The sequence below is a fragment of the Monodelphis domestica genome, chromosome 1 (genome assembly GCF_027887165.1).
Source record: "Monodelphis domestica isolate mMonDom1 chromosome 1, mMonDom1.pri, whole genome shotgun sequence".
Taxonomy (NCBI): Eukaryota; Metazoa; Chordata; class Mammalia; order Didelphimorphia; family Didelphidae; genus Monodelphis; species Monodelphis domestica.
This window is the reverse complement of record NC_077227.1, coordinates 148,413,330-148,485,418: the sequence shown is the minus strand read 5'-3', so window position 1 is coordinate 148,485,418 and position 72,089 is coordinate 148,413,330. Positions and strand designations below refer to the sequence as shown.

General features: G+C 37.0%; 2 protein-coding genes across 7 annotated transcripts in view; both read left to right on the top strand.

Moving 5' to 3' along the window:
• The first annotated feature begins 29,224 nt into the window (after nucleotides 1-29,224).
• On the top strand, nucleotides 29,225-56,765 carry BNIP2 (BCL2 interacting protein 2). Of its 4 annotated transcripts, none has more exons than XM_016428100.2 (11): nucleotides 29,225-29,489; nucleotides 43,957-44,063; nucleotides 44,548-44,615; nucleotides 46,203-46,379; nucleotides 48,211-48,387; nucleotides 49,750-49,852; nucleotides 50,506-50,637; nucleotides 51,443-51,529; nucleotides 51,635-51,733; nucleotides 52,520-52,555; nucleotides 55,526-56,765. In XM_016428100.2, exons 1-11 carry the CDS (start codon nucleotides 29,283-29,285, stop codon nucleotides 55,578-55,580), a joined length of 1,248 nt encoding a protein of 415 aa, XP_016283586.1. In that variant the 5' UTR covers nucleotides 29,225-29,282; the 3' UTR covers nucleotides 55,581-56,765. The 4 variants fall into 4 exon arrangements, with proteins under 4 accessions (XP_016283586.1, XP_007479569.1, XP_007479570.1 ...); XM_007479507.3 differs by having other exon boundaries at nucleotides 29,227-29,489; nucleotides 55,529-56,765; XM_007479508.3 differs by lacking the exon at nucleotides 52,520-52,555 and having other exon boundaries at nucleotides 29,227-29,489.
• Nucleotides 56,766-65,710: 8,945 nt separating this feature from the next.
• The window catches only part of GTF2A2 (general transcription factor IIA subunit 2), a 13,318-nt gene continuing 6,939 nt past the window's right edge, over nucleotides 65,711-72,089 (top strand). Inside the window, exons 1-4 of one of the 3 annotated variants that reach the window (XM_056807901.1) lie at nucleotides 65,711-65,867; nucleotides 66,751-66,848; nucleotides 69,631-69,777; nucleotides 71,926-72,030. In XM_056807901.1, the coding sequence (XP_056663879.1) occupies nucleotides 69,706-69,777; nucleotides 71,926-72,030 (177 nt within the window). In that variant the 5' untranslated portion in view covers nucleotides 65,711-65,867; nucleotides 66,751-66,848; nucleotides 69,631-69,705. Of the gene's footprint in view, nucleotides 65,868-66,750; nucleotides 66,849-69,059; nucleotides 69,206-69,630; nucleotides 69,778-71,925; nucleotides 72,031-72,089 lie in introns of those variants that run through there. The other 2 variants (XM_001374001.4, XM_007479506.3) reach the window with 2 other exon arrangements.

Below are 72,089 nucleotides of genomic sequence, written 5' to 3'. Positions count from 1 at the left end.
ATAATTTAAAATAAAACATACTTATTGAGCTATAAAAAAAAATCCTGGGAGCAGCTGGGTAGTTCAGGGGATTGAGAGGCAAGCCTAGAGATGGGAGGTCCTAGGTTCAAATCTGACCTCAGACACTTCCCAGCTGTGCGACCCTGAGCAAGTCACTTGACCCCCATTGCCTAGCCCTTACCACTCTTCTGCCTTGGAGCCAATATACAGTATTGGCTCCAAGATGAAGATTAGGGTTTAAAAAAAAATCCTTGCAATGCACACCTTTCTTCCAGAATAATAACAGAATCAAGAAAGCTTCATGATAAATTAAAGTAATGTAAAGATCTCTAATTCTAAAAGTCCCTAAAACAACTTAGGAGAACAACCATCACATGTAATTTTTCCATTTTTTTATTTATCTTCAAATCAGAGGTTAATAATATTTTATATATGTAGGATGTTTTACAGTTTATAAAGAACTTTTCATATTCATTGTGTCCTTTAGTTGTCACCACCACCCTGTGATAATAGGCAGAAAATTAGTGTTATACTGATATCACTATTAGCTACTTTTTAAATTATATATAGTATGGCTTAAATATCAGAGTTTATTTAAGTACTATGATGAAAAACCAAGGTAAATTTCTAGTGAGTTTTCTCTTAATATTTTTCTAATGTAATCCCAAGTAGGGATTATGACATTTACTAAACTGAGAGTTGAGCAGAATTTAAGATGATCATTCAATTTAACTATAAGTTGTATTAATGTCCAAAAATTCTATTATTCTGTTTGTTCTTGGAGTTTTCTAGTTCTAGACAACTGGAAAAATGGGGCAGAGAAGAAAAGATTTTAAGTGTCTAGAGAGAAGAAGCCTCTAAGGGACAGCCATGTTATAGTAGAAGGATCCCTAGAAATCGTGTTATACAAACAAGGTTTGAATCTTAGCTCTTACATTTAGTTCCTATGTGACAATGAGCAAGTCATGTCATGTCTTTGAGGCCAAATTTCATCATCTGCAAAACTGGGTTAATGAAATAACAGTCTTATGACATATTTCTCCACGTTTTGTGAGGATCAAATAAAACAATATTTGTGAAGTACACTATGTACCAGTTATTGCTATCATCTAGACCAGTAATCTATAAACTTTTCTGATTATGTATCACCACTGCACACATATCATTCTGAATAATCCTTCTCAAGATGTGAATTTATTTATAAAATGTGTGTATACTGCTACTTTAACAATCATATGTATATTATAACTATTTCATAGAAATAAAAACTTTTAATAAAATAATATTTGATCCAAGAGATCTAATAGAGGGCCACTAGAATTTATTGAGTAGGGGAGTAGCATGGTCAGACCTATGTTTTAGGAAAATCACTCTTTGCTTTGTGGGAGATGGATTGAAGAGGGGAGAGACTTCAGGCAAGGAGACAAATTAGAAAGTTATTGCAATAGTCCAGGAGGTAGGTAATGAGGGCCTAACATAGGAAAATGGCAGTTGGACAGAAGAGAGACAAAAGAGTATATATTCATAAAAATGACCATATTGGATATGAAGAGGAGAGGGAGAGAAAAGAGTCAACGAACACATGAAATTGAGAACTGGGTTAACTGGAAAGGCGGTGGTATTCTTAAGAGTAGTAGAGAAATTCAGAAGCATGGGTTTTTAGAAAAGGATAATGTAAAGAGGTCTTTGATGAATATCATAACTCATCCACGTTTCTTGTCTTTAAGATGCATTCTATCACCCTCAAAATGAAAAAGGCAGGGATTGGGGGGGGTTTATTCACTAGTTGATGCCCCAAAGTACATTATCCATCCTCCAAGGGACATTTACCACTGTCACAGTAATCTGGGGAAAGCAGGTAGGCATACTGAAGGGAAGAGAGAAGTCCATTCTGCATAGCTACAGCTATATCCCCAGTATCCTTATGTTATAACTACCCTGAGGGAACCGCATCTGGCTCATAAAGGGAGAGGGTTGGAAAGTTGCAGTGCAGAGGGTGTAAACAGAGTAAAGGAGTATTGCAAAATAACTAGTTGTGTTAGAGACAAACTCCAAAACTAGCTATGCCACTCATCTCCCTAGGGCACAGATTAATCACCAGCTTTTGGGGTCATGCCATGAACCTCATTTTGGAAACCACTCATCTAGACTACTCCCTGCAATCTATACATGAGAAAGGTGAAACCACAAAGTTATGTGACTTGTTTAAGGCTCCAAGGCCAACTGGTTAAAGGAAGATTTAAGACTACAACCCAAGTATTCTGATTCCTTCTTGTATTCTTCTCATGATATACAGATTGAAGGATTTTTTTTTTGGTTCTAAAAAATAATCTCCCTTGCAACTCTCTGAAATCTTAACTTTATCACAGTATTTCATTATCTTACAAAATAATGTTTAGTCATTTGGGCTAGCTACCATAAAGTTTTGACTTGATGTATTGTCAGAGGATGAAGATGACACTGGTTATGACCAACCAATGAATCAAAAGACTATGACTAACTCTTCAGCAGGTTTTGTCATGCCAGGAAGGTTCTGATGTTCTCTAAAAACCAGACTATATGGGGCAGGTAGGTGGCTCAGTGGATTGAGAGCCAGACCCAGAGAGGAGAGGTCTTGGATTCAAATCTGGTCTCAGACACTTCCTGGCTCTGTGACCCTGGGCAAGATGCTTAACCCATATTGCCTAGCCCTTACCACTCTTCTGCCTTAGAACCAATACACAGTGTTGATTTTAAGATGGAAGATTTTAAAAGTTATAAAAAATAAAATACAATAAAAACCAGCCTATATTACTGTGTGTACCCTTTGATCTGCCAATGCCACTACTGGGTCTGTATTGCAAAGGGATAATAAAAAAAGGGAAAGGACTCACTTGTACAAAAATATTTATAGCTGCTTTATTTTTGTGGTGGCAGAGAATTGGAAATTGGAAATTGTGGTGACAAAGAAGGGATGTCCATCAATTAGGGAATGCCTGAAAAAATTGTAGTACATGTTGGTGATGGAATACTATTCTAAGAAATGATAAGCAAGATAATTTCAGAAAAAAGCTAGAAAGATCTGCAGGAACTGGTGCAGAGTGAAATGAGCAGAACTGGAAAAACATTATATACAGTAATAGCAATATTGGATGATGATTATCTGTGAAAACTTGGCTACTGTCAGCAAGGCAATGATCTGGGACAATCCTGAAAGACTTATAATGAGGCTAGCTACCATAAAGTTTTGACTTGATGTATTGTCAGAGGATGAAGATGACACTGGTTATGACCAACCAATGAATCAAAAGACTATGACTAACTCTTCAGCAGGTTTTGTCATGTCAGGAAGATTCTGATGTTTTCTAAAAACCAGACTATATGGGGCAGGTAGGGGTGGTCTGTCCACCTCCAGAGAAAAAAACTGTTTGAGTCGTCTTTCACATCAGTGTACTTTTTATTTTATTTTGGGGTTTTGGTTATGAATGACTTTGCTATTACAAAAATGACCAATATTTAAGTGCGTTTTGCATGACAATAAAAAATGAAAAAAACACCAGCCTAGCTCTATTCAGAGATATTCTTCATCAGATTGGCTACATGGTGAAGAATTTTTCCACTATATCAGCTCTCTAAGATAATATTAATCATAGGTAGGTTATAATCTATATAAGGGGAAGAAGTATATTCCCCAGTAAAATCACACTTCTTTGAGGTATTGAATTATTTACATATTGTGCTGGCTTTGTCAAGAGTTTTATTACATGATATACTGTGCTTTCTACAAAGTGTTATAGGTAGCCAATTTACTGATATTTATACTTAAAAATCAATAAAACTCTAAATAAGTTCCCACATTTTAAGATTACTTGCATTTTAACATAAATCAAAGTCTTAAGCTAAAATAATGAAACTCTAAGATTGAAATTTAAAATATCTGCCATTAAAGAAGGAATTATTTTTCCAGGATCCCTAAAATTGTACCACATCATAGTCACATGAGTGACTTATTCAAACAAACCCCAGGAAAGTCAGAGTTCATATTGGGATGAAATCTGACTTCTTTAATATTAAACAATGCTCTGTTGGTATTTTAATACTCAAAATAAGAAAATCTTCCTGAACTTCTTATCCTGTGTCTGTACTAGGAGTCTAGTAATATTTTGCCATTAAAACATCTTCTGAAAACAGAGATTTACACTAATTTTTAAAAGCAGTAAAATAATCAAGCTGGAATGCATCTTTGAGCTGATGTATATAGTCCAGCCTTTTCATTTTACAGATTAAGAAAATGAGGTCCAAGGACCAGAACTAGAACTCATGGTTCTGGATAACTAATCCTACTGCTTGTTCCTCCCTTCTAGTATTACATTTCCAAGTAGATCTAAAAGTATACACACATATTTCTAATTAATCTAAAATAGTATATATATAAATGGATCCTAATTTTAATAGAATTCCTACTCTATATAGTAACCTAAGTATATTCATTCTATCCCTTCTTTGGTGCTTTGTCAATTCAACTACAAGTGGAAAAAAAAGCCCATTTACCTCTTGCATGGAAAATGTTTATCTTTTTATATTCTAAATACTGAGTGCCATGCAAATGGGAAATTTCAAAACTTTTTCACATCCCTAAATCAGTTGCTGATTCTCTAAGTTCTCACCGGATTAAAACATTTATCATCACCTAGATGATCCCAGTGCATGAATTACTTTTTGGGATTGAGGTACTTTTGGAAGTGCATTAACTCTTTCAGACCCTTGTGGAGCATTTAGTATGCTACAATAGTGCACTAAATGATGCTATTTACTAATTTTTATACTTGCATCAAATTTATTCATCTGCCAGTGATTTGCTTTGTTAAATATCACAACAGCATTCCTAATTGCCCACCGATTGCTAATTTGCTTTGTGTGTTTTTGGAATGCTATACTAAAACAAATAAAAATTTGTTTTTACTTGCAGGGGAAGAATGAATGATTAATGACATGGTAAATGACAGTGTCACACTTAGCTTTATGTTGATCTAGATGAGAGGGTTTTTAACAGACTGAAGACCTGTTTACCTGAGTTGATTAGTTTTCATTTTAAATTCCTGTGAAAGAGAAATGGAAAAAAAAAAAACCTGTAGTATCTTTTGTGGAGAAAAAAAAAGTCACCCAAGTTGTTTTTTTCTTTTTCCTAATTCAGGGGTTCTAATTCTAAGGTTCTTGAATTTTTTTGGTATTTTGATAACTGCTTTTCAATATAATTGTTGTTCTTTAAATGCCTATGCATTCTATTTTAAGCATTTAAAAGCATTATTCTGAGAAGGGATTTATAGGCTTTACCAGATTGCCAAAAGTTTCTATTACACACACAAAAAGGTTAAGAACCCCTGTTCTAATGGAAACATTTTATTTAACTCATATTTTCCCAACAGATAATCATGTTAAACTGTCATAGTAATATTTCAAAATTTTAAAAGTCATATGGCTAATATTTACTTCTTTTTTAAAAAATTAATCTTTGATTAAATTATAAATCCCAAATCATTCTAAAACTTTAATCCACACTTGTAAGACTTTATCAAGAGCATATTGGTGAATTAAAACAAACAAAAAAAAAGAAATAGCCTTTTTTCTTCTATAGAATATGGTAAAAATCTCTGCTTTGAAATATCTAATTACATTATTCTATACATTTTGTTCACCACTGTTTATCTTTATCTCTAATGATCATTTCTATTCCAAGACACATTCAAAACTTCTAATTTATTTACTACTATAATTTTATTTCTCTTTATACTCTGCATTCTCCCCTATATGGATTATCAGGTAATAATAACAAGCTATAGCCACAGTATATTTGAGTTTGACTTCTAAAACGTTTCCATACTATTATGGCTTCAACTATAAAAATAAGATGGTACCCCCTTTTCCCCCCAATCTGGCAATGAAATGAGAAATGAATTTTTTTGAACTGAGTTAAAAATCTGACTCTACCACTAACTGGCAATTTGACTTTGGGAAATCACTTATCTGCCTCAGTTAATTTATCTTTGAGAAAAGGAAAATACTAGGGGGGCAGCTGGGTGACTTGGTGGATTGAGAGTCAAGCCTAGAGATGGTTGGTCCTAGGTTCAAATCAGTCCCGGACACTAGCTATGTGACCCTGGGCAAGTCACTTAACTCCCATTGCCTAGTCTTTACTGCTCTTCTGCCTTGGAGCAAACACACAGAATTCATTCTAAGATAGAAGGTAAAGGTTTAAAAAAATATTTGAACTACCTATTTCACCAGGTTTATCTGTATATAAAATGAAATAATGTAGATAAAGTGCTTTGTAAATCTGAAAGCACTAACTTAAGGTAAATTATTATTACTCTGGCTTCTACATTGTCAGATGAATGCAAAAATCACAGCAGTCAATAATAATGAGATATTAGTTATAAGCTCCTGAAATATTCTAAATAATTTAAGGCAATTACATTGAATGAGTCAAGTTCGTATATTCTTTCACATTCAATAATCATTTATTGTCTGCTATGTGCAAATATCTTTATTATATGTTGAGGCAAATATGAAGACAATGAAAATATAGACCTTGTCTTGTGGAGTTTACAGTCTAAAAACAGTATTATATTTGCAAAAATATGTAATGTGCCCAGTCTTATCTAACAAGCATCTATTAAGCACTTACTGTTTGACAGCTTCTGTGTTGAGCACTTGGAATATAAAATATAAAAAACAAAATTAAAAACAATCCATCAAATAGATAACATTCTATTGGGGGGACACAATGTATACATAGACAAATATAAAAATCTGAGAGCACTCATAGGGGGAATGAAGAAAGGTTTCTTGCCTAACCCAATGCTTAAACAAAGCTAGATGGAGGTGAGATTAGAAGGGAGTATATTACCAGCAGGAGAAATAACCTGTGCAAAGTCATGTGAGCTGGTCTGAAGGAGGGAATTTAGGCAGCTAACAAAGACTGAGCCATTAAAATGGCCATGAATTTTCTACCCACTTCCACAGATGTGACTTAATTACTGTAAAATATGTGTTGTACACAGTAAGTACCTAATAAATGTTTGTTGAGTTGGATCAAGTTGAAGTATGCATATGGTAGCATTTGTAAGAAATGTGACCTACCTTTCCCCCTGTGTACTCCATGAGGTGTAATAGCTACATGCTGCCTAACTTCACTAACTGAAGTGAGAAAAAAGACAGACTCTCTCTGTAACAATTCCTTTGAGTGGTTCATTGTAGAAGAGAAACTTGTCACAGTGCCAAGGATAAAAGTGCTGCTGGGCTTAGTTTTGAATTTTATAAAGTGAATAAGTGAAAAATGTATACACATTCACTTCAGACTCAAGTTATGAATAATTAAGTGAATATATAATTGTATCCAGTTTTGCCCTCAAGCTCAACCAGCAAAGACATCTTCAGTCCATGTAAAAGGAGTACTTCATGTTTTTTTCAAAAATTATGAGTGAGCTGCCAAACATCACTGAATTTATATGCTTGCCAGTAAGAATAACAAGCTTATGATTAAATTATACAGTAGGGTGAAACAACATGCAACAGTTTTGTTTAATGTACCTTATGGCTTTTAAAATTTGAATTTACACAAGTATTGCTACAGCACTGTATGAAATATCTTATTCTTAATCATTTCCCCCTAATTTCCAACCTAAGGTGAGGACAGACGGAATTTCATCAAGTCATGTATGCAAACGCATAAAGAAAATAATTTTCTATCCTTAGGACCACATGTTCGGGTGCATTTTATTATTCTAATCCATCTGAAATATAACTGAGTTTATCCTGCACCTTTCCAACTGACTCTCCAATTGACTGACCTAGGACAAATAATTTAACACTTTTAAGTCTTGATTTTGCCATTTCTCAAATGGATATGGTGACATTCATCTACATGTCCATAGATTTAGAGCTGGGACAAATCTTTGAGGCCATTTAATTCAACTCCTTCAACTTACAAATAAGGAACTGAGGCTCAGAATTTAAATGATTTGCCCAAGGTCATACAGACAGTAAGTAGCAAAGTCAGGATTCAGACTCAGGTCTTCTGATTCTAAATCCTCCTGCTTTCCAGTGTATCTTGTTGCCTCCTATCAACTTTAATAATGAGTATTTATAAAATAGTTTGAAACACTTCACATAAAAGATGCCCTGAAAGGAGCATTCAAATCTCTTGAGGACTGATGTCAATCTTTAGCAGTAAATTAGGTGTTTGGGGAAATGCACTAACTAAATAGGACAATTAAGCCCTATTTCTCCTATAAGTAGGGGACCAAATTATTTCCTGGTTATCCCAACTTAATCTCCAGGAAGGAGTTAGTACAGTAAAGAACCAAAATACCCTTACTTTAGTCCTTGGCCCTACTGAGTTGATCTACAGAATGGCCGGATTCCAGAGCTTGAAATCAACATTCAGTTTCAACTTATGCCTAAAAACCCTACAATACACCAAACGAATGAGCATCCATTTTTGCCTAAAGAATAGTGAGGGGAAAAGTCATTACCTCCCAAGGTAGCCAATTTCATTTTTGGATGACTCTAATTGTTAAGAATGCTTTCCTTGCATCAAGCCTAAATTGGTCTCTTGGCAAGTTCCACCCATTACTTTTAGTTCTGCATTTATCTCCATTATGACACCTCTAGTTCCTTCAGTAGATTCTCACATGGTATGGACTCAGGAACCCTTGGTCATTCTTACTGGCTTTTTCTAACAACTCTCCAGCTCATTAGTGTTCTTTTAAAAAATGCATTGTCCAGAACTGAACACAATACTATAAATGTGGTCTGGCCAAAGCAGAGTTCTGCCATCAGAACAATCACCTCCTTCCTGGAAGTTATGTTAATATAAGCTTATGATCACACCAGCTAGCATTTGAGGAGGCCATATCACACTCTTAAGCTATGTTGAGTTTGCAATCCACTAAAACCCGCAGATATCTATTTTTAAAATAAAATGCTTTTGAAGTGTTTAGCTCTACTTAAAAAAAATTCTGAAGCTGATTTTTTAAACTCAAAAGTAACTTTATATTTATCTTTAGCAAATTGTGTCATTAAATTCAGTCCAATTTTCTGGCCTATTAAAATTTTGGGGAATTCTTTCTCCATCAATCAGACTTTTCAGCTTTCTATCACCTGCAAATTTGGTAAAGACACCATGCTGATAAATAGTATATATCAAGCCTGGAAAGTCATTGCTACATAGCCAACCTAGGCTTCCATTAAAAAGGCTAAGAAATTATCTTTGATATTTTACAGATCCACAAGACTAAGTTTCATATTGTTGATGTACTTTCCTAGTCATCTAAGGCATAAAAAATGCCCATCACTTAAATTGATGTTCCTGAGGTTCAACTGATTATTCCATTGCCTCCTAAATTATCACATCACTATGACTAGGTGAACACACAGTGGCAAATGCAGTGGGGAGGGGAACTGTGCCCAACTGAATCAATGTTGTATCTTTGCAGACCTCCTTTCTACATTATTGTTAAGTAAACTTCTTTTGTTAAATCCTATATGGTCCAAAAGCATATCATTTTAGTCAAATTCTAATCTTGAACCAAGAATAGATATCATAAATGCCTTCATTCAAATCGCTGAAAAGAAAAAAATGTTAAGCAGCACATGACCAAGCTCAGATCCCTAGGGCATTCCACTAAAGACTTCTTTCCAAATTGACAATCATTAATTAATATTTTTTTTAGTCTAGTCGTAACTTCATGGCTGAATTCAGTCACATTTATGTAATCACATATTAGAGGATTTACTTATGTTTTTTTGAGGGGGAAAATTGCACCTTATCCTAGATCATGTGTGGCTCCCAAATAAAGAGACTGTATATCAAATCCTCCATATCTATAGTAACTATCTCATTCACTGGTACTTTGCAATGACCACTTCTGAAAAATTTACTATCAGTTTCACAAGTCAATGATTGTTTGTCCTTTTTTCTGTGTAATATAGAATGCCCACTCAAAATCTAATGAGTTTGTCTTCCTTAATGGTCTATTCGACTTGATTACCTTATTACTTGTGATCACTAAAACACGGATAAATGCAAAAGATATTAGTTTTCTAGCCAACCTCTTCCATGATGTCGCTATTCATTCTTCATCTTGGACTAAAAAGAGTGAAGGTGGGATAAAACTCCTCCCTGAAAGTTTCATGTGTCAACAATATGTTTTAATTATCATTCATCTACTTCATGGTCTGCGTAATGATGTCTTCTTCTTCTTCTGAAACACAGCCATATATTGAATTCTGGGTTTTTATAGATAACATGCTTATACTTAATATACTTGTTAGGCTTACTTATTTTTTCTGTTCCCCTCAGTCCATATCCAAAATATTGGGGAAATGAGTTATTTATATGGATAATAACTACAACATCTAAAAGGCAGCATAATATGGTGGAAAGAATACTGGATTTTGTTGGGAAAATAGTCCCCTACCCCTTTAAACTTGATTCTATTTTAGTGATAGTGATAGGTTTAAGATAATCAGTATTGGTGATGCTAAAGTGATTAGTATAAATTCCATTATAATCTTAATACAATCAGTAGAATTCATGATTTTTACAAGGATTTCTAACTAAAGCATAAAAACTACTTCTAAAGGGATGTCTAACCCCTCCCTAAGTTTGTACTTCCCTTTATCATAAGATGCTGACTATCTGAATCTCACGTCCCAATATGGCACAAACATCATGCACTCTTCCCTGTTTGGAAAAAAACAACCTTCCCCCCAGATCAAATGAGAGAGAGGTAATGGTCATTTGACTTGACCTTTAGACTAATATGGGCTTTCCAAAATGAAGTAACCAATCTGCTTTGTAATTGGGTAACTGTTTCTAAATAAGGTCTATTTGATGTTATGTCTTGTGATATATCATCAACCTTGTACGGAAAAATTCATTTTGTTATATAAACCAAGTCTCAGCCTCTGAGCATTGTCTCTTGCTGGGGTCCAACAATATATGACATGCAAGAGAACACTTTTATTGGAGGATTTGGCCCTCTTCCAATAAAATCTAACTTTCTACCTTGACTTGGAGAAATTTGGCTTTTTGACTTTATTTACCTAAATTGTTTATATGGAGTCTGTGGGTTTTCTATTTCACAACAATTTGGACTTCAAAGACCTATGTTGAAATTCTGGTTCTCCCTATTACCTTAATGAGCTCAAGCAAGTCTTATAAACTCTCTATTCAAGATGATAAAGTTGTAATGGTTGACTTCTCAGGTCTCTCCATAAATCTGTGGTGCTTTTTCCTGTTCTCATCATCTTACTTTGTTTCAAGCTCCTTCCCACATTTGTTTATCCAGTAAGTCAATACAATCTACATACTATCCATCCTCACCCACAATTTATTAGAATATTACTTCCAAAGATTATCATTTCACAGATTTTTGCATTTTCTGTGAATTCTCCCATCATCCACCAGAATGCAAACTTCTCATTCAAACTCTATGGTTTCTTAAAGTTACTGACTTGACTGTCAGCAACTTCCATCATCACCCCCTTGAAGAACCTCCCATTTACAATCTCATATCCTCCATTCTATTCTCACTGTTGGTTCTAAAATTGCTTTTTCTGTCTATAATTTGGATCGTGCTACTGCTATGTATGTTTAAACTTATCTAAGGCTCCCCATTTTTAAAAAATTCAAGTCCAGTTCACATGCTTTCTTCAGAGTGCTTCCCTTCTTTAGAACCAAACTGCTCTTATTTCTCATAAACATGGCTACATTTCTAATCTTTATTCCCATATTTGAGACTTTACCACAGTAATTTCATAAACCTAGAGATTCCTCTCCCTCACTGTCCATCAGCTATATTTCTCCTATAAGTTAAAATTACTGAAATCCCTTCTTCATGAAAAATCTGTTTGAATTAAGGAACTGGATATGGAACCTTTGTAGATTCGCTCACTTAAAATTCTAACCCCCACCTTGAAATATGTTTGATTGTATCTATATATTATGTAAGTACTCTATTTTTTACTTACTTCCTTGTTTTATGTTTTTATTTTGTCATAAAATTATCTGATAAAATATAATACAACTTGTATATTCAAATGAGTGCTATCCTTTCAAAATAGATACCTTGGGAAACAATGCACTTATTCCAATGTTGAGGTATGTAAATTAGATTGCTATACTGACAGATTAAGAATCATAGAATTGTTTTGGATCTGGAAAGAAAGTCAGAAGTCATCCAGTTTAATTCTTTGATTTTATAGATAAGGAAAATGAGGCCCAGAAAGTTTAAATGATTTGCCTAATGTTACATGGGGTAGTAAGATGCAAACCCAGGACTCATATTCTGGCTCTGAATCCAGTGATTTTTCCATTATCCTTTTTTAAAAAACAAAAAACAAACCTTATCTTCCATCTTAGAATCAATACTAAGTACTGATTCCACAGCAGAAGAGTAGCAAGGGCAAGGCAATTGGTATTAAGTGACTTGCCCAGGATCACATAGCTAGGAAGTGTCTAAGACCAGATCTGAAGCAAAGATCTTCTGTCTCCAGTCCTGGTTCCCAATCTACTGAGCCACATAATTTTATTATGTGACTTTTATATTTCTAAAGGCAATTCCAAAAATGTCTTGAGAAATGGTAGCATCAATAGTTAAAAAGTCAATAAAGTCTCTAAAGGCAACTAAGAAAAATAATAATCAATTTGATTATTGAGTTATTCTAGTTTTCTTAAAAGGAAAATAAAGTCTTAGTCCTTAGTCCTAGTTATATATCATGGAATAAAGTATTTTTACTTCAAGTCAATACAAGTTTCATGACTGAAACTTTAAAAAATGATTTATCTCTCACTATATATAGCCTGAATAGGCACTTGTATTAAATTATAATCTCAAAATGCTTATATTATTCATTTATTTTTTTCTTATAAAAGATAATTTTCTCTCTTGTAGAAAATAAGTGCTTTATTATCACATGACAATACCTTATCACACATTTTATTACAATTTATAATCTGAATATTAATCTCATTTCACCAAATAATAGAATTGCATATAACAAACAATGTATTTTCTAACCTTGAGTTTTCTTTTAAAATTCTATTATCTCTGGCATTTATTTTTGCTTTTGAATCTGCATTATCAGTAAACATTTTATTATTTTAAATGATCTTCTGCCACCCTGTGGGCAAGGTGATTCATTGCAGACTAATATAATAGAAAATAATCTTAACCATGGAAAAATATGCTTTTGATAATGGAAATTCCATTAGGAGCTGTTTAAGAAATTAAGGATCTAGAGCTATGCTGAATAATAATTGCCCCATCATTCACTTAATGAAATTGTTGAGAATGTTTGAGAACAGTGGTAAAAATTCAAAGCTTTAGTTCTTTCAATTACTAACATTTTGCAATCCTCTGAAGTCCATTGGAAGTATCCTTTAAATACTAAAAATGAAAGGAAGTATATTTATTAGTAAGCCCCAAATTCTCATTTTACAGATGAAACTAAGGCACAGAAATGTCACTCTGATTATATATACATTTTAACTCTACTTGGCATACACAGGAATGGTTTTAACTTTTATCTCATTGGCATACTTGTTCCATCTTCATGATCTAGAGCTAATATTTCTCTGTTTAACCATAAACTCCTGTCTTTGGACTTTCTCTGTGACTCTCCTTCTAAGCTTATTTTTCTTCATTGCAACTTGTAATTACTTCGCCTAGATCTCACTCCCTCCCCCCAGTCCATTACTCCTTCTCTGGCCTCTCTACTTCCTTAAGGATACTGACTTTTTAAGTTTCAGTTCTTTCTTAAAATATCAAGCAAATTGGCATGAAAGGAGCCAACAGACTTCGCCATGTCCTTATCTCCAGTTTGCTTTATGAGAAGCTTTGGCGGTTTCCCTTTGGGGTGAGATCTGGAACACTCTCTTGGTTGAGCTGAGTTACCTTGCTCCCCATATAAGAACTATTTCCCTCTGTATTGTCTGATATGGTCTTACATTTATGTTCTCTGATTTTGGTTTTGCTTTCAATTTGGAAAAATGGATTTCTTTGCTAAAAATCAAATCAAATATCAGTTGGAGTTAGATAACTATTTCTGTAAGGAATTAGTAACTTGGGGGCAGCTAGGTTGCTCAGTGGATTGAGTCAGGCCTAGAGATGGGAGGTTCTGGGTTCAAAGTTGGCCTCAGACACTTCTTAGCTATGTCCTGGGCAAGTCACTTAATCCCAGTTGCCTAGCCCTTACCCCTTTTCTGTCTTGCAACCAGTACACAGTATAATTTCTAAAACAGAAGGTAATGGTTTAAAAAAAGAAATGAATAACTCAAGAAAAGGCATACCACTTAGATGCTCTATTGGCTAATTTAAATTTCTTGACCTTATAGTTAATTATGTAAAGAATTTATTAATTTATTTGTCCTCTTGACCTTTTGCTGCCCAGGTCTTGCCAAATCCCAACCATGATTTTCCCACAATATCCATTTCCCTGACTCCTGCATGACTGCTGCCAAATACTATTGGAGGGAAATCACACAACCATTCTGATTAGGCCCACTACAAATGTATGTTATCTAATCACAATTGGATTTCTGTTGCTGAATGAAATCTTTTATTCTTTCATTATTAATTCTTTAGCACTCTCTCCACATGAACATTTCCAAACATTTTTTTTTCCACAAGCCCCTGGCAGCACTCCTTGGGCCCTCTCCCTCAACAAAAAAATCAGTCAACAAGCATTTGTTAAGTTACTACTATGTATACTGGGTTAATCACTAGGGATAAAAGATGAAAAAAAATTAATTCCTTTATAAAGGAGCTAGCATTCTAACAGGATATATACATATAATGCATGCATAGTCATACATGTATGCATATAGAGAATAAATACTTATCACATAAACATAAAGGAGATAGAGGGAGGACTCTACAAGTTGGGGAATCAGGAATACCTTGGTTTAGAAGATGACTCTTGAGCTGTGTCTTGAAGAAAATGAGGGATTTGATGAGGCAGAGGTAAATAAGTGAATTGGGGAAACTCAATGAAAAGCCAGAAATAGGAAGATGGGAGTGCCATGAAGAGAGGCCAGTTTGGCTATGCCATAAGGTTCAGGAAAGGGACCAGTAATGTATAATGAGATTTTTAAAATAGATTGGAACCAGAGTATAAATAACTATAAAAGAAAATTTCTAGTTTATCCTAAAAGCAATAGGAGGCCACTTAATTTTATTGAATAAGAGAGCAACACAATTGTTGTTCAGTCATTCAGTCATGTCCAACTCTTCATGACCCCATGGATCATACTATCCAGGAGGTTTCCTTAACAAAGAAACTGGTTTGTCATTTCCTTCTCTAGTGGATTAAGACAAACAGAGGTTAAGTGATTTGCCCCATCACACAACTATTGCGTTTCTGCAGTCAAATTTGAATTCAGGTCTTTCTGACTCTATCCTTTGAGTCCTATAACGATTAGATTTGTACTTAAGGAAAATCACTTTGTAATAAATTGTACAGTGGATTAGAGCCAAGAGGCAAAGATATGAATTAAGAGGCCATTGTAAAATAGTCCATATGTAACTTAAGATAGAGAAGAGCAGCATATGGATAATGGAGGGATAGAGCAAACACAGATATCTAGGAGGGAACAAATAGTGGTGATCAAGGAAGGGAACTTCTAACCTAGGCTTCACAGGACTCCAAATCACAGGAATTCTGAGTGGAGTCATAAGGGCAGCAAAGTGTCTTACCCTTTACAGTAACCAATGTTGATTTGATTATAAGCCACCAAGAAAGAGATTGAAAATGGGGTGGATTATGCTAGCTATAATAGTGCCAATGTCCAGGTCCTAATAGTCAGGGTAAGGGTGGGTAGAGTTCTGGGGCTAGAGTAGTTTTTAGGGAAGAAAGAAATGTTGGAGTATTCATCTTCAGGTCGCTTTTTGAGTAGAAGTATTCCTCCAAGCATGTGTGAGTGTGTGTGAGTTTTGTTGGATGGTTTTGGGAAGAACAGTTGGGTTTCAGTTCCCAAATTAATAGTCTTTTGTAAGACAGGAGGGAGGACAGAGCAGATGTCCAATTCCTGATCCTGACTGACTGACAGTTATGGCAGGAGTCAATGGAGTCCTGGCATCAAAAAGAAGAGACTTTCTATTTCCTCTCAACCTTTAAAGAAAAAAAAAAAACTCCTTCTTTCCTTTCTTTCCTCTCAGTAGCAATTTTTAGACTGTTATGGTTTTTTATGTTATTATGCTATTTTTTATGTTAATTTATACTTGCTTAAGCACCTGGGTAAGAGTTTGGGCTAAATGTTTATTTCAACAAAAGCTTTTGGTCACTGACTTTCTGAGTAAAAGCTGACTTTTGCATAGCTCTTTACAGTTTGAAAAGTGTTTTACCTTTACAATCCCACTTAAGCCTTAAACCAATTAAGTAGAAGTCACATCACCTGACCTTAGAGGTCATAACATTGTCTTCAAAAAAAAAATCACGAAAATGACTTATTCCCAGAAAGTAAAAACAAAAGACAAAAATTGAATTAAATATGAATTGGGTTTGCCTCTTTCCCCCAAACTGAAGAAGACAATAAGTTCTCTCGAGTACTAACCCTAACTTCTAGCTGTTGCATCTAAACACTTATCAGCCACTTTAGACTTTGGCTATTGCTTCTTTCCTAAACTTCAGACTTCCCCTTTTCCTAAAATCTATATAAACACTCCACTTTCTGTAGTTCATTCTAAGTCCCAGGACTGTTATACTGTGCTTCTTCGCAAATTAATCTATCTGCTTTGATTAAAGATCCTTTTTATAACTATTTTGGTAGTTCTGTTTTTCAGGTGGACAGACATTTTACACAAACCAAGGGTCAACAAGATTAAGCAACTTGCCCAAGATAGAAGTAATTGCTAGCAAGTCTTCTAGAAGGAGATGGCATTTGAAATGGGCTTGATGAACTAGGAGCAATTATGGAAGTCCTTCAATCAATAAACACTGTGCTAAGTGCTGGGAATACAAAAAGAAGCCAAAGACAGTTACTGAACTGAAATACAAGCTAGCTTACTAGAGTGGATAGAGCTCTGAGCCTAGAGTCATTAGAACCACACTGTGTGACCCTAGGCAAGTCACTCAATCTCTTCTTGTCTCAGTTTCACCATCTATAAAATTAATAGAATATCACCTAACTTTCAGTCATAAAGATAAAACAAAAAGGGGAAAAAAATTAAAGCACTTCTTGCAAAGTGGTTTGCAAAGCTTAAAGTGTGTGTAAATGCAGGATATTGTTATTAATTCAAACTCTTGTCCTTTTGTTTTGCTAATTTTACAAACTTTAGTGATAACTGTGGTAAACTGATTTAATGTTTAAGGAAGAGTACAAATACTCTTTGGGGAATCCAAAAGGATTCAAAAGGAGCCACAATTTTAAAGCCTCAATGTATTGCCACCCTCAATGTGGAATCTAGAAACCCCCAAACTTGTAGCCTAGTAAGATTCGAAGACACCCTAGTTTAGTTAGCTTAAAGATGAAAGCCTCAAATTTGACCTTGTCACATGAGTTTCTTCCCGAGGGAAAAGTCCAACTTCACAAGTCTCAGATTAACAATTGTCAACTAGAAAAAACACAGAACTATTAAATAGTCAAAACCACTCTTTAATCAAGGGCTAAAGGGGTTCAGCACTAAAAGACCTCAGCGCTAATAGGCCACGACAACACAGCTGCTCGCTCCCCACCACTGCACAGAGTCCAGATTGAACTCTGGCTGCTCTGGTCACTGACCCCTGGGAGTGCCACCGACTCAGGATGGACTGAGAGGAACAAAAGAACTTGGGGAACCTATATATCACTCTAGATGACCTGGGGGCTTAGAGTGAGAGAGGGATAGTTGATTGACACACACCCCTTTTGGTCAAGACCCAGTGTCACTGACCAAACATATGGACAAATGAGTAATGCTATATGGGATTGGACTCCATCCCTTAATGGTGGGAAAGCCTAAGGATACAGGTACTGGTGATTGGCATTTGGGGGCGTTCCCCAATGCCACCGGCGCATTGACAATTGATCCAGAAAGACAGGAAGTCTGCCTTTGGCAAAATCTAACAATCAAAACACTACCCCATGTCCCCAAAGTCTTAAATTTCTCCAATCTGGTAGGTCCTGATATGATACCTTCAGCCTCCTCTCTTGCAGACTTCTGTCCTCCTGCACATTCCTCCTTTTGTATCAGACAGCTTTGTTGCTGCTGCAAGAGAAAACTAAGAGAAATCCATAAATACATTCTTTAACAGGACTTGATCAACTCCATATACGCTTACTCACTACAAAGATTATCCATGCTGCTAACATGAAATCTGCAATCCCATCTCATTAATTTTAACCATGTCTTTTCCTCCACTATATGCTAGGGATTTTGAAATTGTTTTCATTCCCCCTTTAACTAAAATTATCTTCCCTTACAATTTGCCTTTAAATGGCAATTTTCTGACCAAGCCAAGGATATATTATTTTGTTATTAACAATTATCTTTAGGCTCCATCATTTTACTCTAAACTTCTGATACTACTTTAAGATAACATAGCACTCTGGAATCTCTGCTGCAAATTCTTAAATTAACAAATGTTAGTTTCAAAACTCTTAACCAGGTAAAATGTTCCGATTTGAACTTTTCCTACTTCTACTAAATTTGGAGAATAGCTTTGTCCTTTCTAGGTTCTCTACTTAAAAGGGAATTTGCTCAGAGTAAATAAAATTCTCAGGGGAAATAAAATGACCAATTTTATGTCTGCTACAGAAATATTTTTAAAGTCAATGAAAATGGTGAGAAACAATACTCATCCATATTCAGTATCTTGGGGCTCCTTCGGATTTCTCATAGAGACGTCTTCTTCAGGAATCCTTCAGATTCTAGGTTACAGGAAAATCTTGCCCAGGCTTTTGGCTCCTAAGAAACTTCTTGAAGCAAAACCTTAATAGGTTTTAATCACTTCACCCCCACTCCAGAATTGGGGTGGTAAAATACAGGGCATTCCTAGAAATTTCTTAGGCGTTTCCCAGGTGAGGAATTCCTTTTCTCTATTAGCGGTTATGTGCCAATGATCATCAGAAATAATGCTCACAAAACTATTAGTTCTCTCCAATTAAAAAAGAAATTATCAGTATTCGCTGGTCTTTTAAAACAAAAATCCTATCTATTGTAATGGTTGCACTCTGGAAATTTACCTTAAAAACTCAAAAATCAGGTTATAGTTTATGATTCTTTTACTTTTTCAAAAACTAAAACCCATAACATTTTTCCTCCAAACACAAAACTTAGGGTTACTAAGAAAAGCTTAAAAATGACCTTTAAGTCTGAATACTTCTACAATTTTCTTCTCTTTTTCATTTTTTTTTAAACTCTAATTTACTTTTGGCTCCAAGTTTGCCTTTCTCTTAGCTTTGCCTCAAACCACTTTGGCCTAAAGAGGAAATTTGATGGTCAGTTTAAAAATGTTCAAGGTTTCCTTACCCTTTAAAGCACTGCCTTTTCCCCAATATTTCTTATCATTTATAACAATTTAATGACCAGTCAGGTCTGTAGTTGAATGAAATTTCTTTACTTCAGAACTCACACACATGTGTTCCAGAAAAACCTTGCTCTTTGGAAACAAATTAACAGCTGGAAAAAAAAAAGTGAAATTATAGCACTCAAATAACCAAATTAATACCTCGAATAAAATGCATCTTATTGCCAATACTAACTGCACTCAATACAAAATATTTCACATATTAACAAGACCAAAACTTTGGGAAGAAAAATTAGACCTTAAAGTTAAGAATTTCTGAACCTCCCTTTGACTTCTGCTAGATATTCACGTATCCACACCAGCTCCAGTCTAGCCTCTTCACCTTCTGGGAGGAATTCATCATTATCACAACTTTCAGACATTACTCGCTAACGTTTAAATCACAAGCATTTGAAATTATTTGCGAAGTCTCTGCCTAAGAAATACACGAGACATACAATATAAACAAAAGCCCACAGGAAAATTTGAGAAGAAATCCAGAACTTAAGTTCTTAAGCTTCTATGTAAAGCTCTTTCATAAACTTTATAAACATTTAAACCTCAAGCCATGGCATTTCAATTCAAGGAGAAACTTTCTCTATTTTAATCAACTTAAAGCAGTTACCCAGACTTTCAATTGAACACTCAGGCTCGCATACTCCAACTCAAGCTTCCCATTCAAAGCTTTCAGCCAACCTTTCACACATCTGACCTGCTCTCCTGGCCCTCACCTCTCTCTTGTTCTTACCCTTCTCCCAGTTTATGGACCTTTCTGACCTGGTTTTTCTTCCCATACATTCCTCGAGCCATTGGTTGAAGACTTCTCTTTCGTCTTCTTCAATCTCTCAACCTGCTTTGCTTAAAACAGACTGCAGAAACAATATATCTTTTCCTCATTAAATGAGCCCCACCTTGGCCAGCTTACCTTTGGATTGGCCTTTGTCTCTGTTTTCCATTTATCTAAATACTTGCTTGCATCAGGTCCATACTTTGAAATCAAGTAACTTGTGGCTGTATTTCTAGGTGGTTCTTTGGGCTGCTGACTGCCCCCACTTTTTTGGGGGGGACACCAGACTGTTACCCATGTCCAATAGCGCCTGGGTGGCTATGGACGATGCAGCTGGGTACCCCACAGACGCTCAATTAACAATCCCTTAATTAAAGAGTGAGTCACTCCCAGATACTGCTGAGAGCCACTTATCTGGCCCTTGCTAACCAGACTCCTGACCCAACCCCAAATGGGTTCTGAAGGAGCCCCAAGCAGGGAGCTGCTTGGTCAGTACAGCACATATCACTATAGAACATCTAACCAACAGACCCCTGTCAGGGAACCTAAATGTGCCGACGCCCAAAATGTAGAGTCCAGGAGAAACTTGTACTGATGCCCAAAACATAGATTCCAGGAGAAACTTGTGGGCCACGTATGGTGGCTAGTGATATGCTGTCAGGCATTGGGTATAAAAGACTCTGCACTCACAACTGCAGGCGGAACTCTTGTGCTGAGCTTCCCCTGGTGTATACCAGAATAAAGGACCCTCCTGCTTAATTGCATTGTCTGTGGGTCTTCCATGGTGGTGGGTGACGAACTGGACCTTAATATTTGGGGGCTCGCCGGTACCCCTCCACCTTGGAACCCCCCAGACAGGAGGGCCTAAGGCACTGCCTTGGACCGGACCTTCAGGTGAGCTGAGTGTTGTGTGGCTGTGGGTGCGAATGGTGACCGAATGTGTATGGGGGAGATGAGGACCCCTGATGGGCATAAGGCTCAGTGGGGCATTCATTCTTGCGGTTTAAACAAGAGCCCCTATGCCAAGCCCCAGGGCCCACCTTTTTCTAAGGCGAGAGGCTTAGCCTCATGGCATCGGTCTGACCCTCCCACCTGTTTCTGAGTGCGGACTCAGGATTACCGCATTCTGTATCCTTTGAGAGAAGGCCAGTCGGGAAACTGAGGAAGCATCTGTGATCAGCTGTGGGGAAAGGATACGGTCCAGGGCAGGTGCCGAGATCAGAACTTTCAGGTGGTTAGAGGCCCCTGAGAACAGAGGTCTGTCTCTGTCATACGGAGTTAAAGTCCCCATCTAGTTGTCAGGCCCTGAGCACGGGATTCCATGTCCCTGTCAGGTACCCTGGCACTTTTGGGAATTCCAGTTCCCTGGCACAGGGTTCGAGTCCCTGTCTAGTTTGGGAAAGGGGTTTTTCAGTCCCCTTTTTGGGAAGATATTGCACCCCTAGGAGAGACTGGGGGACGCCCCATGATCTCTAGGTGATTTTTAGACACACTGAGGTTTTTTGCCACACAGAGGGATCAAGTGGCCAGCCGCTGGCTGCTTGCCCCTGACAGATAGCCAAGGCAGCCGAAGGAAGCTGGAAACAGCCGAAGGGAGCTGGCCACTGATGAGTGATTGCGTATCAGGTTTCTTTCCTGATTAAAACTAGCTGCTTTAGGCAGTTGTTAACCCTTTCCTTATAACTTCTTGGTCTCAATAATAGAAAATCAGCCTGTTTGTCAAACAGCTTGCTCAAGGTTTTACGGTCCTTACAAGTACATGCCAAGAAATGAGATCTTAAGATAAGCTCCTAGGATTGGGGAGTTTACATGTCCATGTCTCTGTTATTTGTTTTCTGGCTTTTGCTGTTTGTCTTGTGTGTCTTTCTGTATTTGGACGCAGGTATGTGGATGTGTGAGAGAGGGTGTCCTATAGGGTTCTTTGAGTCTTTGTTGTGGCTGGATTAAAGGGAAAGAAAAAAAAGGGGGGAGTTTGGGATGCAGGGTTACAAAGGAGAATAGATTTTGCACCCCTGCTCCCTCTGCCTGCGTTCCAACCAGGCAAGCTATGATAAAGTAACACTGTGACAGGCTTCAGGGCGGGAGAGAGTGCAATTACCCATTCAATGATTTTTCCCTCCTTCTCCCTTTGGATGGGCCCCCAAAGGAGTGGAAGAGAGAAAATTCTGAGCAGAAAAGGGAGATTCTTACTCCAGAGTTAGAAACTTTCTCTTAAAATTAATTCTCAAACTGGGTGGATTGCTAATGATTTTGATATGGTACAAATGTAATGTATTGTAGTTACTGTTTGTCAAATGTGAAATGTTGCCAGATTTTTATTGAACAACAAAACTCCTGATTAGAAGTTTGCTTTGTTAAACCTTGCAATGCATAATGATTTCAGTGAATTTGAGAATTGTGTAAATGTGATTGATAGCAAGTCTGATGCGGAGAGGAAAGTTTATTCTGTATAGACAGAAAATTATACTGACTACTTTATAGATGTAAAAGTTATTCAGAAAAACTTGTGTTGTTGAAAAGAACTTTTTCTAGAATTTGAATTTGGGAATCCTTCAAATGACATTTATTTTAATATATGTGCTGTCAGAAATAGCAGCAAGAAATTATATTACACACAAGAAGTTTTTTTTTCTTTTTCAAAGTGGTTAATCTGTGCATGGGATTAATGAGATAAATGCTAAGAATTGATGTTTTACAAAAGAGGAAATTTTTAAATAATGTCTTTAATCAAGGTTATATGAATTGTTTTTAAATGTGCAAAATGCAAAATGCATAGGAAGGAATTTGTAATCTAGATGCCAAATGCTGGAAATTAGTAATGCTGAGTGAATGCTAAATATGTATGCATTATATTATGAAGAGGATTAAGTTTTCCACCTAAATAGGTTAAGGGTATATGACATACAACCTGTGTGCCCTTAACAAGATAAATTCAACCAGCCCTGTAATCGAGAGGGCTTTTCATGAGGATTAAATACAGTCTAGCTTCAGATATATCAAAGAGGTCAGGCTGGAATGTCAGGTAACATGAAGCTAAGTAGGGAAAAGTGATTAAGTACATGTGAAGGGAAATAACTTTATGTCTTAAAACCTATCTATATAAGTTAATAATTGAATTTTGGGGTGTCTGGATTCATTTTATGAAGTGCTCCACTTCAATAAGAGTAATGAATAGAGCTTCTAATTGATACTATGAATTCTAGTGTGAAATAGACACAACAAATTATAAATTGGAATAATGTTGATGGACTTAAATTAGGAATGTAGCAATGTTTTGAGCTAGAAAGACTAAACTGGAGGTTCTATTCTACTTTAGACAGGTTTGAGAGAAGTACAGGTAAATGCTTTGCACCTCAGTTTGGTTATACTGAAACATTGCTAAAGGACTTAATCAGAGTTATTTGGAAGTGTGGAGTTCAAATTGAAATCCACTGAGACTAAATTATTATAAAGGGGGTTTGATACATTCAAACTTTTACATTATAGTGAGCTCACTGGTTAAAGAAGGATGGGCCAAAGTTGCTAAGTAATAAAATCTAAGTCAAGGCCAGCAGCCTTGGGATAAAATTGCTCAGAAGCTATTAACCCCTTCCTTGCACCCAGGAAGGAGAAAGAAGTGCTTATAACATTATGAACTGACATAGGGGCTTCAAAGAGTTAACAACCGCTGTGTGATAGAACTTAAAGATGAGTATATCTTAATTGTAGAAATGGAGGTTTTAAGGTGCTCAAGCAAGCAAATATTGCCAGCCCTGTCTGACCAAAAAAAAAAAAGGCTTGTTTGCAGCTGTGGAATCTTACAACAAACATTCCAGGTCCAGAATGATAAAATAAGTTGAGTGATATGTAATTGATGAAGTTACCTCATATGAGTTCTGGGGATTGTTGGTTGATATTTTGATTACATTTTGATCTGTATAAGGATATATGTGACAAACAATAGCCAAAGAATAGGTAGGGTGTTAAAAATGGCATATATGTGAAAATGCTTGCTCAGAAATTTATGATTGTTATGTGAGTGGCTGCTAAAATGTGTTTAAGTATCGTTTGGATATTTAAAAAAAACCTCACTGTAAATCTGACTCAACCATATAGTTTGTTACCTCAGTCTACCAATTTGTACTATGAACTGAAATTTATAATGGTTGAGCTCTATGCTAAAGACTGTTCAATGATGTAATCTTTTTTAAATCAGAATTCTTTGGGGTTACCGATTAGCAATTGAAGTGATACCAGGGGGCTGGTTGTTTGACTTATGATAGTAAAAGCATGTTAGAGAAAGTGGGGAGGTATGTTGGGTTTGAATTTGGTAGGAGGGGGCTTTGATTTAAAGTCCATAAAGCTTTAGTATGTGGGTTTGTAAAGGAAGAATGGATGGTGTGTTCTGCTTTTAAGCAGAGGGTTTTGGAGGAACAGAAAGGGAGAGAGAAGGTGAAAGGGAACAGATGAATGTTCTGCTCTCATAATTGGCTCTTTAACTTAGGGATAATATATAAAGTAATGTATGTGGGAAAATCACACATGATTCTTTGGACAGTTACCCTGAAGTGATTCCTGCATGACCTTGTCTTAGTCTTTCAGATGGCCTAGGTCCAGGAGATGATACAGCCCTGGTTTATAGGGAACCACTTAATTCAGCACTCATGTGACTACACCTGAAATGTAAATACATGAAAATAATTGCGTGATCAGCCTTGTAGGGATATTAAAGGCTTGTTTGGGGGTGTGGAGATTTGTTTCTGGATTGCTGATAAGCAAATTTCTCTGAGCTGTTAATGGGTGAGACTTGTCCTTTAAGGAAAAGAAGGCCTCTGGCATCCAGTGGCAAGTGCTCTAAGGAGAGAAAAAGTCTTAGGACGGCTATAGAGAAGGCAGCCCAAGGCTCACTTTGGACTGAATTTTCCTGACCATCCTCGAGTGGAACAACAAGGGCAAGTGACAGCCTTGCTTGGTGTGTCTTTTGTGACTTGGAGATATTTCCCTTTCAGGGCCTTCTTCCTTCGTGACAATTCCCATGATCAGCACATAATGCAAATTGTGATATTAAAGTTTCCATTTCCTCAAACAACCCTAATAATTGGGAATTCTCAAATTGTTAGGAACATGCTTTGAGAAATAGATGGAGTTTATTCCTAGATGGCATGTATTTGTAGCCTTAATTTACCACAGTTGAGGTTTGGTTCTTGAGCTTGGAAAGATAGCTCACAGCCTTCTTGGTTTCCCCAGCCTCTGCGGTAAGGAAATACATCTGTAAGATATTGTTACTCCAGTGTTTTTAGATGTTATAGTTAATGTGTATTTTGCAATGGGATATTCTTTAACAGAAACATCACATACCAGCTCTGCAAACAACTCAGGAAGGGATCTGTTCCTGTCAGAAGATGATTTCTGAGGATGAAGTCTGTTGGTTAAGATACCCAAATGCAAATGTGTAATGTTCATTGCTATTGTATTAATGTCCTGCTCCTATCTGCTATTTGCCCCAGTACCTTTCTCTCTTAGGGGCTGACTTCCCCTTGTGACCGGTCTGCCAATCGAGGGAAGGAGTGACAGGACACCCTTCAGATCTCCAGGCAGTTCTCCACCGACATGGGACCCTGGAATCCACTGAGGACGAGCCCCTAAAGACACTGTCTGCAGCCTTCCCTCCCCCTCTTATTCCCCTCCCTCTCTCTCCTATACATAGGTAGGGACAGCTCTATACCCATGCTCAGCACTGAAGAAACTACAGAAGATCTGGACCTCCTCCCTTTTTCCCTTAGACATTTGGAGAGGGGAGGGGAGGGGATGACAGGGGGCACTGAACCAGGTGGGGCCTGAGACTCTGGCCCTCCGGGAGGCTGTGTGGTTCCCCTATGGATGGCTGGGCTGGCCAGATGGCACGACTCACCAGAAGCAGTGGGGAGACAGCTAGCAAAAGGAATACATGACCCACTCGATTCCATTACTTCACTTTCTCCCCCGCCTCTTGGTTTCCCCCTCCCTTGTCACAGAGTATCCCTCAACTGGGAAATACCTTATCCCACCCGCAGGAGCGCACTGGCTGTGCCCCTGTTCTGGCCTACAGCCCTGTGTCTCCCCTAGCTCCCTCACTGCCCGCTGCACCCCCTTACAATAGTACCCGGAGTGACCTACTATGCCAAGGAGGACCCCCTCTTCCTTAAGGAGGGGGCCTCTGTGCAGCCTTGGGTGAGGAATGCTGCTTCTATGTTAACCACTCAGGGATTATTAGGGACTCCCTGAGCAAGCTACGAGAAGGTCTAGAAGCTCTGAAGGAAGGAGAGGGAAACTGCCGGCCCCTGGTACGCCCACCTTTTCAATTCTTCTCCCTAGTCATGTCCCTCATAGGACCCCTCATAATCTTAACCCTACTCTTGACATTTAGCCCCTGCGTTTTTAACCGCCTGTTCGGTTCATGAAAGGCCGGCTGGGTGCCACCCAGGTGTTGGCCCTCCGACAACAGTACTGACCCCTAGCGAGCCCTGGGCTGAAAGCCACAAGCTGCCTCAGTGGACAGGCCTTCCCTCTGCCCCCTAAGAGAAAAAGAAGTTGGGAATGAAGGAGCCCCAAGCAGGGAGCTGCTTGGTCAGTACAGCACATATCACTATAGAACATCTGACCAACAGACCCCTGTCAGGGAACCTAAATGTGCCGACGCCCAAAATGTAGAGTCCAGGAGAAACTTGTACTGACGCCCAAAACATAGATTCCAGGAGAAACTTGTGGGCCACATATGGTGGCTAGTGATATGCTGTCAGGCATTGGGTATAAAAGACTGCACTTACAACTGCAGGCGGAACTCTTGTGCTGAGCTTCCCCTGGTGTATACCAGAATAAAGGACCCTCCTGCTTGATTGCATTGTCTGTGGGTCTTCCATGGTGATGGGTGAGGAACTGGACCTTAACACCTCAAGTCTCAGGGTCCTCGTTAGCAGGAGGGCTCAGGCAGCTGGGACTTCGGATCTCAGTGGGACCTCCATTTATATTAAATAGAAAAAAACACAGAATTATTAAATAGTCAAAACCACTCTTTAATCAAGGGCTAAAGGGGTTCAGCACTAAAAGACCTCAGCGCTAATAGGCCACGACAACACAGCAGCTCGCTCCCCACCACTGCACAGAGTCCAGATTGAACTCTGGCTGCTCTGGTCACTGACCCCTGGGAGTGACCAGTGACCAGTGACCAGTGACCATCCCTGGGATGGACAGGGAGGAGCAAAAGAATTTGGGGAACCTATATATCACTCTAGATGACCTGGGGGCTTAGAGTGAGAGGGACAGTTGATTGACTTTACAGTGGTAAGAAAGGAAAATGAGTTCCAGACAGGAATAACAGTAAAGGGGCTGATGCCCTACAATGGACACAAAAGGGAAAGACTCAGCCCAGGGCTGGGCTGCCTTGGTAATAGACCTTAGCCCAGGGGGAGAAACCATTGGGACAAAAGGGATACTTAACATTGGATGGGATTAGCTGCTCCCACCCAAACTACCTGGAGGTCCATTGTCTGGTGAACTGGGACCTTCCCTCAGGGGGAAACCTCACCTGTGACAAGGTCAAAACCTGGAGTCTCCACCCTCAAACTAAATAAACTGGGGATTTCTAGATTTCCATGTTGACAACCTTAAAGTAGTTTAGGTGAGGAGAGCTAATTTGTGGGCTTCTAGATTCCAGGTTGACACCATTTTACTGTCTAGAAAACAAGAGAGTGTTTAAGGGATTATGGGTGGGTCAAATCCTTCATCAGATTAGCTATTCAGCAGCCATATAGAGCAGAAATAGAAAATCTATGAACACATTCTAGTCTCTTTCAAAAGTTAGAAATGGGAAATAGTACAAGTAACTCCTTATTAAACCATGTTGTTTGCTGGTGATGGTGGATATGATTTGTACCAAAGTCATTAAGTACTTGCTGTTCAAGTAGTGATAGGTCCCCAGAGGGATATAACTGCCTTCCTGGTAATGGTAAGTGCTACTGTTTCCCTTAGGTGTAGAAGACTTTTTTGTTTCCTGGACACATACCACTGTCAACATGGAAATCTAGAAATCTCCATTTTATTTAGTTTGAGGGTAGAAACCCCAGGTTTTGACCTTGTCACAGGAGAGGTTTCCCCCTGAGAGAAGGTCCCACTTCACCAGATAATAGTCATCAACTTTAGCTTTGGCGCAGTAGGTAGAGCCAGTAGGTAGCCCAGGGAAGCTGAAAGGTCCCAAGTTCGATCCTCAGAAGGAGGGTGTGATATACTGGGAAATGCTTCTGGAGACAAAAGAGCTACTTCACTTCGGATGGGGTCTACCTCCCCACCTGAAGTGGATGCCAATTATCTGGTGAAGTGGGACCTTCCCTCAGGGGGAAACCTCTCCTGTGACAAGGTCAAAACCTGGGGTTTATGCCCTCAAACTAAATAAACTGAGGATTTCTAGATTTCCATGTTGACACCATCATAGAATAGCAGTACTTTGCAGGGTTCTATAGTATGGCTTCATGCATCACTTTTCCTGAGGACCCAATTTTGTCTACTACCTATATATCAGTAGTTGCAATTTCAGTACTATATAAAAAGATCTGTGTACAGCAATGGAACCGATTCCTCAAATGTCATATTAACCAAAATCCTGAAAAAAAAAAGGAACTGAACTGATTTTTTTTTTTTTTAAGGGATTCAAGTAGTCTGGGTCCAAGTATACAAGAATGGGAAATTTTGGGGAAAGTTGGTCAACCAGTAACGTTCCAACATTCAGTGTGAAGCAGCCTCTCTACAATACGACCACAGCGCGAGCGCAACCTAACCAGTACGCGGGCGGGCGATGGGATAAGAAAGTCGCACTTCGTGGTAAACCGCGCGTGCGCAACGCTGGGAAGAACCGGCAGAGGTGGAGTTTCCTCTCCCTTCCTTCCTTCCTTCCTTCCTTCAAGCTGGGAGCCACCGCCTAGTTTGAGTCGCCCCAAGCGAGGGAAGTGGTGCAATGTTGTCACTTCCTCTGAGGCTCCAATCTACTTCCAGGTCAGCGTTTTTGCCGCTGCAGCAGCGGCTGGGGGACCTGGCTGGGGTCTCCGCCGCCGACCAAGGGGGTCTGGTGGACCCCCGAGCAGGGCTTAGCTCCGGGCAGGTCTGCCCGACTTCGCCGGCCTGGAGGGGCGAAGAGGACGAGGGGGCGGAGGCTTCCTCCCGGGTAAGTGTGGACTGGGCCGGGGCAGATCGGCAGGCTCTGGGACCAGCGGGGAGGGGAGGAGCTGCTCACACCGGTAGCCTCGAACTGGGCCGGGCCTGGGAGTTGCCCACTTCGACAGCCCCTAAAAGGGGGGATGGGCAGGCGGAGCCGGCTCGGAATTATTTCTCTGCTTTTTGAGCTTAAAGGATCTGCTAATTACAACGGACTTTCTTGTAGGTTGTTCTTAATCTGTTTCTACTCGTTTGCCGCTAGGTGGGGGTGGGGGCGGGGGCAGCTGCTGAGGGTGGAGCACGTCGTTTCTAACCCGCCCATCGGGAATCCCGGGTCTTGGTGCTGTATCTAGATGGGCTACGTTGCTTTTTTGGTTAACTGGATGGCTTTGCTTCCCCAAGTAATTTACCAAACCTCTTAGGAGTCTTGTACCCCTAGGGGAAAGCTGCTGAAGAGTTGTTTATATTCCTGTTTGACTAACTTATTGCCCAATCAACCTGAGATACACGTGGTGATAAACGAAAAATGAAAACATCCCCTTTCTAGGAGTTTACATACCTGCCACCTTTGTAATATCCATAAGCTTATGGAAAATTTGCGGCAAAAATAATGGCTCACATTCCCAAAATGAGTAAAGTTGTTATTTGAGGAAGGGCTTTAGAAACAGACGTTTACAAAAACTTATTCTTTAAGTCAATTTATATTTACTTAACTCAAGTAAAGACCCATCTGTCCCAGAAGTCTTAGACGCCTAATCACCTTTTCTGTTCCCTTCTTTTTTTTTCTGTCAGAATCTTAATTCTTGTAAGAAGATTAAGTTTTAGGGCGTTAATTATAGAATTACAACTGAAGCTACCCTGCAGTGCTGAGTGTGTATTTTAAATCTGACATCCCATTCCCCCCAGCCCTTTGAGGCAGCTAGTGTCACAGTGGATGGAAATGGATCTGGAATCAGAAAGGCCTGAGTCCAGAATTGGTTTCAGACATTTACTAACACGGTATGATCCCAGGCAAGTTAACTGTTGTTGTTGGCTTCAATTTCTTAGACTGTAATATGGGGATAATAATAATAAGCACCTACCAAGGGTTGTTGGGAGAGTCTAATGAGTTATCTGTAAAAAGTAATTATTTCAATGCCTGGCATATAAAGTTCTTTATTCCTTCTCTCCCCAACTTAATAAAGTTTCAACTCCCAGAAAATTCTGGTAACTCAGTTTTACAGATGCAGAGCTTAAACTAGACCTTTACTTCTTTATTATAGTAATTATCATTTCTTGGCCTATAATGAAAGTAAGCCTACAATTTTTCTTATACTAGCACATATATTTTGAAATTGTCAATATACAGAGTTAGCATTTTATCTTACATTCAGAATATTTACATTTACAATTGTAGGACCAAGTCTTGGAAAAGTAATAGGGGCAGTTAGGTGGCTTAGTGGATAGAGAGCCCTCTCTGGAGGTGGGAGTTCCTGGGTTGAAATTTGACTGTAGACACTTCCTAACCAAGTCACTTAACCCCAGTTGTATAGCCATTACCTTTTCTGCTTAGGAATCTATATTTGTTATCCATTCTAAGGCAGAAAGTAATTTTTAAAAAAGTATTTGCTAAAGTTAACATTTCTTAAAATGTATACCAGCAGTAAGGGTTTTAAGTACCATTATATCTCAGATGTTATATATTTTTCTTAAATTTTTATTGCATTAGAAAATTTGTATATTTCCAATAGTTGATGTGTTTCACTTTAAAGTTTCTGATCAGAGGCCACGTAATTTCCTTTTCAAATCTTTGGACTCTGCCCAATTATATAACGGGCATCGTATCAGGCCAGTGTTTAAGATTTGTTATTGGTAAATAGATGATAACAATTTGGGAGCTAATTTAATATGTCCTATAATGTTAACAAAATTGTGTGATTTAAGGTGGGGAAATCTGAAAATATTAAAAAAAATAACAAAACTCCTGTCTGAACATATCTTGTCTGCCTACTTGTCATTCATTTAAATATACAATACTATTATCAAAGCTTAGTCTAGACTAGACCTTGGTAAGAATGGATGTTCAACTTGAGCAGAACTTTTGTCAGTTTTGCTAATGGTGCTAACCCATAGCAGTTAAAATGTAGTTCAAAACTAAAGTTAAATTATAGAAGTGAGTTAACCCCAGATTCTTCCTCCTTCACCCTACATATCAAAATCATTTGAAAAGTCTTGATTCTACCTCTCAAGTCAATCAGCATTTATTAAGCCATGTGCTAAGTACTGTTTTCTGTGAATTTCAAAAACTACTCCACCCTACTCAGACCTTACTTTAGAAGATTTGATTTAGCTATCTCCTGATTGTAACAATGAAGACACTCTTAATAGAATCAGGAATGTCTTAGTAGTACTTTACGCTACTCCACCCTTCTTAGACATACTTTAGGAGAAGATAAAGTTGAAATCTCCTAATTGAACAATGAAGGTACTTAGTTTTCACCTTATAGTGAAGCTAGAACTTTAAGCTAAGTCTATTTTTAGACCTTAATACAAAAAGGTGTTAAGTAACTATAAAGGTTAAATTAATCACAAAAAGGTCAAGAAACTAACAAAAGGTGAACTTAACAAAGAAGTGTGAAGTAGCTCAAAAGATATAAACTAATCAAAGAAGATGAGAACTAAAATTATGGGCAATCCTGGAGAAAGCCTTTGATGTGATTGGTAGATGTGAAAATTTAGAGGTGGAGACACAAGGGTGAAAGGTCTATTTATTTGGGATTTTTTCATCTCTCAAACTTTCCCCGGAGAGGTGGATCTGGCTGATCACTTCCTGTGAGCAGCTGGGCACCAGTTCGATCCTGGAACTCAGCTTGGAGGAGCTCACTCAGACAGCTTCCTTGAGACTCCTGGTGAGTGATAAGACTGACTTCCTTTTCCCTTGGACTCAGTGAGGTCCCTTTGGCCAAGGCCTTTAACTCCTGCCTGGCTCAGTCTGAGCCAGAGCAGTTTTAAATGAACTCTTTCCTCTCCCTCTCGCCTCCCCTTAATTCCTTCTCTCTATATTAACTAAAATCACCATAATTTCCAGCTGATTTGAGTATTTTATTATTTGAGATTTTCCCTGGCACCCAATTAATTTAGATTTTAATTCAAAACGCTGCAGTATCTATCCTTGAGGAGCTCAAATTCTAATAGTGGATATTTGCAAGCAAAGAATTATGTGCATATTGCCTATGTTCAGAGAAATTGGAGGTAGTCTTCTCAAGGAAAAGCATTAGCTTTGAGGAGGACTAGAAAAGGCCTCTTGGGAGATGGTGGTGACCTGAGACAAGCCAGAAAGTGAAGTAAGTATGGGAGATAGTCAGCAAAAAGACATTAAGGGCAGCATTATTAGATTGTAGAGTACTTTGAAAGGGAATAAAGTATAAAAAGACTGGTATAGGAAGAGGCCAGTTGACTTTAAAAGGCAAACAGGATTTTATATTTGATTCTGTAAGTAATAAGGACCTACTCGAGTTTACTGAGTAAAAGGTGACATGGTCACCCTGCATTTTGGAAGAAAACTTCGGTAGCTTAATGGACTGGTGGTGGAGAGGCTTGAGACACCTTTACCTAAATAAAAATATCCAGCAAAGGAGACTGAGAAGGAGCAATTATAGGTAGGAGGAAAACCAAGAGAGCAGTATCACATAACAGAGAAGACTCAAGAAGAAAGCAAAATTTGAAACTGGTGTCCAATGATTGCCTTTAGAGCTGACAGTTAAGAGTTTGTTGGGAACACCTCATTGGGGAGCAATTTCAGCCGAATAATGAGGTTGAAAGGCAGACTGCAGACTCTTATAAGAGAATGCAAACTCATTTTAATGGGGGAGATAATGTGAAGACTATGTACAAATAAGATAAATCAGTGATAGAGGATCAGTATAAGGAAGGCACAAGCATTAAGAGGTTCAAGAAAGATTTCTCAGGATGCAATTTTAGTCTGGAGTTGGGGGAATTTGACACGTGTGGGCACAGAGTATTCAGGCATTAAGGACAGCCAATGAAAATGTCTGAGTCAATATATGGGGAGAATGTCTGAGAAATGGCAGTGGTACAATGCCACTGGGTCAGAAAATGAGGAGTGAGGCATTTTAAAGGTTGGAAAGTAGGAGGATCCCAAGTTGTGAAGGGATCTGAATGCTAAACAGGATTTCGTATTTCATCCTAGAGCTGTTGAATAGGGACTGGGGAAGGTTATATTTGACATGATCCAGATACACATTTTAAAAAGTTAATTTTTGAAGCTTCGTAGAGTGGACTGATGAAGGACTATGAGTCGTGGAGACTAACTAGAAGGGTATTGCAGTATTCTAAGTAGGAGGAGATAGGACTTGGACCAGGGTTGTATTAGTGTTAGAGGAGTACACTAATAGACTATGTTGTTGGAGGGTTGGGAAGGGTAAGAGAAATTGAGGAGTTGAAGATTTTCCGGCCTTGAATGACTGGGAAGTTAGTGGTATCCTCAGTAGTAGTAGGGAAGTTTAGAAGGGGATAGGTTTGAGGGTAAGATAACAAGTTTAGTTTGGGACATAATGGATTTAAGATGTTTATAGGACATCCTCTGTGAGTTGCATATGTATAATAGGTATTTGTAGATGTGAGACTGGAAATTAGAGAGGTTAGGGCTGTATACATAGATTTGAGAATCATCAGATTATCAGATCATCAGATTAATCATCAGATTAAAATCATAGAGATTTTAATGGAAACTCTGGGTTCTGATGAGATCACCAAGGGAAATGGTATAAGGGAAGAAAAGAGGACTCAGGACAAAATCCTGAGGAACACTCCTGGTTAGTATCATCTGTAAAAATTCAGCTACCAAGACCCAGAAGGAATGGTCCAAGAGAAAGGAGAACTAGGTTGGAGTAGTGCTGTGGAAATGTAGACAGGAGGATGATTGACATGTCAGCATCTGCAGAGGTCACAGATGATGAGAACTGGGGGTGAGGGGGGGCCAGATTTACCACTTAAGTAAAAGATAGGAAGATAGCTAGCCAAGGTGGATGTTACCAAATGAATCTTTATATGGGGATAATATGGAAGTGTTTTTAGGCAGTGGGAAGACAGACAGCAAATGGGGAAAGATTGAACATTAGTGAATGTGAGGATGATAGAGCAGCAGTCAAATGGAGAGCATGGACTAAGATCATGAGTGCATGTAAAAGGGTTAGCCTTGGCAAATAGAAGGGCCACTTCTTCATTTTAGACACTAGTGAAGAAGATAGTGGGAAAAGACATTTGAATGACTTGAATTTAAGGAGGGGAGAAGAGGGAGCTCTTAAGAATGGTCATAATTTCTCCCCAGTATCTTTAATCTGTTGCCTTTACTTTCAGCTACCCCACCTTGGTTCAAGTACCCTTGACTCTTTTATTGTAGTCTCCTAAATGATCTCCCTTTCTCAACTCTCTTCCCTTTTATCCATCCTCCACACAATTGCCAAAAATCTTCTGTTTGCCATTTTAAGCCCTTTATAATGTTCCTCCAAGTTACCTTTCCTGACTTTTACTATACATTATTTCTCTTGATGCACTGTACCACACTGTACTGTGCAGCCATACTGACCTAGCTATTCCTGAATGTACTTCCTCTTTACCTTTGCCTTATAAGAATTTCTAGTTTCCTTCAAAGCTCAGTTCAGACTCTTGACTCTTAAATGAAGTTTTTCCTGATCATCTATATGGAACATAAACTCTTAGAGCAGAGACAGTTCGATTTGTCTTTCTACATCTGGGGCACAGTATAAGAGTAAGCATTAAGCACAGTAGATAGAGGACCAGGCCTGGAGTCAGCAGGGTCTGGGTTCAGCTGTAACCTCAGACACTTCCTAGCTTGGTGACCCTGGGCAAGTCACTTAATTGCCTAAGCTTTGCATTTTGCCTTAGAAATCAGAAGGTAAGGATTTAAGAAAGGGGGAGGGGGAGACAGCTGGGTGGCTCAGTAGGTGCAAACCAGGCCCAGAGATGGGAAGTCCTAAGTTCAAATATGACCTCAGGTACTTCCTAGCCTTATGACCCTGGGCAAGTCACTTAACCGCCGTTGCCTAACTCTTTCTGCTCTTCTACTTTGGAACCAATGCACAGTATTGATTCTAAAACAGATGGTAAGGGGTTATTGTGTTTGCTTTTTAAGAAAGAAAAGAAAAAAGCATGTGTTGATTGAGGAATAATACGTAAATATGTTGTTTAAGGACTTGGCTGAATTCAAACCCTGCCTCAGATACCACTGGTGTGACCCTGAGCAAGTCACTTAACCTGTCTGCCTCAATTTCTTAATTGGTGAAATAAAGATAATAATAGTATCTACATGATAATCTCAGGATTATTATGAGAATAAAATGAAATAACTTTTCTAAAGCACTTTGTAAACCTTAAAACACTATGAATACTAGCTTTAGTATTATCATATCAAACAGTACTCTGAATTGGTCTGACTTCATGTTATATTTAGTTTGGTGCCACCCCTTCTTGTAGGTTATGATCCATCCAAACTGTTTTAATACTTACCTCTCACACTTTTGCTCAGACTATTTAAAGCCCTGTCCTTGGAATATCCTTTTGGTCATTTAAATTTCTGTGTGTTATTGAAAGCTTCTTTCATGTGCCATTTCCTTCTGAAAGCTTTTCTTGATCCTCCTGGTCAGTAATGACCTCTAGTATCCACCATGTTACTGTTGTTATATCCTAATACAGTGAGTACAGTATGTATTCTAGTTATTTTTAGTGATCCCTTTTTTCTTTTAAAATCATATTCATTTCCAAATATATCCCCCCTTTGCCCAGTAAGTCTTCTTCTCATGTAATACATTTTGAAAACAAGTTTCCCAATGCCAACCAAAAAAAAACATGGACTGTGATAGTTATATTCCAGAAAGGTACACCATTTTCTCAGCTCTCTGGGGCCAGTCCTGGTCATTCTAAATTCACAGCATTCAGTTTCACTTTATTTTTCAATTACAATAAACAATTTAAATTGTTTTTTTGAAATTTGTTTTCCATATTCTGCTTACTTCACATTTTATCAGTTCATATTAATCTTCCTTTCTTTGAATTCTTTATATTTACAATTTCTTTTGGCATAGAAATATATCATTGTTATATTATGTACCACAATTTGTTTAGCTAATACCCAACCATTGGCATTCACTTTATTTTTCCCTTATGATAAAAAGGGCTATGAATATTTTGATTCCTTTAAGACCTTTCTGCCTTTTGACCTTAAGATAGGTGGTAAGAGGTAGTTCTTTAAGTCACTTATTTAGCATAAATCTAAATTTCCCTAACAATTCATCAAACAAAGCTCTATCAATGGTGTCAATTTGCCTATCTTTATATTGCCATTCTAAGAGTGATCATTTCTATTCTTTAATCATCTTTGCCACTTTGCTATATAAAGTGAAACTTCACTGTTGTGTTGATTGCATCTGTTACTTATTTGGAATAGTCTTTCACATGCTTGTTGATAGTTTACAATTCTTTTGAGAACAATTCCTTCATATGTTTTGACCACTTATTTCAAAATTGCTCTTGGTCCCTTGAGCTCCCTCTTTTCTCCTATTCTTCATATCCTATTGCTTAGTTGCCTTCTGCTACTATTTGCTCCTTCATTTCTGTCTGATATGACATGACATGACATGACATGATATGACACGACACGATACGATAAGCCTTTGCCAAAGCTATAACCCTCACCACCACCAACTTCTCCCCTCCACAAACCTAGTCAAACAATCCCATACTGTCCTATTCTGTGTGAATATGGGATTAACTCTCCCATCCCATTTAGATTTAATCACCAGAAGCATATATACCACACTTACACTTGAGTGGGGGGAGGTCTGTGGCCCACCTGTGGGTGACAATCAGAATCTGACTGCCCCCTGGGCAAAGCTTTAGCTGTAATTGGTATACATAAAATGGAAGGCGGTCCATTCCCCACTAAAAATCATCCTAAATCTTTTTTGCCCTTTGAAACTAGACTCTTTAAAAAGGTCTACAGTAGGTGCCTCCACTTTTTCTCCTTCCACTCTCTTAAATCTTACAGCCATGACTCAAACCTTATTATTTTACTGGAACATCTGTCTCCAAAGTTACCAGTGATTTCATGTTTGCCATATGTAATGCCCTTTTCTTAGTCTTCATTCTCCTTTACCTGTTTTACTTCTTGGTATTCTTCTTGGTAGATTTTTTGGGCAACACTGTCATGGTTCTTCTGCCTATCTACTACTGTGTTTTTGTTGGATGCTCTTTAAAGATTGTGCCTTCTAACTTTAGATGTTCCTCAGTCCTGGACCCTCTTCTCTGTCATGTAATTCTTAGTAATTTCAGCAACTCTCATGAGTTTAATTAACCTCTCTATAAAATTAAAATAAAACCTCTCAAATCTTCCTACCCTTCCCCAATTTGTCTGCTGACTTCTAGTCTTAAAGAGCCTGTTAGATATCTTAGATTTTTAAACTAAACATGTTCAAAACAACTCGATATCTTTCCACAAATCCTCCCACCCATACCTACTCTTACTGTAGAGGGCAATACAACAATCTTTCTGTCTCATAACCTTTGAGTCATCCTCTACTTCACACTCTCATTTTTCCATACCTAATCTGTTACCAAGGCTTATCAATTTCCCCTTTTGTAGCATCTCTTGAAAATAGCTCCTTCTCTACTCCTGATACTGCCATCACTATGAGAAAGACCCTCTTCCCCTCATATCTCAATTATTGTAATAGCTTTCTCATAGGTCTGCTGCTTAAAGTCTTATTCCAAATCCATCCTTTGTTTGGCCACCAAAGTGATTTTCTCAAAGCCCTGATCTGACCATGTCATAACCCCTACTCAGTAAACTCCAGTGGTTCCCTATTGCCTCCAGGATCAAATAGAAAATCCTCTGTTCCAGCATTCAAAATTCTTCATAACATAGGCCTCCTACCTTTTCCAGTCATTTTTACCTTATGCTCCAGGCAGTCCACATACTCTTCTATCCAGTGACACTGGCCTCCTAGTTGTTCTACAAACAAGACTCTCCCATTTCTGTTCTGAGCATTTTCTCTGGCTGTCCTCCATGCATGGAATGTGCTCCCTCCTCCACTCTGCCTATTGACTTCCTTTAAGTCACAATTAAATTTCAACTTTTACAGAAAGCCTTTCCCAATCCTTCTTAATTCCAGTGCCTTTCCTTTGTTAATTATTTCTTAATTATTTCCTATTTATTCCCTATAAAACTTGCTTTGTATATATTTTTTGCATGCTATCTCCTAATTGTGAGTCTCTGGAGAGCAAGCACTGTCTTTTTGCCTCCTTTTATATCCCTAACACTTAGCACAGTGCCAGATACATAGTAAGCATTTAATTAATATTGATTTGTTGTATATTTGTATTAATTTCCAAATATCTTGAATATTAGACCCCTTATGAAATAAATTTTTAAAAAATATTGACATCTTTAATTTTTTTATAACACCCAAATTTCCCCTGCATATCTACCTTTTCCCTCTCAGAAAGCCATCCCATATAACAAATAATTTTTTCAAAGGTACTTGATGCAAAGATTTTATCGGAGCTGTTTTGTACAGTTTTATTCCCTTGATAGACTATAAAAGCACATGGATGGAGAAAGAACTATGTCTTATAAACATTTTCCTCTAGTTTGGAGTACCTTGTTCTGAACAGGAGGTACTCAATTAAATATTTATTGCTTTGCTATCATATAGAATCTTATCATTTCCTCTCATACTTCAACCATCAGTCTGTTCTTCTCTACTGCTTTCTCTTTCCCTCACCATCCCCAGGTTTTCCCCTTTCTTAAAAAAAAAAAACCTTTCATGATTCCTTTCAGGCTATCATATCCTATATCTTTTTCTCTCTTGAAGCTGAGGGAAAAAAAAAGCTGTGTATTCTTTGCTTCCACTTTACTCTTTTCCTACATGCTAGCCTCTTGTAGTCTGACTTCTGACCCTCACCATTCTAATAAAATTGCTCTCTTCCACATTAACTACTATCACGTAATTGTTGAATCCAGTATTTTATCTCAGTCCACATTCTACTTTATCTCTGAAGTTCTGACACTGTTGACTTTATTTTATTGGTTATTCTCTGCTCCTATCTTGAGACTATTCTCTACCCCTACTTATCTGGCCATTCTTTTTCTTATCTGTGCCCCAGAACACTAATTTATGCTGCTTTCTTTTTCAATACCTATTTTTGAGGCTTTAGAAGTCCACTGGGCATTAGATGTTTTCTTGATTTGAACCCATTGCTTTGTTGATAGTATTTGCATTAGAGTGTTCATTTAGAGTCTATCCTCTGTCATGTCCCCTCAACCTCTGTATTCAGGCAGTTGCTTTTTCTCGGTGTTTCCACTCCCATAGTTTATCCTTTGCTTATGAATGGTGTTTTTTTCTCCTGGATCCCTGCAAGTTGTTCAGGGACATTACACCGCCACTAATGGAGAAGTCCATTACGTTCGATTATACCACAGTGTATTAGTCTCTGTGTACAATGTTCTCCTGGTTCTGCTCCTCTCGCTCTGCATCACTTCCTGGAGGTTGTTTCAGTCTCCATGGAACTTCTCCACTTTATTATTCCTTTTAGCACAATAGTATTCCTCAGCACAAACTTTTAAAGGGGATAGCACAGCAAAATGTGACAAAGGGAGATAAACACCTTAGGAGATAGTATAGATGGTTGGCTAGGAGTTTTGCTTGACCTAGCCTATTTAAGGTGTTCTCCCCTGAGAGAGTGCTACCTGGGTGACTGGGAGGTTTTGTTCAACCCAGCAAAGTAAAGACTCTCTCTCCAGGATATGAACCAAATGACTGACTTCTATCTTATTCCACAGTATAATTGACCCAACTGTTCCTGTTATAGGGCTATTTATTTAAATGAAGTATAACAGAGATGGGGTCAGGAAAGAGGGTTAAGAGGTTTCCCTAACTAGTGAAATGGTCTTCCAAAGTCAAGCGCCTTCAGCCCTCGGTTTAGGCTAGCCTGAAAACCCTCTCTGTCTGGTATTTTCCTTTTATGCTGGCTAATCCTAGGCTAAATCCACAGAGAGATAAGTCTCTAGGTAACAGTTTCCAAAGAGGAGAGGTTAGGCTTCAAGATGGATCAGGTCCCACACAGGTTTTGCTTTTCTCAGAGTGACAGGAACAATTTGCAGGTCTCAGCAATCTCTGACTTTGAAAATCCTCACAGGAATGGTTTTACTTCCAAGTCCTGGTGTAGGGGTCTTGGAACTGACTCTTTCCTCAGAGTCCAAGAGCCCAACCTTTCCCGCCCCCCCCCCCCCATTTCCCAGAGCAATCCCCTTGAACTCCCAGAACCCCCTGCTTCCAGATTCTTTTCTGTTCCTCAGCATTCCATGGTATTTTCTTGTAAAACCCTTCTCTCACCTACCATCATACAACATAAATGCTAGGCTTCAACCTTGGGTTTTCTTGACTGCTGCATGCTAGCTCCCTCAAAAATGTGTATAAGAATTTTGGGGCAAGAGAAAACATGGAAGTGGAGACGATTTGGAAAAAGTTTTTCAAAATTATGGCCCTGTAGCAGAGCCTTGCAAGTATTCCAAGAGTTACCTGGTAGAACAATGTGTATTTCAAATGGGAAGATGGCAGAGGGGCCCATTGGGACAAGGCAACCTACAAACAAACACAAAAGGATGATTCAAGTCTGTGTTTGGAAAACAAGTTTGTTCAAAACATAATTGTTGTAAAGAAAAAGTATGAAATAAGTCTAGAAAGATAAGCCAAAAACTGTAGCGGAAGTGTTACTGTGTAGAGTGTTCTTCTAGTTCTGTTCCTTTCACTTTGCATCAGTTCATGTAAGTCTTTCCAAGATTTTCTGAAATTATTCTACTCATCATTTCTTCATAACACAATGGTATTCCAATATAATTATATATGGTTTGGCCATCCCCAGTTGACGGACATCTCATCAATTTCCAATTCTTTGCTACCACAAAAAGAACTACTTTATTTTTGTACAAATAGATCCTTCCCCTCCCTCCCACATTTAAAAAAAAAATCTCTTTGAGATACAGACCTAGTAATGGAATTGCTGGATCAAAAAGTATGTGCCGTTTTGGGGGGGAGCTTTTTGTAGTTTTTTTTTTAAACCTTTACCTTCCATCTTGGAATAAATGCTGTATATTGGTTCCAAGGCAGAAGAATGGTAAGGACTAGGCAATGGGGGTTAACTGACTTGCCCAGGGTCACACAGCTAGGAAGTATCTGAGGTCACATTTGAACACAGTACCTCCCATCTCTGAGCCTGGCTATCAATCCACTGAGCTCCTACCTAGCTGCCCCCGAGTATGTACAGTTTTTATAGTTCCATAGTTCGAAATTGCTTTCCACACTGGTTGGATCAGTTCACAATTCCACCAATAGTGCATCAGTGTTCCAATTTTTCCCTCATTCTTGCCAACATTTCTCATTTTCCTTTTCTGTCATATTGGCCAATCTGATGGGTGTAAAGTAGTATTTCAGAGTAGTTTTTATTTGCATTTCTCCCATTGAGGGTGATTTTTTAAAAAGTAAGGAAAAAATAATTTAGAGCATTTTTCATGACAATAGCTTTGATTTCTTTATCTGAAAATTGCCTGTTCATATCCTTTGACCATATAATTAGAAAATGGGTTATATTTTCATAAATTTGACTTAGTTCTCTATATATTTGAGAAATGAAGCTTTTATCAGAGTTATTTGTAGAATTTTTTTCCCCAAGCTTTCTGTGTTTTCCTTTTTAAAAATTCTTACTTTCTGTCCTAGTAATAACTAAAAAAGAAAAACAAGGGGTAAGCAAATGTAATTAAGTGACTTACCTGGGGACACAGAATTAGGAACTGTCTGAGGCCAGATTTGAACTTAGGTCTTCCTCATTCCAGGCCTGGTGCTCCATCTGCTAAGCCACCTAGCCCCTTGCACTCTACTTTCCTTCTAATCTTTAATTTAAAATTATCAGTTATAATTAATTTGTAATTATTTTTAAAGAAAAATATAGTAGTGGCAATAGTAAATTTGCGAGTAAGTGGCACTTTAACTTCCATCAAAGTGGCTGTGCTTATACTATTCCTTATTAGCTTCCTGTTCTGACATTTTTTTTAGATGCTAATATTTCCAAATATAAAGCTCTGACTAAAATTGGCTAATCTTGGCTAACTAGTCATTTTTTTTATCTGAAAACTTGTAATGACATAGCAAAAATGTTACTTTTTTACTTTTGTCCCCTTCACTTGTTTTAACAACTACAAAATAAACAAAAAAACTTCCACTTGAAGAAATAAATGATGGGTATACAACAATAATGGCAAACCTCTGACACAGGGGCCAAAGATGGTACACAGAGCACTCTCTGTGGGCAGATGGCTGCTCTTCCGATCCCAGAATTTATTACCATTAAGGCAGAGGAACTCAGGCTGAGCTGCTCCCCTCCCCCTCTCAACCATGTCTGATGACATTTTTTCACATCACCTGCTCCTCTGCCCAGCAGCCCTATGGGAACACCCAAGGTGTGTGTGGGGAGCAGGGGTGAGACACAGCTTTACAGTGTGTCTTCTGTGAATAGGGCTTTCCACTTGGGTCTGAGGATACAAAGCTAAATCAACAGACCTTGCCTGGAAGAAATTTATAATCAGAGAAGAAAACAGATTGGAATTGAAAAAATGATTTCCGTCAAGGAAAAGTAGTTAATAGGTGGCTGTCTTCAAGAGCCCTGAGTTAGGGGACAGATAAAAAAAATATTTTAGAGGACGTTCAAGATTTGGAAACTGGACCACAAGGTATTGAACTAGGAAAAAAGTCAATTTTAAGTCTGGGTTGCTGAAATAGGGAATTTAAAGAAGTAGGTAAGTTTTGGAGAGAAATAGGAAATGCTGAGTTCAACTTATTAACAGGACATCCAGATAAAGAAGGTCAGCAGGTAGGCATGAGGAAATAGGAGGTATATAAGGGAATCCACCTAAAGATTATACATACAGTATAATAATACACCTAAAGAGTAGAAGCTCATAAAATGGAAATTCCTTGAAGACAATGACTAGTTTTTTTGTCTTTGTATTCTTAGGGCACAGATAAATGTTTATTGGATTAAAGTCTAGAGCTCAAGAGATGTCTTAAGGGCAGAACCTTGGGTGTAGTCTGTGTTTTGGAGTGGAAAGAGGAAGAGAAACCTGCCTAGGACTATTCAAAAAGAACCCAGCAGAAGACATCATGGAAGTCCAAGGGTTACTTTTGTAGGCTAGAGTTGGTTAATATGAATCTTCTCTTGAGTAGTTTGCTTTATGACTTTGAACATGTCTTGATAGGTCTTCACCTGTTTCAAGTGGTGACATAACTTGCATTCTAAAAAACTTCTTTTTAAGTAGGTACAACTTTTTTTCAGACAGAATGGGAGAATAGAGAAGAAATGAACTAGTTGATTGCCCTAACTATAATTTTTGTCTTACTGTATCATAGGTCAGTGGTTCTCTGGATTACCAGGAATCTGTAGTTGACATTGAGGCCAAGCTAAGGATGGAAGGTGTGGAACTTAAGGAAGAATGGCAAGATGAAGACTTTCCAATGTAAGCAAAGCTTCAAGAGATAAAAAGGAAAAATTTAATAATTATAGCATAACTTTTGGTTTGCAGATTATCTTATTAATAAATGTTAAATTTACCTAGAGTTTTCAAGTAGGCATTGTAATTTTTTAGGAGACAATTTAATTGATTTTAATAATTGCTTACATCTGCTATCTATATTTAGTTTTAAAAATGGCAAAAACAAGGTTTTAGTATTTCATAGTTTGCAGTGTACTTCTACATGCATTATTTAATCTTACAACAGTCCTTTGGTAGATGTTTTAAGTATTACTATCTGTCTATTTTATGGATGAGGAAATGAGCCCTGAGAAATTACATGCTTAAGGTAAACCAGGACTGGAGCTCATACCTTATTGGCTAAATTTATAATATAACTCAATCTAAGAATCATTTTTATTTCAATAAGCTACTTTACATGTACCCTTGAGATTAAGGAAGGTATAATTATAATATCTATGCCTTCCAGACCCTTACCAGAAGATGACAGCATTGAAGCAGATATATTAACTGTAGCAGGACCAGATCACCAGCCAGGTAAGGATCTCATTCTAGGGATTTATATGAAATTACCTACACACCTTGTTTTCCCTAAGGGAAGGCTATCATCAGTTCAAGCCAAGAAGCATTAGTTATACTTTTTTTTTTTAATCCCCTTACCTCTCTTAGAATCAATACTTAAGGGTTGGTTTTAGGCAGAAGAGTACCATAGAGCATACGTTAGATGAGGAACTTGTCTCTAATGGAACTTGTGACACCTGAGCTGAGTGAAGAAGCTAAGGGTTACTGAAGATGGAAAGAGATGAGATACCATTGTTGTCATCTAGTATACAAAGTTCAGGGAATAGTTAGTTGTTAGGCCAGTTCAATGTAGAATGAGAAAAGGCCATGGGATTTAGTAGTTAAGAAATCATTACTGCATTGAACAGAGCAGCCAAATTTCAGTTAAGAAAGAAGCAGAGGCAATGAATATAATTTTTTACTAGGCCTTGGGCTATGGAAGGGGGAGGGGAGGATTGGGGGAAAACACTGACTTGAAGGCTTGGCAAGGTCAAGTAATTTTTCCCTTTGACTAATCCATTTTATTTTAATATCAGTTTTTTCCTCTCTTAGAGGTCAATACTTCATAAGTGTTTTTTATCATTATATGTAGCCTCTATACAGAGTAAAACGCATACACATAAGTTAAGTTCTTACCTTCTGTCTTGGAGCCAATACTGAGTATTGATTCCAAGGCAGAAGGAGTGGTAAGGGTTAGGCAATGGGGGTCAAGTGACTTGCCCAGGGTCACATAGCTGTGAAGTGTCTGAGGTCAGATTTGAACTTAGGACCTCCCGTCTCTAGGCCTGGTTCTCAACCACTGAGCTACCCAAGGGTTCATTTTTAAGGTGGAGAGGTGGAACCTGAAAATACTTGGAAAGAGTCAGTAGATATGGAGAGATTTAAAGAGGGACTGATTATGGGAGAAGTTTTTTAGAGGAGACTTAAGAAATGGGTATTTAGAGGTAAAAGGCTCAAATAGACTTTGGTCAAAAGTGTTCCAGGAGAACAACTAGATTTTGATTGGGTAATAAAGAATGAGTGTATACCAAAATAGGAGAGATTGCTGAGTGGGTAGTAGCAGTGGATAATATGTGAAAGTATTAGCACAGAATAGGTAAAAGGAATAAATAAGATTATGGAGAATGGTAGAGGTGCCATAATACTGGAGATAAACAAATGTTAGATTTTTCCAAAATAGGAAAGAGAGCAGAATCTGTGCATCTATTTATTTTCTTGTTTATTTTGCTTTTCTTAGCTACAGTTTAGTTAGTAAATACATTTTTAAAATATGAAAGTGTTTCAATGAGCAGAAACATGTGCTGGAGTTGGGGGGATGGGATGGGAGCTCAAAACAAAAGCCTTACTGGCTTGTCTTAATAGTACTAAGGAATTATGTTAAGATCTAAAAGTTCACTTTAAATTAACATTCTATAAAAACTAATGAAAATATTTAACACTTTAGTTTGATATAGCCTTCAATAAGTTTTTTTAATGAAGCCATGAAGTATGAACTCATTTTTTCTCAGTTTATTATGACCATGCAAGCTAACATTAATGTATTTTGCAATTTCATTTTTGTAGACCCACTAGAAGTAAATGGAAATAAAGTAAGAAAAAAATTAATGGCTCCAGATATTAGCTTAACACTGGATCGGAGTGATGGTTCCATATTATCAGATGATTTGGATGAAAGTGGAGAGATTGATTTGGATGGGTTAGATACACCATCTGAAAACAGTAATGAATTTGAATGGGAAGGTAAATATTATCTTTTGCAACTTATGCATAAATGAAGTAATTAAGGAAGTTGAAGGGTAAATATACATACCACATAGATTTCTCGTATCTTTTTTTATTAGATATATTTTAAAGTTATTCTTTCCCTTGAATATATACATCTTTGTATCTGTATTTACCAAATGATTTACCAAAAACACTTTTGACTTACTCTGTATAAAAATAGAAAGTCTAATTTGGCGGCATGAAGTAATTATACATTAGAAATTTTATTATAAATAAACTAGATTACTTCATTTTTACTTTCAGAATATTGTGATTTCCTGTTTTCTCATGACTGTTCATTTTTATACTTCAGAATATAATACTTGCCTTTTTTAAAAAATTGTGTTAGAATGTTTTTTGTTTTTTGTTTTTACCCCCTTTGGTTTGTCTTAACAGGTTAGTCAACTAAGAGGCTTAAAGTTTGCATGCTTTAGTGTAACCACTATAAAGTTGCCAAAATTTCAGCACTCTGAATCAGGCTATTAGATTCTTAATTCTTTTGTGTTGATAACAAAATTGGACAGCCTTGAAAGAGACATTCTTGTTAGATTATTGCCATAGGGGAAACAACCTAACAGTACTCTTCTTGATCCTTGGAATCTTATATTGAATTTCATATAGCTAAAGAAATGTGCTATGCATTATTTTGATGAGACTCTTTCCTCTAGTTAACTACAATCAGCAACATTTTCATACAAAAAGAGTGTGTGTGTGTGTGTATGTGTGTGTGTGTGTGTGTGTGTGTGTGTGTGTGTGTGTAAGTAAGAGAGAAAGAGATCTATTGTGTAGGGTAATTATGGTAGAGAGAAAAAAACATTTGTCATATACTAACTAAAATTCATTTAAATTGGTGTGGTCTTGAACCTGCTTATTTTCATACTCACTATTTGGTTCAGGAAGTATTCCCATTTGCAGTGTTTTACAAAGATGCTGAAACAGGTTTCTGCCTATTTGTTTTGTCTTTTCTTCCTTTAATGCTGCTGCATTGATTTCCTGGAAGGATATTTTCCGTTAACAACTTTGTCTTGGAAACAGACAACTAACACGCAGTAGGTTTCTCCTTTCTACCCAATCCTTTCAATTTTTTGATAAGGACTATGATACTAAAGGTTTTTTAATCATCTTATTTTAAAAATCAACCAAAAAGTAATCTGGAAACAAATTTTATTGAATGATTGGTGCTTATGCTCTGGTTAAGTTAATTTTTAAAAGATTTATTTGCATGTATATTTCAGAATATCATTAATGTGTTCATTGCTGCTTCCCCATAAAACTGTAATCAAATGAGAAATAATCATTGACTTAGTTAACCACTTTTTATCTGCTGGATCAACATTTGGGGAATAATTTGCATAGTCTTAAAAAAAGGAAAATAAATATCAGTCATTTTCCATAACCTACAGGAATTGTCATAGATGATTGAACATTTTTCTTCTGTGACTAAAACCTAATATAGAACCAATACTATAATAAAATTTTGATGGGCATGATAATTTCTCTATTCTTAACTAAGCTTTAATATGTATGCATTTTACTCTGTATAGAGGCTACATATTATGATAAAAAAAACACTTATGAAGTATTGACCTCTAAGAGAAATATGAATTCAGATTTTTAAAAAGGACCTTTCAACATTAAAAAAAAATGAGCATGTTCTGGAATTGAATTAAACTTAAGGTTCTTCAGATTGTATTGCAAAAAATTTGCCCAACTAATCCAAATAGATAGTAAAGTGGTTAACCTATTAAGTTAATTGTTATTATTGCAAAAACAAAAAGTTATATTATCAATTAATTTACTTTGACAGATGATCTTCCAAAACCCAAAACTACTGAAGTAATTAGGAAAGGATCAATTACTGAATATACGGCAGCAGAGGAAAAGGAAGATGGACGACGCTGGCGTATGTTCAGAATTGGAGAACAGGATCACAGGGTTGACATGAAGGCAATTGAACCCTATAAAAAAGTTATCAGTCATGGTGGTAAGGATTAGTAAAAGTTATCAAAAATTTTAGCTATATTAGAAATTCAAATGTTATAGAAAGTCTTTTAGTAGTTATATGATCTCAAAAGAATAATAAGACTTTCTCAGTTATTATAGAGAAAAGAATATAGCAACCCTCACACTAAACTCAAGATGTGTTTAGTGAGATTTCTTTTTCTTACTTTTATTTTTTTGAATGTATTATTTTGGGGACAGCTAGATGGCTGGGTTCAAATTTGGCCTCAAGACACTTCCTAGCTTCTGCCTTGGAACCTATACCTAGTATAGATTCTAAGACAAGAAGGTAATGGCTTTTATTCTAAGAGGAAAAAATAATAATAGTTAAGCTTTTTAGACTTGCATTTCAAATATGCATATTTGAATCCTCCTTCATTGACTGTAATCATTTAACTTCTCTGAGCCTTTTTCTTTGTATTAAGTGGGCATAATACTTACACATTTATGCTACAGGGTTATTATAAAGAAGATGTGAAACACTAAATTATTAGATAATTATCTGAATTCCAACTCTAAAACATCATTAGACTGAATTTCTATAGGGCAGAGGCTTTTCTTTCACATCTCCTTGTATTCCCAACACTTTAGTACAATAGCTGACATACAGTAGCCTCTTATAAACACATATTAACTGACTGATACAAAGAATTTGTTCTGATTTTGATATGCAATTAAACATGTGTATTTTTAGACCATTATTTCTCTTTTCCTTAGGAAATCTCATGAGAGAAAGAGAAAAGGGGCCAGGAAACATTTACCTTTTATTTTTTCTTTGTAGAGGCAGAAGATATTGGGTGTGAGGGATGTTTCATAAACCATCAGATTCATTCACTGTGTTTTTATCAAAATATTTCTTTTAAAAAATATAAGCATATATTTTTGTTTTTTCTACTTTTAATATGTCCTTCACATTGTACTTTTATTATACTAAAAATGTCCTTGCTTTTGAGTTCATTAAAACTTGTTCCTGCCTACCCCTAGCTAGTCTGTTCTGCTGTGTGTTCAAGTAAGGCTAGGCTGGCTGAAAAAGTTGTACAATTTTGATAAACTATGGAAAAGAACTTGGAACTTTCAAACTAATGTCCACTCATGTATAAACTCAACAGTAGAGGGCTTTTGTTTCCCCATATTGTTTTCATAGAAGATTTTTAAAGTTTTATTCTAAGACTCCTTTGGTAATAAAGGAGGGTATTTTTGTTTTTGTCTTAATTAGTACTGTATACGTTTTGAAGAGAAAAATGAAAAGCCTATCTGGTGTTTCTGAAGAATGGAATGTTAGTGTCTGTTTTTTTTGCTGAAGGATGGAATGTTAGTGTCTGTTTTTTTGTTTTTTAAATTTTAGGTTATTATGGAGATGGATTAAATGCAATTGTAGTATTTGCTGTCTGCTTTATGCCTGAAAGTGGTCAACCTAATTATCGCTATTTAATGGACAATCTGTTTAAGTAAGTAATATGTGGATGGTAATTAGAGTTCAGTCTTCATTTCCAAGACCAGTTAAGGAATGTGGTAAATATAAAAAGTATACCTTCCCAATTTTCCACCTCTTTGAGGCTCTCACTAGGGGAACCAGAACTGTCCTTCCTTCATGTCCCATGTCTCAAGTCTCTCTACTGGGCTGTTCTGTTTGTGACTTCTGGGTCCAGTGGGGCTGATACCCATTTTCTCCAAAACAGCCTCCCCTCAAACAGAACTCCCTTAAAAACAACATCCCCTTTGGCAGCAGTCTCCCAAAGGGCCTCTTGCAACTCACTCACTTCTAGGTTTCCTTGTCCCTTTTCCTCATCCTCCCTCCAATGCTGTGTTTGGAACCTGGAACCTATATTTTGTAGATCCTGCCAGATCTGGCCACCACTGCCTCTCTCCACAACTTGTCCCAAAGTTGTACCTGCATAGGTACATAAGTACATACTGCCCTCCCCGGCCTCAGGCTGGCTTTACTGCTGCTCTCTTCTCTTCTTCAGCTTCCTGGTTATTAAAGCTCAGCCCTCCTCACTATAGAACTCCTCTCCTTGACATCACAGTGGTATTGGTTCCTTCTTTAATAAATTGGAAAAGAGATTTAAAAAAAAGTTTTTTCCTTACTTTATTTTGGCAGATATGTTATTGGCACTTTGGAGCTATTAGTAGCAGAGAACTACATGATAGTTTATTTAAATGGTGCTACAACACGGAGAAAAATGCCAAGTCTGGGATGGCTCAGGAAATGTTATCAGCAGATTGATAGAAGGTAATTTAAAGCTTCAGAGATACTCTGAATAGCATCTTACTAAGTTATATTTGCCTTTTAATCTCAGAAGGGAATTAAATATGTTTCTTCAAAAGAAATTATTAATCACTTAGCAAGGTTCTCTTATTGATAATTCACAACGTAATATAGTTGAAAAATGTCAAATTATTGCATGTAATGAGGGAAATAGATCTACTTATAGCATCTATCACTTTTGCTCATATAAATGAATTCCTTTATTTTTCATATTTTAATTCCTTCATTTTTCCCATTTGTAACATTTCTCTCAGATTCCCCCAAATTTGGGTGTATTGTAGGAGGTAGGACTTAAAAGGTTAAATATCTTCTTTATGATTGACATGGCCTTAAGGATGGTAAAGAGAGTATATATGATCAATACATGCTACACTCTAATGAAACAGGTCTATATTAGATATTACTTAAAATCCCTTTATGTTTATTTTATTTGTTAAACTTGTAAGAAGTCTTAGGATTAGGTATAAAGATGGAAGGGATATTAAGAGGTCATCTAGACCTATGCATTCATTTTATTGATGAGAAGTCTAAGTCATCTCTGAGGTTAAGTGACTTGCCTAATATCAAACAGGTATTTAATGAGCAAAGTACTGGGATTCAGTTTCAAATCTGTAATACATTTTGCTTGACTTTGAAAGAAACACATTTAAATAATTTTGAGAAAGGGAAATTTCCCCAAATTGAAATGTTTTAAGGTTTCATTATGCAGTAGTTTACTGATATTTTTGTATATTGATACACATTTTAGAATTAATGGTTTTTTTTTCAGGTTACGGAAAAACCTAAAGTCTTTGATAATAGTTCACCCTTCTTGGTTTATCCGAACACTTCTAGCAATCACGAGGCCTTTTATTAGGTAATGTTATAGAAATCACTTTGTTTACCCTTGTTGTCAATGTTTTGTTAACCCAAATGGCCACAATCAATAAATAATTTAAAATATGTTTTTGTTCTTTTGTAGCTCAAAATTCAGCCAAAAAATTAAATACGTCTTTAACCTGGCAGAACTAGCAGAACTTGTCCCCATGGAATATGTTGGCATACCAGAATGCATAAAACAGTATGTTTTTATCTTGACTTTTTAATACCTTCATACAATGGAGAGTGAATGTTGCTTCCTCAGCCTCTTTGCTGTTGCCCAGACTATTGGCCCCCTTTTTCTGAGTCTGTCTGGTGTGACAATATTCCAACAAAAATTGGGGAGAAGGGGAAAACCCCTTGGGTGGCCCTGTTTAGGAAGGAAAGGAAAGGATGGTAGAAGAAGAGGAGCTATATTCTACCAATAGCTGCTTAAACAGGAAAAGGGCCTCTCCCTATTGGTTAGTATTTCCCTATCTTCCAAACCTTGTATTTGACATGCTAGATAATATATTTCTCTGTTCTCTCCTTTCATTGCTGTCATAGCATTTTGATGCTTGTTCTCTGGCAAATTACTGTTGAAGAACCAAGGCATTTTGAGCAATTTCCAGGCTTTATTAGGGAAATCTAAAATGGTTAAATTAAGTTATCAACTTTTTGTGAAGACCTATGGCAGAAGACTTATGACATGAGGAAAGCAGACAATATTATATCATATTTCTAGTAACAACATTTTTGTGGAACCTTTTTATTATGAGTATTATTTAAAATATGTTGCATTTTGCAATTAGTTTTGATGTTTGTAAAACTAACGTAGTATATAGCTACTAAAGAACTTATGCTTTTGACATCCATATTTCAGAGCTCTTAAATTTTGTCTGCAAGCTTTTTTATATCACATTTATTTTTATAGTTTTCCTTTTTGTTCTCAGTTTTGTTGGTCCTCTTAACTTGTATATATTTACTGAAGTAACTTTTCCCTACCAAGGTATGAAGAAGAAAAGTTAAAAAAGAAACAAAAAAGGTATATGCACACCTTGACTGGGTTGCATCTAGACTAGTCCATTTGCATTGCACACACTAACTCTTTCCTGATTGGTTAGCTTGCAGACAAGGATATAGCATTTGTAAATATAAGTATTCCCCAGAAACTTAACATGGTATCTTTTTTCCACCCCTAGGCACAGGCTGGCTCATGGTGCCAAATTGTAATTTTAGAGTCCTTGTGTATCAATAACATAGGACTCATCCTGTATTATCAAATTGTAATTTTAGAGTCCTTGTGTATCAATAACGTAGGACTCATCCTGTATTATCAAAGCATGGCTTTTATATACTTTAGGAGCCATTTTCATATGTAAATTACTTATTGTCTTGCTTATTCAAAAATTATTAGCATTTGGATTGAGATTGACTATTTTGAAACAGCTAAAACTTATCTGTATAGTAACTCAAATATCAGAATATTTTCCATATTGTATTTTAGAGCTCTAAATTATATATTAGACATTTTTATAAATTATTTTCCCCTGGGGCTAGTGATTTATATTTGCAATGTATATTTTCCTTTGCTAACCAATATGTTAAATTCTCTTGTATGCTTAAAATTAAATGGCCTGCTAACCAGTCAAGTAAATCATACATGTGATAAACTACTTTTAAGTTTAATAGTCACTGCTTAGCCACTGTACCATTTAACATTTGAAGCTCCTGCTTTTCCTTGAAGTTTGATTCTGCTTTGAATATAATAGAAACTTTCTGTCAGTGTCTTTGTCTTAGGAGAGAAAAGGCACAAATATAAGGTAGTAGGTAAATTTTCATTAAAAAAAAACACAGATGGGGCAGTCTGAAATTTGATTATTAAATATACATTATCCTAAATATAATATAAATTATCCTAAAGGCCTAGTGAGACCCATTTTCAATTAGCAAGTTGGTATGTGCGGGCTTTTGAAAATGATTGATGGGTATGCAGAGAGCAAGTCCTAAATAATTTACTTTTAAACAGTTTGTAATTCTGTCATGGACATTCTTAATTATGAACTTGTTTTGGTTCTTTAAGAGTATTTTTTTATGAAATATAGTTTATAGCTAATATTTTTTCTGTTAGCTAAATTATTAGTTAATAGCAACTAGCATAAGCTCATTTTGCATAGTATCATTCCCTTGCAAAGATTCTTCCTTTTTTTTTTTTAAAGAGCTGTCCAAGAAGAATGCAGTTCCATTGCTTAGATATAATGATATCTTTCTTCACATAGAATTCAAACTCCTGACCTTGGCTTCATTATTAGTATGTAGAATATTTATAGCAGTACTTGGAAATGCTAATGCCTTACTTCATAGTGAGGTATCATTTGAGTACCAGAAGAGAAAAGCCTATGTTTTTCTTTCTACTGGCCTAAGATTTTTTTAAATATAGATGGGATTATTTCTTTAAGATATAAGCTGATGAACACACAGCACAACACATTTGTTTAAGTGACTATTGATATGATATAAAACTTGGCATCGCAGAGACTAAAGATTTAACTATATATTCACTGAAAACCTATCAATGTATTGGAAATTCTAAGTAAATGCTGGTGACAGAATTGATAGAATGCCAAGCCTGGAGTCAAAAAGACCTGAGTTCAAATGCAGATTGAAATACCAAATAGCTGTGTGGCCCTAGGCAAATCATTTAACTTCTGCCTTGGTTTCCTCATCTGTAAAATAGTTAATAATAGCACATGCCTCAGGGTTGTTCTGAGGACCAAATGAGATAGTTATAACGTGCTTATTAACACAGAATGGCACATAGTAGAAACTATCTAATTGTTAGCAATTAGTATTATCATTATTATTAAAAATGCCTAGGAAAGTAGTGATATGCTAAATAAGTTTTCTAAATACTGAAGTATGTGTATCTAAAGCTTTTTTTAATAACCTAAAGGATATTTATAAATTCCATAATTTAGTTAAATGTACTGTGTAGCTTCTGGAAATAGTTTAATGATAGACTGATTTGGTGATAGGCCTTGCACTTCTAAGTATATGTAATTCCCACTGCAAAATAAAGCCAGCCTATTCCTAAATTAAAACTCATTAGATCAAAATCAATGTAGCACAATAATATTATTTATATTTTTTCCTTACAAATAATAAACATACATTGTTATAAGGTATTTTTAGCAGCAAGTAGTCCTATCATAGATCCAGGGAGAAAATTTTCTGTTGATTTAAGAGTAGTGCTAACTCTTAAGCTACCTACTAAATGTGGTTATGATTTTTTAGGAGGTAATATGGTTTACTTAAGAGTTCTAGGATCTGACGTCCAATCCTAGCCCTGTTGTAATTGTATTCAGCAGGCCAGGCACGTTATGCTTTCATCATTTATTTGAAGGCAACATCATACAATGGAAAGAATGTTTTATCTGGAATTAGAAGAACTAGGTTCCAATTTCTCCTCTTTTACATACATGTCTGACCTTAGGCACATCACTCTGGGCCCTGGTTCCCTCATTAATGAGTGGTTTGAACTAGACAACCTCTGACGTCCTTTCCTCCTCTCCATCTGTGATCCTGTAAGGAGGGGTTAGACTAAGCCCTGAGGTCCCATCCAATTACACATCTGTGATCCAGGATTCTTTGAGCAAGCCATGGTTTTACATTTCAAGAGTCTGATTTGCCATTTTGTTTTTAAAGTAGATAGCTTTATTTTTTTTTTTTAAGCAGACAGATGATTTAAGATAGCTTGTTTCTTTCATCTCCTCTTAATTGGTTTTCTCTTGTCTTTTAAAGGACTCTCTTGATTTGAGAAATAATTTTGTTTGGTCAACTTGTATTGTAACTGCATCTATTTCTTTGCAAATTTTTGTTTTTAACAGTATAATCTATATACTAAAATATTCATTGTGGTTCTCAATCTGAAATATTAATATTAAAGCATTTGCTTTGGGAAATAATTTGTTTAATAATCTGTCCCTACTAATTTTGTATTTCATTTTTCATTAAGCAGAGTTGATCAGGAATTGAATGGGAAACAAGAAGAACAGAAGAGTGAACAGTAAAGTTGGAGTCTAAACAAAGGACTTGAGAATGGGCAGATGAAAAGATGTGATGCTCTTTTGCATTATAATGCATTTATTGGCCCTTAGTTCTGTGTACCTGTTACAACATTGACTTGATTTTCCTTAATGGACTTTTGTAGAAGGAACTGTTCACTGCTGTATTGGTTTGCAAATCTTTTGAATTTAACTCTTTAATAGCTACTTTAATGTTATATTATAATCGTTTTGTATTTTATATTGCTAAATGTAAGAGAACCACACTTTTTTATGCGGCATTTTTGCATTTGTTTTATCTAAATGATGCATGTTCTTCAGTAAAATATTTATATGCGTAAAATGGTAAGGGAAAGAGATAATATATATTTTTATGATTTTTTTGAACAATATTTTATAATATTGTGTACCTGCATTATGGAACAAGATGCAGGTGAATAAGGCCATATAAATGACTCTGAAGTCATTATTTTGTAAAATGCATGATGGGATTTTTGTTTTTTTAAAGGGGTTAATAAGCACATTTCTTATTACTTTAGAAAATTAAGATGTTTTTATGTATTGGAAGCTGGTTAGACCAGTTATCACAAATACATGAAGACTGTTCATATTCATGTATTGGATACATGTAGAATAATTAGTACTGCCATGACAAGCTTTCCCACTTGATGTACATTTCTCCCCCCTCTCATTATGAAAGTGCAACTACACAATGCATTGTACACTTTTTAAACAAGTCAAAAAGCCATTTTGTGAACTGAATAATTGAAGGGACTAGGAATTGGTGGGAGTGCTTATATGTATAAATATAAAACCTTTTAACTTCTGGCCATAGATAAGAACTTATCACATCTTGGGATTGTTCACAAATGTAAAAAGGAGTTGCTTGTCCTGGTTAGCATTCTTCTGAACCTCTGAGTATTAGATAGCACTGCAGAAAATTTGGTAAGTTGCATGCTGTCACTCTGTTCCATAGAAAGCAAAAGCTTACTTTTTTTTTTTACCTATACCATCAAGTAGGCACTTTAAAAAAAAAGAATTATTCACTTCTTTATCATGTCATTTTTAAGAACTAGATTTTTTACTTAGTCAACTGAAAGTTTGTTTTTTTCCCATGCTGAGTCATGTTTTACAATATAATAGCTTGGACTGTAAATCTAAGTAACATTAAATTGTGCTGTTGTCAATTAATCATTTGACGAAAATGTGTAAACTTCTTGTTCAATTTGGTAAGTACATTTACTCATGAGAACTATGGTACAACTCAGAGATTAACTATGACTCCAGAAAAACAAAATGGTATTTTATTTAATTTATCTGTTAAATTTAATGAAACCTCCATCACAACAATTCCTTGATAAATGTGTCTGTTTTTCAACTTAAAGATAATTTCTTTATAGGCTGCCTGGATTGGATTTTGAATGGAAATTTTAAAATACTCTCTTTTCCAGACTTTGTGTTTGAGGCTTTTGTCAGAAACTCATACAGGAAACATTTCTTTTACAAAAGGGACTTTTTCCTTCTCTACCTTTGTGTTTTTGTTGGTCTTGAACTCACATCCAAGAGGAAAAACTTCAAGGCCCAAATTATTGTATAATTTTTAATTATGTCTGACACTTTTTGATGCCATTTGCAATTTTCTTGCCAAAGCTACTGAAGTGGCTTATCTCCTTCTCCAGATCATTTTACAGATAAGGAAACGTATGCAAACTGAATTAAGTGACTTGCCCAGAGTCACACAGCTGGTAAATGTCTTAAGTCTGGATTTGAATTCACATCTTCCTGTGTCTAGGTCCAGTTCTTTATCTACTGTACCACTACCTGGTTGCCCTGGAATATGAATTTCCAGGATTAATATCTATAAATTTATAATTATGAGTCATTTCAGTGCCCCAGGATAATTGCAATGCTTTTGTATTTATTTTAAAACAGATCCATAACTCTGCTAAGGATATGGAGAAGACTGTAAATAAAATTAATCATTTTGGTTTTGTAAAATGCAAAAAGAAATTAATAGGCTCCTCCCTTTATGTCAAAGTTAGTCGTCTTATTTAGAATTAAACTACATTATTCAGAATGTACTATTGGTTTTCATCATAGGCATTTATTTTCCTCCCTTTTCTGGACTCTCCATACCCCACTCCCCAAAAAAATTTCCTTATAGCTATATGTAAGTATGTTTCTTCATTTTTACTCAGCATTCCACGCTGAAAGTAAGGAGTCATTCCAGAAGTGTCAAGGACATTTTTTCATAATACCAAAAATGCTAGGTTTTTGAAGGGAAATACATTAGGGCTTTGTTACAACAAAAATGTGGGGAAACAGTAATACCAGAGTTTTCTTGAGAAAAAGGTTTATCATCTTCATGTATAAGAGATCAGATTTGACCCAGAGTGTAATTGTGATGTGCCTTTTAATGGTATTTCTGTAAGCATTTTTTCTCTTGAATATTTCTGGGGATTTTAATAATCCATATAAGAATCTAAATAAGAAATATGAATTAACCTCTCCTTATGGCCATATTGACCCATATGTTGACTTGGATAGTGTTTTGGTTTTGTTTGGCTTGGTGGTTGGCGGTATATTCTACTTGCATCTTTTGTTTTGCAAGATTTCAATATCTGGACTCAGTTTGATGATTCCAGCATAAATTTGCTTATATGAGCAGAAGACGACTTAGATTTCCTGTCCTACACAATAGTGTTCATGAATAACACTGGTAAAGAATATTTTACTATTTTTCCCTTCACAGTTCATTAGGATAGGATTCCATAAATTTCAGGAACTACAAAAAAGGCCTAAATTATTGCCTATGGGCCTAAGAGGAGTGGATAAAGAAAATGTAGAAGACAGCCACATAAAGGAATGAAAGAAAAATGAGTTAAGATGCAGATGAAGGAGGAGAATGAATCATAGGTTACGTCAACAATTTACCTCCAGTATTACTCAGTGCCTGGTGTTATGTTAGGACATGCTAATGTCTAAAGACAACAAAGTGCAGATGATAATGACTAGCAGTTAGTCATGCAGATTGAAATAGAAGATGATCAGACAAAGTAATAATGTTGAGAAACCTTCAAGGCTTGTTGTTTCCCTTTAACATTTGTCCTCTAATATAAACATACTCTGACCTCTGGAGGCAAGTTGATGCTGTGAAATTAGAGGTAACAGTCATATTCTGTTCCAGTCCTCAGCAAACCTACTTTGATTTGTTTGTTTACCCCTTCCCTATTAACTCTCCATATCCTGCACTGGCCTTTCAAAATCTGATAACTTCTAAAACTTAGTACTAATAAAGAGCATGGCACAGCTGGGACTGAGTGGCTGGGGGTTTTACTGACCTAGTGTGCATAAGATTGGGAAAAGATTTTGTTCTCCACATTGTAGCTATTTGAATTGCTGGTATGTTCTAGAGTGAAGTATCTTCCAAAGGATACAGCCTTTAGTCCTGCAAATTTTAATCTGAAGTGTTTTTTGTCAATTTGAAGTGAATTGTAGAACAAGGGAAAGAAGAGGTAATATGCATTTACAGAGCACCTGCTGTGTACCAGGCCTTGTGCAATTTGATAGGAATTTGAGAAGGTAGAATCTTATATTAGATATAAATGCCAGACTGTATATTTTACATGTAAGGAAACCAAGTCTTTGGCTGTTTCTTCCACCCATTTAAAATCCTAGAAGTTTGGTAAGGGTAGTTTACCATTGTTCTCTCCAAACCAAAGGATGTGTGTGGATATTAAGTGGTTTGGGAATAAAGTTTGTGATTAGGATATTTTTCTTTGAGGGGTGGACTTAAACCTATTTCTTCAAGCAGCATTCTTGCATGAAACATTTTTTTAAAGAAATGGCAGACAAAATTCCAAATGAGGCTGGGGAATAGTACTGCATTTGGAGTATAGGTTCACATTCACTTCCTTAACTACCTGTGTAGTAAGGCAAATAGTCTGATCACTTAACCTATTTAGACCTCAAGTTTACTTAATTGTTAAAGGAAGGGGTTGGATTAGATGAACACTGAGGTTCTTCCCATCTCTACATCAAAGATGCTATGATCCTACATGAGTTGCTTAATCTTTCACCATGCCCTTCTTTATATTTAATAGATATATTTCCCCATGGAAGAAAATCCTAATCAGAAGTGCATAGATTATGGCAGATTAAAAGAAAATAGTTCCTTCCTCTACTAATTAATATGCCTTTTTCCCCAAACAATTGTTTGTAAAGTTGATGAAAGCAAAACTTGGGAGAGTACATATTTTTTAAGTAGTCAAAAGGAAGAATATGGTGGTAGTGAATCAACTTGAACAAAGTAATTGAAATGGCTCCATCATGTTAGAAATAAAGCAGGAATTCTTTTGTCAGACCTTAAAGTAAAATAATTTGAAAAAGTCTAGAAACTAGCTACAGGGGAAGGCCTGCTGATACAGAAATGGGCGTCCACAAGGAGAGGAAAGCAAAGAAGATTTCTACATAATAAATTTTTGTGTACTACTAAATGTTCTGTATATTTCTTAAGAAGCAGTGTTCCAAAAGAGAGAGCCCAATACCACCTTACCATTTTTGATAATTTGATTTTTAGCATGTACTATAGGTATGTATTAAATTCTTCACAAAATATCCTTTGTTGAGCAACAAAAAGATTGAAAAGGATTTCAGCATTGTTGCTTTATTCATACTCTATTATATAAGTCCCCTGTTTATTGCATATGTATTGCATAGAATTACTTTAAATACTAAAGAAAATTCTCACAACTATGCTATAACCAAACAAGCATAAGATGAAAACTAGGAAAGTTTTAAATTCACAGATTCATTAGGTGCTTTTTAAAAATTAACTTGTGATTGTATACAGTAAGACATCATCAGGAATTATATAGAACATTTGCATTTGAGACTTGTTATTTTTTTCTAACATGCAGATTAAGGACATACTTAGGAAATGACCTCATAAATATATTTTATTTACCAGCCCCAAACCCCCAATTTTTCTAAGTTTCTTGAGAATAATTTCTATACCCAATCTTGAACTGCCAAGTATTTTTTCAGCTCATCTCTTAGTTATGTAGTAGTCACATTTATTTAGAGGAAAATATATTTGCTTATGTAATATCTTCAATATTGCTGGTATGCCCTGACTTGACTAAAAGCACTTTGATTTTACTACAAGGTCCAAAAACAACATTTAATGCACTGTAATAGTTGACAGTTGTTGCTCCTTAGTATAAGAATTAATGTGTAGAAAAAGTACTGTTATTGTATAGTATAAGAAAATCATTTTGAGTGTATAATGTTTATATTGAGTAATAGAGCAATCTCTGAGCCAGGGAAGCCTTTTGGGGGGTTTTCTTTTGGCATGTCAGGAGTATGGTCATTTGTGGTCTGTTGCACTTCATGCTATTACAAATTTAATTAACCTTAAATAAATGAATCGAAAAAATGTTACTTGACTTATTTTATCTCATTTACCAGATCCATTAAGCTAATTAATATATTTCATGTCAATTATATAATTTTTAAATCATCTTAAAATCTTTCCTTTTACATCACATCATACTTTCTGTTCAGCTCTATTTCTAAGAAATTTTATTCTATTTTGTAGAAAGGTAAAACTCACCTTTTATTTTAAACATTTAAAAAGTCTACTGCTAAAACAAACTTGCATTCTTACAGCATGGGATAATTTGAACTTTAGATTTTCCTGATGTTTCCAATGAATAAATGAGTAGCATACACAATTGAAAACATAACTTTATAAATATTCTTATGGGTAAGTTATGTTTTCAGAGGTAGTATAGAAGTATTTGGTTTGTGCTTTTTTTCCCCATTTGTTCCATACTTTCCAATTAGCTTAATGTTAAATTGATACTGGCGTTCATGCTACTTTTCATCTAAAGTAAGGGTGATGGGTCTTTAGCATCATCAACCAGAGATTGTTATTGTTGTAAATGCTGCAACTAGATACCGAATCCTAAAAGGAATTATTCGTTCCCTTATTTGTAAAATATGGGATTTGGAATTAGATGACCTCTAAACTGCCTTTCATCTCTGAACCTTGATGAAATGGATAAAAGTGTACCACAACCACAAATCTATTCCTGTGTCTTCACAATTCAACTACTAGTGCTATACCTTAGGCTTAAGATTTTAGCATTGTTTGATTCTTTTACTCCAACCCCAGTCCCTTCATTACTAAGTCTTTTGAATTCTATCTCTGCAATCTCAAATTAGTTTTTTCTTCACCCGCTGCTTGTACCCTCATTTAGTTTCCTTTTATGTCTTTATCTACAGCATCTCTTTATACAGTGTTCTATATATTTAAAAACATTTGATTTACAACAACATAGGACAAATCTTTTAAAGGAAATTTCCTGTATAATAGGTACTTGTGTATTATCTCTAACTCACAAAGTAATTTGAGAGAATAAAATAAGATGATATAAATTAGTGGGGGAGCTGGAACTTGAACCTAGAACTTCTGACTCCCAAACTACCGTGGAAGGTTTCTAAAGGATCTCCCTGCCTTTATTTTCTCTCCTCTCCAGGCTAACCTTCATTGTTAGTGATTTTAGTTTTATTTTTTTAGAATATTTTTCCATGGTTACATTATTCATGTTTTCCCCTCCCCTTTTCCCTCCTCCCTCCCAGAGCTGACAATTCCACCAGTCTATACATGTCTTATTACCCAAAACCCATTTCTATATTATTCATATTTGTAATAGAGTAATTGTCAGACCCTCTGGCTGTTAGAGTTGGAATAGAACTTTTAGAAAGCCAATCTTGCCTTCTAAATTTTTGGATGAGAAAATTGTCAGTGAAGTAATTTGCCTAAAGACAAAAAAAAAAGGCTTGAATCCATGTTTCAAGGCTTTAAATCAACTTTTTCATCTTTACTGATCCCCCTCTTCATGAACAAATCTGATTTGCCACACTCTTCAGGGACCACTTGCTCAAGTGCCACTTTCTGAAGTTTAACTACAGATAGGTGGTAAGGTGGATAGAGTGCTGTGGGGCAGTGGCAAGTAGCGTTGATTTGGTAAAATGAGGATTGCATTTGAATCTTGGTTATGCCACTTAAAGTACTAATAGTGGGCAAGTCATGTCACCTGACTGGACCTAAACTTGTTATTTATTAAATTGGGCTTAGCGATCTAGTTGGTAGGCCCCCAAATTTCATGGTAAAAACAAAGGTACCCTATAATGCCATGATGGTGAATGCCCCCCAGCAGAGATAGCATTCTGTGCCTCTCCCCCATTGTGTGTTGGGTGTGCCCTTACCCCACATGGGGAAGGGATGAAGGAAGCAATCCCATTGGACTGCTAGGCAGAGGGGTGGATGATGTGGGAAAATGTCCTCAGGCACAATGGAGAGAGGGAAGGGAGAAGCTCTACCAAGTCCCCTGATTTTCTAGTAATAAAGGGTGGGAGGTGGCAGCATAGTGGTTATATGCCCACAAAGTGCTCTTGAGTGCCACCTTTGACACCCATCCCATAGGTTTGCCATCATTGCTATGGGAATGTTGAATCATGCCAGTAGGTTTTAGAAATGGAACAGATTTTTAGACAGTCTAGTCACCTTTTTTTGTATGTGATACTGAAGTGTTAGGTGACTTGCTCAAGACCATATTGGAAGCCAGAGCAATATTAAAACCTAGATCCTGAATTCAAATGCAGTGCCTACCAAACTTGTCTGGAGAACGAAAAAGAGGTCAAGACTAGAAAGATTGAATTCTCTATTTACAGATGATAGTTGAATAGTAGTGGGAGTGAATGGAATTTTCTAAGGAGATTGTAGAGAAGAGGATCCAACAAGGAAAATGAGGGGGGACATCAACAAACATTTATTAAGTGACTATTATGTCAGATTGCTAAATAGTGAGGATACAAAGAGGCAAAAAAGGCTTAATTGGGGAGAGAAAATGCAATAAATAAACAAATATATAATTAGTAAAAGATAGTCAACAGGGAAGGCAGAAGGAGAGATTTTAGAGAAGTGAAGGAAGTCAACGGGGGAGACGAGGATAGTTTTAGGCTAAGCATGGAAGAGTGAAAATGCATGGAGAAGAGATTCAAGAAAAGCAATTGGAAAAGTAGGAAAGGATGAGCTTATGTGGGGCTTTAAAATTTGAACCTTATAATAGGAAGCCACTGAAGTTTATTGAGGGGTGACATGGTCAGATGAAGTGAAGAATAAATGAGTGAGGAGAGACTGGAGGGAGAGAGATCAGCCAACGAACTATTGAAATAATGCAGTTGTGATGAGTGAAGGACCTGCATTAAAGTGGTGACAGTCTTAGGAGAAAAGGGGACATGTGAGAAGTTGTAATAGAGTTGACAAGACAGCAATGGATTGAATTAGGGAGGTGGGAGTGACTGGGAAGATGGTGGGACCCTTGATGATAATGGGGAAATTTATAAGAGAAGGGCTTGGGAGGAAATCCAATAATTTCTGTTGTGGATATATTGAATTTCAGATGTCAAGATACTGAAATGTTCAATTGCCATTCCAACTGGAAAGGCTTAGAGAGAAGTCAGTTAGATAACAACCTGAGAATCTGCATTATGGAGGGGGAAGCAATCAGCAGAGACGGGGGAAAAATTGAAGCTTAATGGATGACAGGAGTGGTTAATCTGCCGAAGAAGATAGAATGGAGTGGCATCAATTTTATTCAGAGGGATTTGCCTTGACAAGAAAGAGCCACCTCTTCCTTCCATTCCATCTTTAACAATATGAGGATCTAAGATTAGATTGGAGTAGAGGGAAAATAAAGGCAGTGAGATCATTTAGAAACCTGCAATATAGTGGCAACTGGAGAGTATGTTGTGTTTGGGTGAAAAGGTAGAAGAGTAGCAGAAGGCGTCTGTGTGATGAGATGAAGGGATAAGGAACTGCCAGTGAATGGTCTCATTTGTGTAAGCTTTCATTATTTTATTCCTAAAAGTAAGGAGTATATCTAGGTGTCACAATTTAGTAATGAAGAGAAACAAAGCTAACAAGATGTGGAAGGACTTTGGGATGCACCCTTTGACAATGGTTTGAAGGTACTAGGGATCTTTAACCTAAAAACACTTAGATGGAAGAAATGAAAAGTGGCTTAGAAGCCTACTTTCAAACCTTGCCTGTTATATTAAGAAATGTGCCCAAGTTGCTGCAAGGAGTAAGCTACAGAACTTGAATTCTAATGCAGTTCCTATGACAACTTTCTGCCCACTGCAGAATTGTCTTTTGAGTATTGTCTTGAGTAAATACTTTGGAATATTTGAGGGCTCCTCTCCTGGGAAACTGATGAAATTTGTTCTGCTTAACTTGATAGTGTGGCACTTAATATTGCAGACTTATAGTTTTGAAAGGTACTGTAGAGAGGATCTGGTCTGGTCCATCCTAACCTCTTTTACCCTCAATATTTTACAGATGAAGAAAGCCATTCTAAGAATGATTTGCCCAAAAGTCACACAGTAAGTCCAGATTTGAAACCAGGTCTTTCTAGCTCCAAATGCAGAACTCTTTAATTGGATAGAAATAATAAAAACAATACATAACATTTATATGGCACTTGTGTGCATTTTACTAAACGAGGAAGCTGAGGCAAATAGAGGTTAAACTTTCCTAAGGTCACAAATGAATTGTCTGAGGCAGGTTTTGAACTCAGATCTTTCTGACTCCAAGCCCAACACTCCAGCCACTTAATGATTTCATTTAGCAAAAACTTCCAACAATTAGAGCTCCTCAAAAGTGATGCAGGAGGAGCCAATAAGTGGTCAGTGAGTTGAAGATCCTGGATGGCCTGGGTTCAAAAATTACCTCAAACACTTTATAGCTGTGGGACCCTGGACAAGTCACTTAATCTCCATTACCTAGCCCTTACCACTCTTCTGTCTCATAACCAATACTTAATATCGATTCTATGAAGGAAACGGTTAAGAAAAAAGTGAAACGGGCTCTCTAGGTAGCTCCTTCCTTTCTCGCGGCTCCCCTTTTTCTATCGTCATGTTTCAAACTCACAGCACCCAGTCCTGGGGACCAGGACCAGAGAGTGGAGCCTGGAGAACAAAAAGGCGCAAGCGCAGAGGAATGGGCAGCAGACAACAGGTCCTGGGTGCTGGAGGAACCGGACGACCTATGGTGTTTGCGTCACTTCCGCCGGGGGCGGGTCCATGAGCACATCCGGGTCGCGCGCTTGGGTTTCTGGTGACTGGGGAGGCGGAAAGGCAGCGGGGACGACTGGAGGTACCTGACCGGGTCTCTAAGCCTCTTCGGCTCTCAGCGCTCAGCGGCGGAAGGCAATTTCCCCGCAGGTACTGGAGGAGCTGGGTCCGTGCCGGGGCTAAGAGAGAAGAAGAAACAGTGCGGTCCTACTTTCCTTCCCCTCTTCTAGGGGGCCTGCGGACGGGTGGCGCGGCTTTTTCTCCGGGCTCGGCTCACTGGCCCAGCAGCTGCCGCCGTCCAGTCTTGACTCGGCCCGTTAGCTCCAGGCCTGCGAGGGGGAGGGTTTGGGACGTCTTGCCGTGGGTGGGTTGTGCCCTCTTTCCCGGGCTGTGTTGGCTACTCGTGCGTGTGAGGTGTCCTCCTGCTTGGGAGTCTAGGACCCGCCGGGCCCACCTCCTAGAGCCCCCCAAGGCTTTCTTTTTCTTCAAACTACCGGACGATAACTTTAGTAGAGTGTTATCGTCCCGACTGTAAAGCGGTCCCAACTGCTGCCATTTTCCGTGAGTCCTCACTTGCCCAGCATAGTATTTTTCTCTTGTGGATGTGGAGTCAGTCATAGAATTTATCTACTATTCTGTCCCTGCAGTTTGAACGACGGGTCGTCTTTGTTGTTTTTTTCCTCCTTTGTGCTGGGAAGGGGTTCATCCCCGAAGCTTTTTTTCCTAGACTTATTTCCAATCAAGTGGCTTAAGTGAACTATTTAGAAAGGAAGTTTCCAAGATACAATTAAACAAACGTTAAGAGCCAGTACTGAACCAGACTTTGGGGAAGATGCAAAGTTTTGGTGAGACAAAATAGAGCTAACACTTTAATGGAAAGAAGATTCATTTTGAAAAAAATTTTTTGTGAGAGTATAAAGCATTCATATACTTGGATGAAACTGAAATCTTAGTGTCGGTTCTCCCAGCAGACACATATTATTAGCAAGTCACTTAACCTTGTTTTCTTCCGTTTCTTAATTTGTAAAATGAGCTGGAGAAGAAAATGGAAAACTACTTTCTTTGACAAGAAAACCCCAAGTGGGATCATGAAGAGTCAGACAGAAGGACTGAACAACAATAACTTTACAGGTGCAGGCCAGTTCTCTTATCTCCATTTTTCTTGCCCCAGTTCATTTTCCATCTGAAATATCTGTCAGAGTCCTTAATAGACCAGTTTAGTGGGCTGTCATACTATAGACCATTGACGTTTTTTATTCACTTATTTTTTTTCCAGAACAGATAGGCACAATTCTTAAGAGATCATTGATGTCATTTAGGAAGCTCCACAATTTAAGAGATCACATATTGTTTCCAGAATTTGATATAGTGGCCACAGTTTCATTTACAAAGAGCATGTGAGGCCAGCTAGGTGGCTGCATGAATAAGAGAACCAAGCCTAGAGATGGGAAATGGGAGCTCCCAGGTTCAAATGTGACCTCAGACACTTCCAGGCCATGTGACCCTGGGAGAATCTTTTAACCCCAATTGCCTATAGATTATAAGACAGAAGATAAGGGGGTTTTGTTGTTGTTGTTTTGTTTTTTAAACAAAAATCACCAAAAGAGAATGTGGAGCATCCCACCAAATATAGGGGCTTCATCTTCCAATTTGGACTTTGTACTGAACATTTTTAATGACACAGACAAACATCTTTGTTGAGCATGTTTCCATGTCAGGCCTTGGTTAAATATTATAAAATCAGGAAGTCATAGAATAAAGTTATTTCTTTTAAGAAATATTGACTGGGGAATTTCTTTGCCTGGCTCCCAGGCTTCTAAGCTCCAGGGTGCCATGGCTATCATGTTCTTTTGCTGTGTTTGTCTTCCATCCCAAGTGGATGGACCCTAATACTTGCCCTGAGGAATCTACCCCATGAAGAACATCCAGAATATCAGCACAGATGGAAAAGGAGGGAGGGTAGAGATCAACAAGAATGGCACTTGGCAATTTCTTTCTTCTCTCTTCTCCCTCCCCCTCTCCATCCATATATTAAAACTTAGACTTAATCTTTCCCTCCCTGTCTTCTACTGTTCATTCTTTCCATATGCCTTCTAGAACATTACTCTAACATTCCATTTCATTTTGGATTGCTTTTATCTTGTGGCATTTACTGAAAGTTAATTTTCTCCAGAAGATGCTATATTTTCCCTTTCCAAGGCAAACTAGAGCTTCTTTCACACTTCATATACTTATGGCTAGGAGAAAAGTTGATACAGTCTTTTTTTCATGTTACTATTCTCCTATTGTCTTCTCCCCAGTAAATTTAGTATCTGGCTTAAGAGTCAGAGGCAGCTGTAGGTGATACAGTGGATAGAGCACTGGGCCTGGAGTCAGTAAGACTGGCTGAAATCTATCCTCAGACACTTTCTAACTGAGAGCCTGGCCATCACTTAGTCTCAACCTCAGTTTCCTCAACTGTAAAAATCAAAGATAATGATAGCAACTATTTCCCAAGGTAGTTGTGAGAATCAAATGAGAAACTATTTGCAAGGTATTTAGCAAATTACCTGACACATAGATTTATTCCATTGAATCATTTTTTGTACTCTTTCCATTTGGAAAATCCTGGTTTCCCAAGTCTTCTATAGTCCCATAAACTCTTCTAGGCTACCTTACCACCCTCCTTCTACCCCTACCCCATAATATATCTCAGTTGCTAGAATAGTTTCCAGATACGGGTCTACATGCTCTTCAGAAATGACTCATAGCTTGTAAAAACATCATTTTTATTTATCTCAATTCAATTTTCCAGTCAGCATTAATTTTGTAGGCACTTGAGTGCCTGATATTTGCTTGACACTGGCTCTCAGACTTCTATCAGTTTAAGATTTGAAGCAGAATACAGTTTGGTAAATGGAAAAAGAACTGGACATAGAATCAGGAGATTTGAATTTGGAAACTTCATTTATTACTTGTGTGAGCTTGGATGAGTTTTATTTACTGAGTTAGATAAACCTGACATCTAAGGCCCCATCCAGCTCTAAATTTGTAATCAAACGCTTTAAAAAACCCTACCAAAACTGTAACATACATTTCAACAGATACTAAGATACCATCTGTGTCCAAAGCATAAAGTTTTTGGTTTTTTTTTTTATCTTTAGTGCCGTGGATATAGTTAAAACTTAAATATTTATTGAAATATAGACTGGTTATTATTGGTGGTGTTTTGTTCTTTTCAATTTTTTTTTCAACTGACCTATAATTTCATTGGTGTGGAGAACTCTTGACATGTCATAATGGGCATAAGGGTGAATACCTAATGGGAGACTGAAGCTAATAGATTGCATGAGCTTGGGAATTCTGAGCTCCAATTAGACTAAAGATGTTCCAATGTCTATATGAAGTGGACACTAATACTGGAGAGTGGGAGGTGGACCAGGCTGCCTAAAGAGCAGCAAACCAGGCCAGGTCAAAGCTTCCATGCTGATCAGCAATAGGATTGGTTGGTGAGGGGCCATAGATTTTCTAGCCTGGGCAAAAAGGAGACTAGTCTCAAAAAAAAAAATTTTTTTTTAAACTGCATATGTCAGGGGTAGCTAGGTGGCTCAGTGAATTGAGAGCCAGACCTAGAGACTAGAGGTCCTGGGTTCAAATCTGGCCTCAGACATTTCCTAGTGGTGTGAACCTGGGCAAATCACTTAACCCCCATTGCCTAGCCCTTACCACTCTTCTGCCTTGGAACCCATACACAGTATTGATTCTAAGATGGAAGATAAGGGTTAAAAAAAAGAATAACCCTGCATATGTCAGAGGCACTTTTGGTCCTATAATTTAATGATCTGATGCTTGTTTCTAATCCACTAAGCTTTGCCAGTTCACCATTATATGTCTTATAATCTTTATTCTTAATGTTAATTTTTATGTTCTTTAGGATATCCATGAAAACCTGAAATCTGTGGGCAGTTTCATAGCTGGATGATAAGAAAAATTGAATTCTTCTTAAGCCATGGCATATCAATTATATAGAAATACCACTTTGGGAAATAGCCTTCAGGAAAGCCTAGATGAGCTTATACAGGTGAGAAACAAATTTCAAGAACACATATTTAGATATTTTTACATTATCTCCTATCATTGGTATAGCACTTGGCACAGCTTTATCTAGCAAGTCAATAGCTTCAATATTTTCATTCATCTTTGATTTCATTGATGTGGGTTTTCCATCTAGCTCTTCTGGTGCTAACCCATTCATGCCTTTCCATCCTGTGCAATTTTTGTCCTCCCTAAATACTGAAAAGATTGACCTCATGTGTAGTGTTCTTCCTGTGAAGCCTTTTAATATTTTCTGGGTACCAATTGCAACCCATGGGCCATCCATCTGTTATCTTGTATTTTCACTACAAGATTAACTCACCTCCTTTACTAGCCACACAGTTTGCCTAGGGAATTTTTTCATTTAAAGGAATGGTAAAAGTTATACTCTGGCATAATTTTGTATTAAATTAATCTGAGTGTCCGTAAGTTGTATATCCTTAAAGTGATATGAATTTAGAACTGTCCTAGAATCAGAGTTAACAATATTACATATTACCACAGTCCAGTCCTCTTATAGATTAACAAACAAAGAGGTCAATTAATCTTACCTAAATTACTTAGTGTCAGGCAGAAGACTAGAACCTGGATATTTTAATTCCCTCATTGGTGACTTCAGCACCTCTCAAGGATTTATCATCACTGTGCAGACAACTCTAGGTGATTCCAGTACTGGTCTCTCTTGTAAGTTCCAGTCTTACATCACCAGTTGCTGACTGGACATTTCAAACTGGATGGCCCATAAATATTTAAAACTTAACATGCACAAAACTAAACTAACTATTTTTACTCTTACACTGACTTCTTATGAGAACTGACCTATTTCCATATTTTCACCACCATCATTCTAGTCCCTGAGCTTCTCAACCTCATGGTAATTGTCATCTTTTCATTTCCTCACCCCAAATATCGATTCAATTATGAATCTTTCTTCTTCCTCCACAGTTTTCAATCTCCTTTCTACTAATATAACCACCACCCTAGTTCAGGACCATATCACCTCTAATCTGTACTATTGCAGTAAACTGCTATTCAGTCAATATCATAAATGTAGAATCATAAGGGCCATCTAGTTCAAAATCTCCTTCGCCTGCCCCCTCCTGTTTTATAGATGAGGAAATTTGAGACTGAGGGAAGTGATATGCTCAAATTCCCATAGGTGGCAAGTATCAGAAGTAAGATTTTAATCTAGGCCCTCTTGCCCGAGATCAGTTCCCCTTTTCAGTTTATCACATCTTACCCTCTAATATATTCTCCACAAAGCTGCTAATTTGATTTTCCTAAAGTATAGTTCTGATCATGTGACTCCACTAACTCCCCTCAGACTGTTATCTCTAGGATCAAATATGAATGCCTCTTTGATATTAAATCCCTTCACACCTTGACCCTTATTATCTATGTTTCCAATTTTATCATATATAACTCCCCTTTTTTTTTTGGTCAGTTTGCAAGTCAATTTGTTATGCAATTCCATCTCCCAAATTTATCATCTATACATTTTTCCACTGACTGTCTTCCTCTTCATCTCCACCTTTTAAAATTCAATCTCACCCTTCAGCCTTTCTTGATCCCTTCCAACTACTGATGTCTTTCCCCTCAAAATTACTTTTTAAATAAATATATAACTTCTTGTCTTTCCTGATAGAATGTAAGCTCCTTGAGGGCAGAAACTTTTATTTTTGTCTTTGTATCTTCAGCATCTAACATAAACACTTAATAAATGCTTTTTTATTGATTCCCATATGTATAACAATATTGACAACTAAACATGATAGTCGAGTAATTTATGTCATATGAATGTAGAAAATTTTTGAGGGAAAAAAGCACCAGGGAAAATTTTTATATTTATAACTTTGTATATTTTCTTCTCAAATTGAGAGTTGAATCCAAATGTCTATATTTTGTCAGAAAATACTACATAACTATTTCCACATTTCACTTTTTACTTAATTCTATTATTATGAAATGAGAAACTTTGATGCACTTGGGGTGGTGGTCAGGAGGGACAGTGTGGGAGGCTGTCATTGTAGTAGAATTTTTGACTTACTTCATATAAGCCTTGAGCATTAATTCCTATACTTTGATTTATTTGGAATCCATAATGAAGGAAATGAATTGTGGCCTTTTTACTCAGTCTCAACAGATCACCCCCCAGCTTGCCCTTCAAGTCCTACTTCAGTTTGACAAGGCTATAAATTCAGCATTGGCTCAGCGAGTCAGGAACAGAGTCAATTTCAGGGTAAGGATACTTATCTAAACCTAGATTCTTGCACATTATTACACAGAGTGTTTTTAAGA

Coding starts and splice junctions, on each gene's coding strand:
- BNIP2 (XM_016428100.2), top strand. CDS start 29,283: ATGTTGTCACTTCCTCTGAGGCTCCAATCTACTTCCAGGTCAGCGTTT. Junction 46,380..48,210: donor TAATGAATTTGAATGGGAAG/GTAAATATTATC, acceptor TTACTTTGACAG/ATGATCTTCCAAAACCCAAA. Junction 51,734..52,519: donor ATACCAGAATGCATAAAACA/GTATGTTTTTAT, acceptor TTCCCTACCAAG/GTATGAAGAAGAAAAGTTAA.